The 72,089-nt window shown below is 44.7% G+C and overlaps 1 protein-coding gene and 1 non-coding gene across 2 annotated transcripts; both read right to left on the bottom strand.

Annotated features, from left to right (window-relative positions):
- Window positions 1–19,289: 19,289 nt before the first annotated feature.
- Window positions 19,290–69,847, bottom strand: LOC103187707 (POU class 2 homeobox associating factor 1). The gene is made up of 12 exons (XM_042343837.1): window positions 69,598–69,847; window positions 43,388–43,521; window positions 41,254–41,296; window positions 40,257–40,540; window positions 37,260–37,543; window positions 32,009–32,114; window positions 30,210–30,356; window positions 29,109–29,160; window positions 24,094–24,263; window positions 22,338–22,454; window positions 20,436–20,600; window positions 19,290–19,413 (listed from the first exon to the last, which is right to left on the bottom strand). The coding sequence occupies exons 1-12, from the start codon at window positions 69,623–69,625 to the stop codon at window positions 19,348–19,350; spliced, it is 1,596 nt and encodes a 531-aa protein (XP_042199771.1). The 5' UTR covers window positions 69,626–69,847; the 3' UTR covers window positions 19,290–19,347.
- trnav-gac lies at window positions 46,011–46,088 on the bottom strand. Its single transcript has one exon. It is a non-coding gene; the product is annotated as a tRNA-Val (tRNA).
- Window positions 69,848–72,089: the final 2,242 nt, after the last annotated feature.

The raw sequence follows: 72,089 nt of genomic DNA, 5'->3' as shown, positions 1-72,089 counted from the left end.
CTTACTTATTTACGACTCAGAGGGCATCTCCTTCAAGCCAGGTCTCACTTACCCTTTGCCGTTTGGTCCTTTTAAAGCAAAGAAGAGTCGCAATTCGCATTCGGAGTTTGGAAGGGAAGCGTGTTTTAGTGGCGATGGGTTACTGCTGGGCTCAGTGAGAAACAGCCAGCGGCCGTGAAAAAATTTGTGTAGGTTTAACTGTTTGACTGCTGGGCCACATCAGGTTTTATTTCAATTGGAAAGCGGCGATGAAAATTGCAATGAAAAAATCTAACGGTTAAAATTTTCCCCTCTTTCCCTCCGCCCCCCCACCCCTCAAAAAAACACGTTAGGAGAGGAGAGAGAGGGTTTCAAGTGAAAGTGCGTGTGTTGAAGTGAGAAAGATCCATTCATTCTCTTTGACAGACTGATTAGTTGTTGGACTAATCAGATTAATCCATCAATTGCAAATTAGAATTGAATCACAAATCACAGCTTCCCGATAGGATCCATCTCTAATAATCATAATTATATAATAATATAATTAATATAATAATATAATAATCCTTGCATTCGATACATGTTGTTGAGACGTCTCAAAGCGCTTCACAGGATATACTGCAAAGTGGAGTGACTGTATATTTTGTGGGTGAAACGTGGCAGCCAATTGCACACATCAATGTGCCACAAACAGTCGTGGATTGAGCGACCAGGTTTTTTTTGAGGGGTTATTAGCCTTGGAAAGCGATCCGCCAATCGACAAACAACCGGGTTCGTACCTACTGATAGTTAAACAGAGGCGTGTGGAGTAAGGAAACTTGCCTAAGGTTTTGTCTCGACGGGGAATCGAACCCGAGTCCTCTCTCTCTTTATAATATTGTCAAATTCGATTGTTCCTTATTTTCTAACTTTACAGAATTGGAGATGGCTTAAAATTCACTTAACTAGAGTGGGTAACAAGGGAAATTTGGCGTTTTACGCACTTAAAAATCAATGGATTGTCGTGAAATGCAACCAGAGGAATAGCAAATTCTCCAGAACAAAAAGGCCTGAGGGATCAAAATTGAATAGCGAGGAATGCCAGTGTGTGTGTGTGTGTGAGTGGGTGTGGGTGTGTGTCTGTGTGTGTTTCCAAAAAAAAAGTTTCTCTGTTTTAATTTTTAGCAGAAATCACATTTTCTCAGCGATTCTCATGACTTTTGGAAACCGGGCAAGGCTGGACTGGTTGACTCTTTTAACAAAAATTGATTTATTTCAGATCAGCAGGAATTGTGTTCCCCCATCCAACCCCCCGCCCCACACCCCCCCACAATCCACACCTCCCGCCCCCCCAGGGGAAAGGAGAGAATGGGTCTGTGCAGGTTGTCTTGCTTTCTCAGACACAAAAAAAACTTGGGGGGAGAGGGGGAATAAAACAGTTTATAAGATTTACATAGGACCTGTGTGTGGGTAACGCCAGCACACTTTAATCACGCTTTGATTAAGCCCCATTTTAAGACGCACTAATGCTACACATCTCCTTGGGGTGGGGTTCAAAGCTTTAAGAGTATTCCTGAATTCCTAAGGGATGCTATATAAATGCAAGTTGTTGTTGAATATCTAGACAGCGGCTCGGTCCACACACAGCTCCCTCAAAATTGCTCGCCTGGATTTGTAAAGCGTATTACGGATAAAGACTTAAGACCCTGATTTAAGCACTATCTCCTTCGCAAACCTACTTTACGTTGGTCTGGCTGGCTTCAGTGAATCTGGAAGCGAGGGTGTTATTCTCTCTGTAATTGATTCCTTACTTACACCAATCGAAAATTTTAGGGTTCAACCTATACAGTTGCATTTTGACTTATTACCATTGTTATTCTCCTTCTTGTCTAAATACTGTACTGCATTAACATTTTTTTCTGAAAGCCTATATAAAATACTACCCAAGTGCCTGTTTAATTGTGTCGCAAACATTCCCCTTCTTCCAAATAAAGGCTAGAGAGCATTTTGTGTTTATTTCTATATTGAACTTATGTTATGTTATATTTTGTATAGGGTGCCAATCTATCGTCCAAATAACAATAATTTGGTCACTCAATCCACGACTGTTTGTGCGACACTGCTCACAAAATATACAGTCCATTCGCTTTACACTATATTCTGTTAAGCGCTTTGAGACGTCTCGTAGACGTGATAAGGCGCTATATAAAATGCAAGGATTATTATTATTATTATAGCAGTGTTCCTCGAACAGTAGTGGATCGAGTGACCAATTTACTATTGCTTAAGTAAAATTAACCTCCTGTTCTGTGCTTTTATTTTTGCATCGTGACTTAATTTTCTTTCCGAACAGAGAAACAGAAGATTTACCAAGGAGTGAGAGTAAAGATTACAGTCAAAGAATTATTACAGCAAAGGAGAGCTCTTCAGTCATCACCAGCCACTAATTTAGCGGTAAGGAGAATTCCTTACACACTAACTATTTAACTAAACTGGTTGTTTGTTCATATTTTTTTCCTGTGGGATTCATTTCCTAATTTAGTAAAACACTAAATTGAGTGACCAAATTACTATTATTGTATTTCTTTATTTTGAAGGGATTATTACCCCCAGAAAGTGATCCGCAAAATAACTTCATAACCGAGTTCACTTACCGCTGTGTAAACCTCTTATATAGAGCTATGTTAACCGACAGGCAGCTAAAAGTTCAGGAAAATTAACGTGTTCTTTTCTTCCAGAAGCTGATTGATGCGCATCTGGATATCTGTTTATGGATTTCTGTCGTCTCATCTGTTTTAATTTTGCAACCGTGCGGTTTCCTTTATGCGCATTCTCAAATTGATGAAATTGTTTGGGGTAAAAATTCTGTTCAGCTTTGCATACAACATCTTTCAGGCACTGTGGTGAGGTGCTTTATTGAGGAATTATAGCAAGCAATTAGGAAGGTGAACGGTATGTTGGCATTCATTATGAAAGGATAGGGCTCTGGTGAGACCACACCTGGAATATTGTGTGCGGTTTTTGTCTCCCTATTTAGGAAGGATGTACTTGCCTTGGAGGGGGTGCAGCGTAGATTTACTCGGTTAGTACCAGGGATGAAGAGGTTGAGTTACGAGGATAGGCTGACCAATTTGGGCCTACATTCTCTGGAATATAGAAGAATTAGAGGGAATCTTATAGAAACCTATAAGATCATCAAAGGGCAGATAGAGTAGATAGTGGGAGATTGTTTCCCCGGTTGGAGAAACTAAAACCAGGGGTCACAACCTTAAAATCGGACACCAACCCTTTCGCACTGAGTAGAGGAAGAACTTCTTCACTCAAAGGGCAGTGAATGTATGGAACTCACTACCCCAAAGGGCTGTTGACGCTCAGTCCTTGAACTTATTCAAGACTGAGAGAGATAGATTTCTTATTGCAAAAGGGATTAAGGGATATGGGGATAAGGTAGCGTCAGGTTATTAGCTGGAGTTAGATTAGAAGATCAGCCACGATTGAATGGCGGGGCAGGCTCGAAGGGCTGAATGGCCTACTCCTGCTCCTACATGTAATGTTATGTTATGTAATGTTATGTCATGTTATAATGATTTATGATGAATTATAATGAATCGTAATGCTGGCCGACATTGCCAAAGGTCATAATCCGAACGGGATTTCTACCCAAATATTAATCTAATTTGCGATTTGTTTTCCCAATGAGATTTTGCCATAAGAAATCCCGATAGAATCCCCAAGAAGATGCCTTCAGGCAATCGGAAGTCTGTCCAGAGTGGAGTTCTGGTGGGGTGATGGTAATACTGGAGAGATTTTTTTTAACTAGAGGGAATCCCGTTAAGATACGGACACTTTTGTAGCGACATGTCCTGCATCGGAATGTCTGAAATTCCTCCGAGTCCTTGTCTTTAAGACCGTCTTCATAGAATCATAGACTTTTACAACCCAGTAGGAGACCATTTGGCCCATCGTGCATCTTTGACAGAGCTATCCAACTAGTCCTACTTACCCACTCTTACCCCATAACCTGCAATTTTTTTCCTTCACAACTACCTCTCCAGTTCCTTTTTAAAATCTACTTTAAAATCGAGTTTTGATTTAAGATTGAAGATCTCCTGAATTGTGGAGAAATCTTCAATTCAGGATGACTAGAACAATAGGCAGTTTTGTTCAAAAGAAACTGGGTTTTCAAAATTGCCCCTGACATTCCCGCGTTCGATCTTAAATTTTAAAATAAAATGGTCCCACAGAATAGAAAATAAGAGGCATTTCAGGCATCAGATGAGAAAACATGAACTCATTTCCCAACCAAGGAAAGAGCGAGAGACAGGGGGGGTGGAGTGGAGGGGTGGAGTGGGGGGAGAAGGAAAGGGAGAGGAAGTGAAGAGAGTGTCTGAAACCCCTCAACCCTCTTCATAGGATTAAAAGCCAATTTACTCTCAAACGCATTCCTTAGGGACTTTATTGCCACTCATTTCAGGGAGCACATCAGCTTTGAAGGTAGGTTTCTAACACAGTCAGTTAAATGCAAGCCCTCCAGCACGAAAAATGATTGATGAGTATAATAAGGCATGAGTCAATGAATTTGGTGCACAGTACACCAAACATGTTCAAACTGGAATGTCAGTAATGCCAGTACAATGTATGGGAAACAAGTGAAAGATTTATCTGGGGAGTTTTAGACATCAACCTTTAAGCCATGTTCCCATTAGCACGAAGAGAGATGACACATTTTGTTCCTCTTCAGGCACGGCTAAAACAATAATAACGATAGAATAATAATCCTTGCATTTGAATTGGGAAGGGACTGGGTGCAATGGAAACTTCCACCAATTTTTTTTGGGTCAACCGTGTGTCTGACACACGCGGAATCCCATCACCGTGCTCACCGTGGAGTCCGGTAGCTCAGTGGTTAGAGCACTCGCTTCGCAAGTGAGACACCCGGGTTCAATTCCAGGCAGAGGGCGAAACCTTGGGCAAGTTTCCTTACTCCACACAGAGCCTAATAATAATCCCTCCAAAACCAAAAACAATAATAAATTGGTCATTTTCAATCCACGACTATCTGTGGGACGCTGCGTGTGCATCCCCATGTGCTCAAATCTCATACTAATCTGCTTGACTCAATCACTGCAGTGAAATGAGAGAAGCCTTCTCACCAGCAAACCCTGAAGATGGGAATGTTGCCCAGCCAGTGGGTTTTGCTGTAATTTACCAAGACCCGAATCTTACCAAGACCCTGCCGATCCATAGAAATTGAAGGAGACCATTTAGCCCCTCCAGCCTGTTCTGCCATTCCGCCCCGGGATCCGTTACTGTAAAGCGCTCTGAGATGCCGTCTGGTGTGGAGGGCGCTATATGAATCCAAGTTGTTGTTGCTGTTGTGTATTAGATCATGGCTGATCTGTACCTCAATCCCAGTTACCCACTTTGCCCCAAATCCCCTGATATCCTGACCTGACAAACATCTACTCACCTCAGTCATGAAAATGTGAATGGATCCAGCCATAATCCACAGCCTTTTGGGGGAGGGATTCCGACTGGCATTTGTATGAAAAATGTGTGAATGCAATTTAAAAACCCAACATGTGTTTTGCACAATTGATCCAACTCTAACCCTATTCAGTTGCTTTATGGGGTTTCTGTTAAGACGGTGCGTTTTATACAAGCGTTAAAAAAAACAATACAAGCATTAAAAAAAATCTGTTAAACTATACAACTTGATTGCATTTAAGTTTGCAAATTATAATAGTCCTCGTAGTTGATATAACGCCTTATCACGTCTTTGAGACATCTCAAAGCGCTTACAGAGTATACTGTAAAGTCCTGTGACTGGGTACAACCATGTCAAAAGAGGCTCCGAGATACTGTCCAGCGTGGAGGGAGCAAGTTGTTGTTGCTGTTCTGTCCTTAAAGGGTTAATGACATACCCCCCCCCCCACCCCACCCACCGCACCCCCGCGAACCCAGTGTCCACTTTAGTTTGTAACCTCAACACATTTTGACTCGGAAAAGACAAATTTGAACTCTTGGAGCCAAACTCAGCCCACCACTATTATAATAATAACAATAGTAATAATAATAATACTATGACAAAGTCCCTTGCTACCATTTTGATGTCTTTTATTTGTTTTATTAAAATATTAAAGTTAAAAAGAAAAAGAAAGAGGATTTGATTTGACGAAAGTGGCTGAAATTAACCTGCAGGAAACTCGAATTAAGTGCCCCATCGAAGGAAAACGTGTGAAATTTTTAAAAAATGCTAATGATCCAATTTTTGTCCATAGTTCATCGGAAGTGCAATCTTGGAAGCCCTGAATTTAGACACCAGCTTTTTAATTGTACAATTCCAAGCGATACAGTAAAACTCGCATAATTCTGATCTGTATAAATCGTATAATTGCCTGTGTTGTACATCTGCCCAAGACTTTAAATACACAGTCAATCCACTTTACAGTATATTCTGTGAAGCGCTTTGAGGCGTCTCAATGACGTGATAAGGCGCTGTATCAAATGCAAGGATTATTATTAATATAATATTCTAAGCATAAGAACATAACATAAAAATATAAGAAACGTTAGACGAATAAAGACCAAGGTCCATCTAATTTGCCTTCCACCTTCCTGGCGGTCTCCTGCACATATGCCCCAAACTCCCTATGTACTATATCCCGTAATGTTATTTCCTAAAAGAAAACTTTCTAATCTGTGTTTGAAAGAATCAACATTTCCTGCTTCAACCGTCTCCCTCGGGAGCCTGTTCCACAGGTTCACTATCGCTCACTGAGATAGTGTTTGCGTAGATTGTTGGGAGAGCTTCGATTTTGCAAGTTTGACGTAAGTCATATTAAATATAGGGTCCCAACTGATACGACTTATGTGAGGTGTATGTATGACGTATATGACTTATGTGCGACCTCCTAACCCCCTACCAACCCGCCCGTTCCCTCCGCTCAGCTGGCTCTAGCCTGCTGCACGTTCCCCGCCCCACCCGCCCCACCAATGTTGTTGTTGTTGTTGTGTACTGTAATTTGCTTTCGCCCCTCGATGGTGTGAGCGTGCGCGTGTCGTTGTATCCGCTCTCCACTCAAACCCCACACATCCAACAGAAGAACTTACGAATCCCTTTCTTTGTGTGTTCCTCGTGAAACAATTTAAAAACAAGATACGTAGGATAAAGAAGCACACACGCTAAGTACCGTTCTCCAGTGGAAGACGCCTTGCTATTTATGTGACAAAAATCAAAACGGTGGCAGAGTTTAGTGAGCGATATGCAGTTCAGCGCCTTGGGACGTCTTCCCGACGTGAAAGGCGCTGTACAAATGTAATCTTCTTGTTGTTTAGAGAGAGAGAGAGAGAGAGAGAGAGAGAGAGCGATAGAGATAGAGAGGGAGAACAAATAATAGGAACTTTAACAAAACTCCCCCAGCACCGTTGATGCTATGGAAACATGACGTGCTTTTTGTTTGCTTTTTTTCAATATCATGTGATTCCCGTGTTACCGTCCATCCGCTGTTAAATCCCGTGTCTGTAACTTGCGGCCTCTGTTCGTCCCACTGTATGACACATCTCGCGTTTTTTATCCATTGCGAATCCAGAACACTTCCAGCATTCGTTAGTCCAATAAAAAGTTGCTTCGAACAATTTCTCAACCATTTCCAAGCGGCTAAATAAAAATTGCCAATCGCTACATATATACGTCTATCTATCTATATATCTCTCTCTCCAAACAAATAGCTATTGTAGAGAAAAAAATTAATGTTTTTTGGTGTTTATGTAAAAAGAAATAACCCCTTCATTTTCTCTCCCAAGTCGTTGTCTTGCATTCAGTTAATTAAGAGTTCAGTTCATTTTCAAGTATTATTATTATTAATTTCCAAACCCCTTCAAAAAGTTTTTTTTACGTTTTCTCTCTCTCTCTCTCTCTCTCTCTCTCTCTCGCTCTCATTGTTTGTTGCAGCTTACCACGTCAACCGGCTTTCAATCCTCGGAGTCAGAAGTTAATTCACAACCAGGTCAGTGTTAAAATAAATATTTTCTTTCGCTCTGTTCTCCATGGCTTCAGTAAAAACATATATATCGCTCTTTCTCTGTTCCATGGCTTAACACTACCTTCAAAAAAATGAGGCAGTAAAACTGCGCCTTGAGCTTTTACAACTGAAAGGAGCCAGTCTTTTTAATGTTAAAGATGAAACACTTGCATGATCCTCTATCCACCACTCAGCCAGCCCAAAGTCAGGCAGGAATGCAGATTAATGACTTCAGAACGAATCACAAAGGTTGAATTGATTCCCTCTAGGAAGCACAGTCTAAACCGACTGAGTCGTTGTAAACAAGTTTTTTTTATATATTCTAGGAGTCTGTTGCCTTTCAGTTCCAATATCTCCCCCTCTCTCTCTCTCTCTCATCTGCACATGTTCTCTGTTGAGCAAGTCTCTCTCTTGCTTTTATTCAGGTCCTTTGAATACTGAGCAAGCTACGTATGCAATGACACACAACTGTTTATGGCATAATATTCCCACTGTGTGCACAGCACTGGTTCACCTTGGACTGATTACACGCTGACCTGTACAGAACTAGTTTAGGTGCACAGCTTCAGGGTGAAAACAGCCCTCAGCACAAACAGTGTGTCTGGCGTGTATTTATTGCCAGCATGTATTGCTCTCAGAACAGGTTAGAAACATACAAAAATAAATAAATATAATAATAATGATTTGGTCACTTAATCCACGACTGTTTGTGGGACACTGCTGTGCGCAATTGGCTGCCGTGTTTTGCCCACAAAATACCCAGTTAGTTCACTTTACAGTGAAGCGCTTTGAGACGTCTCAAAGACGGTATAAAGGGCCATAACAAATGCAAGAATTATTATTATTATAAACTTAATCGATCTGTAGATTACTTTGCACCAAATGCGGATATTAAAGGCAGCCCCTAACTTTGCAACTAAAACTAGGGGCAAAAATCTTGTTCGTTACACATAATTTTTTCTAACAGTTTAATATGGCCATGGATGGCTCCATATCAACTTGATCTCTTCTTCCACACAGCAGACTCTGGCGAGTCTTCCTGACGTGAAAGGCGCTATTCCAATATAATTTTGTTGTTGTTGTTTCTCCATGTCCCCCTGCCTTACACACCCCCACTATTAGCAATTAGACTGTCAGGCTCTCTGCCCCCACCTTCTGGAACTCCATCCCAAAGTACCTTCACCTTGCTCCCTCCCTTGCCTCCTTCCTGATCCTCCTTTTCGACTACATCTTCTGTCACCCTACCATCTCTGCCCTCCACCCCTCCTGATCCCAACCCCCAGCTCGGGTCCAAATCCTTGACAGTTCAGCGCTTTGGGACGTCCTCCCAATGTGAAAGGCGCTGCGTAAATGTCATTTGTTGTTGTTATTGTTTTGTTAGAAGGGAATAGGTTAACAGAACAGTCCTGAGTTCAACCTGTTCTCATCCTTCTAGCTTCCAACTACTTCTACCCCCAGCCAAGTGCATGCAATTCCAGTTTCTATCAGTGCAACCAGTTTGCAGATAGCGTTCCTTACGATGACCAGAGTCCGATCCTGTATGAAGGAACTCAGATGCACGAAACGTTCTCGCCTGAGCTCTACACAGACAGCTCCTTCGTCTCACCTCGGGTGGCTTTGCATTGCCCTCCAGTCACCTTTGAGCCACCCATCCCCTGTCACCACTCGGCTATGGTAAGTCAACTCATTTGGCCATTGTCTTTTGCAACAGACAGTTTGTGGAGTCCTGTAGCGTAGTGGTTAGTCGTGAGCGAGAGGACCCGGGTTCGATTCTCCCCAGGTAGGGCCAAATCTTAGGCGACTTTCCTTAGTCAACATGCCTCTATTTACCTACTATTAGTCGACTGGCGGATCGATTTCTAGGGATAATAATCCCTTCAAAAAAAATAATAATAATTTAGTCACTCAATCAATGATTGTTTGTGGGACACTGCTGTACATAATTGTCTGCCATGTTTCGCCCACAAAATAAACAATTCACTTTGCAGTATAGTCTGTGAAGCGCTTTGAAACGTTCTCAACAACATTATAAGGTGTTGTATCAAATGCAAGGATTATTATTAATTATTATTATCTGATAACAAGCCTTCCATTTGATATATCCTGCCCAAATATCTCAATGGTTTCACAGACTTTCTCTGCACTGTGCGTTTCATTTTGTAGGAGAACATGGAGAGTCAATTTGCTCACAACATCGCCTCACAAACAGCCGGGAAGTGAGATGTCCGCTGGATCTGAAAGTTCAAGTCCATTTCTTGATGGGGAAAAAATATTCAGATCAAATCCATTTGATTGTCCTTGTCTTTCTCTCCAGATCTCGGGATCTTCAGATTATTCCTCAATGGATTATGGCTACTCGACCCAGCGAGTGCCATTGACTCCCAAAGATCTGAGCCCATCATCACACATGGAGCCCAAGTCCCTTTACCCAGCTTCAGAGGAGTATTTATCCCACCAGCATTACAGCTGCATGTCAGCAATCTGTTCCTTCTTCTCCTGCGTGCCAGATAACTTCGAAATAGGTCCCATCTCTGACAACGGGTCCTTCACGATCCCAGAGTATCAGGACTATCCATCTGGTACGTTCACAGAAGATGTTTGGAGAGGAAATCTGAACGAGTACCTGGACTATTGATATTGGTGCGATTGTCTATAGAGTTCTCAAACCTGCTTTAATCCATTTAAACCGTACAGTCGAGCCTCACTATAATGAAACCTGCTTATAATAAACCCCCGGGTTTTAATGAACCCAATGACAAGATCCAATTTTTGCACCAAATCCAAATCCTGCTATATTGAACATGCTGATATAACAATCTATTCTGACACTCCCAAAGGGGTTTGTTTTAGTGAGGTTCCACTGAAGGTTGATTGATTATATTGTACATTTCAACTTGTGCAACTTGACCGATTAAGTTGTGCTGCCAAATCAACACATTTCTAAAGTCCAGAGTGCATTAGAATCAATAAAACATCCCATTTTCTTTCAACTTTTGTATTGGGTGGAGGCGGGGAGGAGTGGGGTTGGGAAGAATTTGTTCTTCCTAGATTAATCCCCTAACGCCCTGCCACCTCCCTACCTCTCCAACCAACCCACTACTCACTGTCTCTGCTCGACTGACTCCGGCCTCCTGCTTGTCTCTCGTACTCTCCGCTCCACCATCGGTGGCCTCCCTTTCAGCCACTGCACCCTGAAGGTTTGGAACTAAGGCAAAACCAGCCTCAGCATGTAGCAGAGATACCTCACAAGATCGATTCAGATGAATATGGCCCTTTGGTCTATTTGATTATATCCATCTTGTGGAGTCTGTGGAGTCCTGTAGTTTAGTGGTTAGAGTACTCGTCTTGCAAGCGAGAGGACTTGGTGGAGTTGAGTAAATTTCAATTTGATACAGCACCTTATCACGTCTTCGAGACGTCTTAAAACGCTTCACAGAAAACACTGTAAAGTTAATTGACTGTATATTTAATGGGCGAAATAAATAACTCATGCTAAATGTATGGTCCCAACTGATACGACTTATGTGAGGTTTACTGTATATGTTTTGTTTCTCAAAGTATTTCATCAGACAATCTGTAAAAGCTGGGTTTCTGAACACAGAGGGTGTCAGTGTCTCACTTTAAAATCGACCACAAATGCTTTATTTTTTTATTCCTGTTGTTACATGCACTTAAGACTTCTTTTGGCAAGTTTGCGTTGCGTGTTTGGAAAAAAAACGCCCATTAATGTCTGAATCAGTGTTAAAAATACTAGACTGGAGTCACCCCATTATTATACTGTGTGGATCTAGTGAACACACAGCCAAATATTTCTTTTATGGCAAATAATTTTTTTTAATGAATGTAAATACAGTACAATTGTTATAAACTCTCTGGTTGTTTTTTTATGATTTGGAATATGAAGAAAATAACTATGTTCTTCATTATTCTTTCAGTAAACTTCTACTAACTTGAATTTTACAGCACAGAAGGAAGCCATTCGGCCCATCGTGCTATTCAACTAGTCCCACGCTCTTACCCCATAGCTCACAAATTTTTCCTTTTCAAATACCTATCCAATTCCCTTTTGAAATCTACTGTTAATACTATGTTAGGTCGGGTGGTAAACAGGATAGTAGCCAACTGCAGGAAGACATAGACAGAATGGTAAAATGGGCAGACACATGGCAGATGAATTTCAATGTGGAGAAATGCGAAGTAATGCAGTTTGGTAGAAAGAATGAGGGGCGGCAATATAGGCTGGTAATGCAATCTTAAGGGGGGGTGAAGGAACAGAGAGACTTGGGGGGGCAGGTAAATGAATCCTTGAAGGTGGCAGGACAGGTAGATAAGGCTGTAAAAAGGGCAAATGTAAAATGCAAATGTAAAAACTGGGCTTTATAAATAGTGGCATAGAGTACAAGAGTCAGGAGGTTATGATTAACCTATATAAACACTGGTTAGGCCTCAGTTAGAATACTGCGCCCAGTTCTGGGCACCACACTATAGGAAGGACGTTAAGGCATTGGAAAGGGTACAGAGGAGATTTACGAGGATGGTACCAGGAATGAGGGACCGTGATGATGAGGAAAGGCTGGAGAGGTTAAGGTTACGAGGAAACCTAATAGAGGTCTTTCAAATCATGAGGGATTTGATAGGTTAGAAAGGGAAAAACTGTTCCCACTGGTGGGTGTGTCGGTGACTTGAGGTCACAGTAGTCTCTAAAAGAAGCCGAGGGGAGGTGAGAAGAAATGTTTTCACGCAACGAGTTGTTCGAATCTGGGACACATTGCCTGAAAGGGCGGTCGAGGCCGATTCGATAACTACTTTTAAAAACGTGGTGGATGGGTATTTGAGGAGGACGGGTTTGCAGATTATGGGGAAAGGGCCGGGGAGTGGGATTGACACTATATTGCTCTTTTCAAAGAGCCGCGCAGACTTGATGGGCCGAATGGCCTCTTTTTGTGCTGTATGATTCTATGATTTTATAATTCTATGATTCTATACATATGCCTAACTTGCTGCTCCTGATAACTCGTCACTGAACCATTTTTCCTTGGAACGCTGAGTTATCATTCATAATAATAATAATCATAATAATACAATAAACACACAATTACATTTGTATAGCGCCTTTCACGCCGGGAGGACATTAATCATAATGAATGATCCTTGCATTAGATGACTAAGCAGATAAAAACCTCGGATTAGCATCTCATCCAAAGGACGGCATGCAATGCTCCCCAACGCTGCAGTGGTGCATCAGCCTGAACTGTGAGCTTAAAGTCCTGATGGAGCCTTGAACCTGCAACTTTATGGCCCAGAGGCGAGGCGCTATAGCCTGAACTAGGCAGACACCTTGTTAACAAAGCCATATGTATATATATATGTGTGTGTGTGTGTTGCAGTGAATTTTAGGCAAATTTGCAAACCTATCGAAGTTCCACCACAGAGTTTTCGCTCATATCCTGCATCTTCTGAACACAATGGCTGTATTTATGAAGGATAAGTGTTGACACTAAGTGTGCCTGTTGCGATGTGAGTTACGGTTAGGTGACGCAATCCGAATGTTATATGGGGATGGGAAGGAAGGGAGAAAACATCGAGATAACTGGTGCGAAGAATTTGCATTTAGGTTCTATTCTTCCTTTTTTCCCAGGCACAGCAGAATAGTAATCAGTGCAAATATGCTGTGGGCAATGTTCCAAGAGCGAAGAAGGGTTTGGCTCTGAATATAGCTCAGCCCCTGTTAGGGAGTATTTCAAATGCTTTTGGGTGCTAGGGGTGTCGAACCCAGGATGTAGTCGCTATAGCCAGGATTAAACGAACACTCACAAACAGAATTAGTTCAGAAATATAGTTTATTTAATACTTGCAGCAAGGAAAGCGAGAGGCAATACAATAGCACGTCTCTCAGAAGAGTCGGTACTCTACCTCTACCAATGGGGCAGTCCCATCAGTTTATATACATGATTATTTGCGATCACCTCATGCCTCAAAACAATTCTTGCTGTTGATTGACCAGCAATATTCAGTCATCACAAGTTTAATTATGCACTTGCAGACAGGACAGGACAAGGACACTGGTTCTGCTCTAATTTATCTACATTGTTGCTTAAAAAACAACTTTAATCTGTACTTTTCGTATTTTAGTCCTTTTACATTCCCACAGGGGCCATGAAAATGTAAGTGCATCGGCTCTGTGCTGGCCCCTTTAAAGAGCTATCCTTTCAGACTCATTTATAATACTAATAATAATAATAAACCTTGCATTTAATACAGCGCCTTATCACGTTTTCGAAAATTGATTGTATATTTTCGGCAAAACGCAGCATACAATTGCACACAGCAGTGTCCCACAAACAGTCATGGATTGAGTGACCAAATTATTATTATTTTTAAATATTTTTGAAGGGAGTATTACCCCTGGAAAAGCGATCCGCCAATGGACTAACAACTGGGTTCTTACTTATCGCTAGGAAAACAGAGGCGTGTGTGTGGAGTAAGGAAACTTCCCTAAGGTTTCGCCCTGACCGGGAATCCAACCCAGGTCTTCTCGCTTGTGAGGTGAGCGTTCTAACCAATACGCTACAGACCTCTACACCCGCCCTTGACCACATTTCATTTACCCCCCCACCACCCCCTTTCCCCAAACCTCCTGCAGTTTACTCCTGTTTTAGATATCTTATCAAGCTGTCCTTTGAAAACTAATACAGATTTCAGGGCATTTCAAATCCTATCCAATCTGTCGATGAAGAATTTCTCTTAACCTCCCCCATTTGCTCGTTTGCCAATTAGTTGACACACCGACCAGTGAAAAAAATTTCTTCCTAATAAACAAAATTCCTCATAAACTTAAATAGCTCGCTCAGGCCACACCTTAACCCTTTTTGTTCCAAGGCACATAAGAATCTCTGCATCTGATATAGTGTCTCGTCATGTTGCTGAGAAGTCTCAAAGTGCTTCACAGAATATACTGTGAAGTGGCTGTGAATTGACTGTGTATTTTGGGGAGAAGCGCGGCAGCCAATTGTGCACAGCAGCGCCCACAAGCAGTCATGGATCGAGTGACCAAATTTTTTTTTTTGAAGGGACTATTACCCCCGGAAAGTCCATCAATCCACTAACAATTCCAACTTACTGGCAGGTAAACAGAGACATGTGAGTGAGGAAACTTGCCTAAGGTTTTGCCCCTCCCGAGAATTGAACTGGGTCCTTTTGTTTGTGAGGCAATGGCGTGAACCGCTATGGTTATTTAACAGTTTTATTTCTAGTTAACAGTTATTACTGTTAGATGTATGTCTAGGTGAACACAGCTGAATGTGCACAGGAATGTTCCACAGGTGAAATGAACATTTGTTTGTGGGATTGTCCTTCAGGACAGCGGGAGAGAGATGGTCTCTTCACTTTCCAAATAGAGTCATGAGATCTTTAATGTCCACCTGACTGGGCAGATGCGACATCAGTTTTAGGTCCGAGCTAAAGTTGGGCCTCTAACAATACAGTACTGCCCCCCGCACCCAGTAAAACACTGACTGTGAGCTTGAACTGTGAGTGAGCTCTAATCCAAATGCATGGGGTTTGAACCCACAAACTTTTCTCCCCAGAGGGCTACTGACTGAGCCAGGTTCACATGCAGAATACAAAAGAAAATCTAAATAATGTTGAAGGCCGCCACAATACATAGCCAGACAGCTTTGCCAACAGAGCCTTGAAGGTTGTGATTGTAAACATGGTGTGTTTATAGTTCGCAGACTAAGCTTAGTGTGGTTTACAAGAGTGAACATGTTCACACTGCTCTCGAGAAGGAGCTAGCGAACAAACAAAAAAGATCTTAACCAAGCTGTTTACCTTTGTTATCACACACCGAAGTAAAAGACGAAACAAGAAAAACATAGGCCTCAACGTGTTAACACGTTATTTTCCTATTGCCAATTTTTTTCCTGCGCTGCTCTTCCCCTCTTCTCTTAAATGTGCCTTCTGTCGCTCAGTCTTTTATTTATTTCACACTTCATTTAACCCTGCAAGCCAAAGCCCTAACGGGTAGGGTGGTCCTAGCTGGACAAACAGTAGGAAAGCTTGCCAAACAGCGCTATCAATGGCAAGCTATATGGTTTTAGGATTAGTTGGTTAGACTCCAGCAGTTATCTCAACGTACAAATAAGTAGAAGCAGATTCCTCGGGCGGGTGAGTTGGTAACCAGAGGACACAGATTTAAGATAATTGGGCAAAGAACCAGATGGGAGATCAGGAGAAATATTTTTACCCAGAGTTTGCCTGAAAGAGTGGTGGAAGCAGATTTGACAGCAGCTTTCAAAAGGAAATTGGAAAGATATTTGAAAAAGAAACATTTGCGGGGCTATGGAATAAGAGTGCGGGAGTGGGACAAGTTGGTAGGTCTTTCAAAGAGCCATCACAGGCACGATGGGCCGATTGATCTCCTTCTGTGCTGTAAGATTCTCTGATTCTATGTAAAACGACCCGAAAATTACAAGATTTTGTAGAGTGCAATTTTCGGTTTTCTGAATCAAAAGTTCTCAAATCGGACTCAACTCTCATTCAAACGAAAACAGGAAAAGTTCACACTGTGATAAAATTGTTTTTATTATGCACTTTTATTAATATGCATACACATAGAAAAGCCAGTTCAACCAGCAAAAATCTTACATTGTGGATACACAATAAAACAATATTCTTTTAAATAAAAAAGATTAAAATAAAATCAAGGTTGGATCATTTTCCCATTAACCTAAAAAAAAGCCAATGGGATTTGCTTATTGTCCGCAGGTTGGAGCGAATGTAACAAAGCTTTCAAGAGTTCTCGAACCTTGGAATCTCCTCTCTCCTACTGTGTACTAATCCTTCCTTTTGATATTGCGCCTTATCATGTTGCCGAGACGTTTCAAAGCACTTCACAATATGTACTGTAAAGTGGAAAGTGGAGTGACTTTGCATTTTGTGGGCGAAACGCGGCAGCCAATTCTGCATAGCAGTGTCATACAAACAGTCGTGGATTGAGTGACCAAATTATTATTATAATTATTTTTGAGCGATAACTATCCCCAGAAAGAGATCTGCTAATCGACCAACAACCAGGTTCCTATTAACTGCTGGTAGGAACCGTGTTTGTGGAGTAAGGGAACTTGCCTAAGGCTTCACCCTGCCCAGGAATCGAACCTGAGACCCCTCGCTTAAGTGAGGCGAGTGAACTAACTGCTATGCTACGGAACTCCATGAATTTGCAATCCTGCATCTTGTTCAATAAATGACTTTGACTCTGAAAACCTGGCGGCTTGACAAGCACAAACAAGACGGTGTTTCTGGTGCGAGCCCAAATGCAGCACAAAATAGTTGACATCCAGTGAAAAAACAGCAACTCCTCCTTGGCAACTATCTGTGTTAGATAGTTGCCGAGGCTTAGGAGTTGCTGACAGTTAAATTTAACACGTTTGTGCCAGAGCGGAATGGCATTTGATTCTTGTCCTTGACCTCCCGAAGAGAGAGAGAGAGAGAAATAGAAACAACATTCCACCCACTCAAACATCAGGGTGAAATGTACAGTGCTCGATCATTTTACCACACTAGTTATTCACACTCATCATAGCACACTCTCAAAGGAGCTCTGTCACTTTGGTTATGGAGTCCTGTAGTGTAGTGGTTACTGCGATTGCCTTGCAATATGAGGACCCGGGTTCGATTCCCGGGCAGATTCCTTAGGCAAGTTTCCTTACTCCACACACCCCAGCAGTAAGTTAATTGGTAATAATCCCTCCAAAAACATTTTGGTCACTGAATACACTACTGTTTGTGGGACACTGCTGGACACTGCGCTTTAGAATGTATTTTGTGGAACGCTTTGAGATGTCTCAACGCAGTGAGCAGGCGCAATATCAAATGCAAGGATTATTATTATTATTATTTACAATAATTCAAAGTGCACAGTTTTTCAACTCGACAGAACACAGCGTAGGAGCGAAAGAGAACTTGTGAAATGTCACCTCTGGAGTCCAGCATTGAAATGTGTCTTTGAATTAATGTGTCACGCACAAGATGAACACGACTCTCTCTCTCTCTCTCTCTCTCTCTCCCTCCCCCTCTCTCTCCCTCTCTCTCTTTCCCTTTCATGGTGCTTGCCTAAAGAAAAATAAAAGGCTGCACTAAATGTTTTATCATGACCCACGTTAGTCCACTCCCAGTTGCACGTCCTTTTGAAGTAACAGGACAAGTGACAGGAGCCAGCATGGCACACTGATGCAGTGTAAATGAAATGAAGTTTCGCTAAAAACAAAACAGCACAGAACGCACGAGTAAACCCTACGTATCGGATCGCATGGCAATCAACAATTCATTTCACGGAAATGAAGACTAAATCAGCCTCCCCACTCCCTCCCGACCCTGGCGGAGTCCGCAAAATCACTACAACAACAACAACATCAACAACAACAACTCACATTTACACAGCGCCCCTCACTCAGGATAGTCCCAGAGCGCTTGACAGTGGCGGAGTACGATTCCGAGCCGGGGGTGGGGGGGGGGGCACGGAGGGGAAGGTGACCGTAGGATTTTGCAAGGAGAACGCTTCCTCCCACCAACCTCACATCCTGATGGACCGGAGAGGCACTAAAGTGGCATCACAATAACTCACGTATAAGAAGACAATATATGTGTCCTTCATAAATATCCACCTCTCCAGGTCCCCCTCTCTACCCTTTGCTAACAATGCAAAGTGTGTTGAGATATCATTTACGCAGTTGCTGATGTAAATCTAAATTGCATTGTTATTGTACAGCAGTCTTAATTAATGCAGGAAAGGTGAAAACTGGAACATAAGGCGGTAAAAGGTTGCGAAATAATAACTGTCATTGAAAACATTGGCCAACGAATACACAGTCACTACACCGGCCAGTAGCGATTTTTGAGACGTCTCCTGGTGCCACAAACGCATCAAAACATAAGGATTATCTGTAAAGATGGGACGTCCTTTTGATTGGAATCATCAGAGCAGATCGTTTCAAATGCCTTTTCCGGTTGACAGAGCCGAGTTTGGCTGGGAGTAGAAGACAAGTGCCATTGACTAGGAAAGATGTTAGATGTGGGTGCCATGAAACCACAATGGATTTTTGGCAGCTTGCCATTCAAACAAATGGACATAAAAGACATTGCTCAACTCTGCAGCACGAACATTGAATGCCATGGAGGTGATTTATGACTGAGAATCGGTGTAATTGAGGAAGAAAACTGAGCTGGCATTTATAAAGAAGGCTAATCATTGCTGATGAGACCTCTTGTAAGTCGTTGAAAGCAGGTTAGATATAGTATCCTGGGTGGTTCAGTAGAGCTGGCAACGAGGAAGTTTATTGAGGCTGACGACAATCTGGCTCCTTATCTAGGGCAGTGCGTTTCGGTCACTTGATGCCAACGCGACTCTGCCTTTTCTCAGTAATTGTCTTATCTGCGAAGATGGGAACAGGTAAACATTTAACTGCATATCATGGCACTTTGCCACTGATACTACAATTGCCAGGTTTCTTCCTCCGCAGCCAGTTATCGCTGTGATCTCCTGTGTCCCATCCACCCACCTCACTTCTCAGTCTCTCCCTCCGCTTTGCCCGCTTTGTGCCCTCCTCCCACTCTACCCCACGAGCTCTCAGCCACTGTGTCTCCAGCTCTCTGCGAATCTCTTCCCAACTGCCTCCTGGGATCGGTCAACATTCAAGTGAAATGAAACCCAGAGCCCGATGTTTAGGGCCTAAAATGGGTAAAATTCAAATCACTCTTGACTTGGGGCGAATATATATATAATATATATTTGTGGAATCCTGTAGCTCAATGGTTAGAGCACTTGCCTCACAAGCGAGTGGACCTGGGTTCGATTCCCGGGCAGGGCCAAACGTTGGGCAAGTTTCCTTACTCCACATGCCTCTGTTTGCCAAGCAGTAAATAGGAACCTGGACAGTAGTTGATTTGTGGATTGCTTTTTGCGGATTATTACCTTCAAAATAATAATAATAAATTGGTGACTTCAATCCACGGCTGTTTGTGGGACGCTGATGTGCGCAATCGGCTGTTGCGTTTCGCCCACAAAATATACAGTCAATTCACTTTGCTGTGTATCCTATGAAGCAATTTGAGACGTCTCAAAGACGTGATAAGTTGCTATATCAAATGCAAGGATTATTATTATTATATATGACTAGAGGGACTGGAGGATCCATTCAGAACCACGAGCCGGTTCCGCCATTCTAGAAGATCATGAATAATATAATAATGATGAATAATAATGGTAATAATAGTAATATGGTGAGATTACGACCCTGAGAGGAACAAACCGTTTACCCAGAAAGGGAGTCTCTTTAATTACCATAAATTTTTATCTCGTTAGGGGCTACGTTTGGCGGCGTTTCAAGGTGTCTTTCTTGTATTAATTAGCGCAATTCTTTATGCCAATGCCCAGGTGCCAGCGCTTGCTCTTACCCGGTTCCCTTGCTCTCCCTGATGCACCAGGTGAATGGGCTGCTCGTTCTCCAGGTTTCGGACACTAGGATCAGCTCCGTAGGACAGAAGCAGCTGAATTATTCCCTCTTGGTTCGGCTCATTGCGGAGCCCGGCCGCCATGTGCAGAGCTGTGTTCCCGTGCGCCTGGGAAATGAGACAGACTTGTTCAGAGACATTTCAATATCAGAGAAGATTATTAACGGAAATCCTTGCATTCGATTTAGCGCCTTATCACGTCTTTGAGACGTCTCACAGCGCTTCATAGGATATATGGTAAAGTGGAGTGATCGTGTAATTTGTGGACGAAACGTGGCAGCCAACAGGACCCCAGAAGCCAGTTATAGTTCCTCAGCAGTTTCCCCGCCTGAGATATGCATGAACTCTTAATGGATCAATTTTTTTGAAAAATTCATAGTTTCAAAAACTAATCACCGTAAACATTTTTTTTTTTTTGGCTTTTTAATGGGTCAGCTTCCAGCTTAGTGCTGATTCACTGTGGTTCAGGAAGAAGTTATGCAAATGATTTTGAACTGTTCAAGAAATTAATCATTAAAACATGATATTTCAACTGTGTGTTGCCTTTCCGAGGGTTCTTGTTGGCTCCAATTAAGACAAATATCATTTGTTGGATATTGTGTTTCAATTGATTAACGTGGAGTTCTGTAGCGTAGTGGTTAGTGCCAGAGGACCCGGGTGGGACGAAACTTTGGGCAAGTTCTGCCCCCACCCTTTGGAATTCCATCCCACAGTCCCTTCGCCTTGCTCCCTCCCTTGGGTTTTTCAAAGTATGTCTCAAGACCCTCCTCTTCGACCGCACATTCGGTCGCCCTCCTACCCCCCAACCTCCCTGCCCTCCTAAGAACATAACATAAGAACATAAGAATTCGGAGCAGGAGTAGGCCGTTCAGCCCCTCGAGCCTGTGCCCCGCCTTTGGATAAGATCACGGCTGATCTTCAGACCTAACTCTAATTACCTGCCCAATCCCCATATCCCATAATCCCCCGATTTTTTAAAATTCTATCAGTCTCAGCCTTGAAAATGTTCAAGGACTGACATCTACTGCCTTCTGGGTAGTGAAATCCATAAAGTCACTGCCTCTGAGTGAAGAAATGTTGAGTTCCTCAACTCTGTTCTAAAAGGCTGACCCTTAATTTTAAGACTGTGACCCCTGGTTATAGATTCTCCCACCGGGGAAACAGACCCTCAGTGTCTACTTTATCAGCTCTTTAGGAATCTTATATGTTTCAATAAGATCTCCCCTAACTTTAGAGAATACAGCCCTAGTTCCTCTCCAAATTCCTGACTGTCCAACACCTTGGGATGTCCTCCCGATGTGAAAAGTGCTGTGTAAATGTAATTTGTTGTTGTTAGTCGATTGGTGGATCGCTTTCCGGGAGTAATTATCCCCCCCAAAAAATTGGGACACTGCTGTGTGCAATCGGTTGCCGTGTTTCACCCACAAAATACACTGCCAATCCACTCTAAAGTATAATCTGTGAAACGCTTTAGTCGTTTCAACGACGTGATGAGTTGCTATATCAAGTGTAAGGATTATCATTATTATTTATCTAATACGTATTGGGGAAGAGGGGCTTGGTGGTCTTATTTGCGCTATTTCTTATATCGCACACAGGGTGACTATCTATTAATTAGATACTTAATTGACATATTTCAGTTATATACTTCAAATTATATATTTGTCTCGAGTTGCATCCAGAAAGGCAACAGATGGTCCAAAAAAAAAGTTTTAATGATTGAACGGGATTCCTAATTAAGAAATCTCCTTAACCGGTACCAGAGTTTAAAGCTCCTCCCTCTATCGCCACCCCCTCACCATCCCCCAACCACCTAGAAAGCAGCTTTGAAACTAAATCACAGACCTTCATGTTGATGGACTCGGGCGAGATGGCAGTGGCGAGATCCAGGAAGTATCTCAGGAGCACGAGGTCCCCTTCCAGGACGGACAAGTGGATCGCGGTCTTGTTGCTCTTCAAGTCCTGCATCGCACAAACCAGGAGCGTTAAGAGTCGCAGAGTGGTAGAAGTTGAGGAAGAAAATGGCCAACAAAAAGGAAGGCCATTTTTCATGTCTGTACCACATTCAAAAAGAGAAGGGAGTTTCTCTCTCCCCCGGTGTCCTGGATGACAATCCCTGGGGTAAAACCGGTCGCTAATTTCGTGGCTGTTTGCGGGACGCTGCTGTGCCCCAACTGGCTGCTGTCTTAACCTACAAAATTACACTTCACAGTAAATCCTGCGATGTGCTTAGAGATGGTGTCCACTCATGAAGGTATCAAATGTTCCCTGAATTTTCTAAATCACTTCATCACTCAGAAGCTTACCCTGTTTCCCTTTGAACGATTCTATTGATCCAGCCTCCACAGCCTCTTGTGGCAATGCATTCCATCCCCAACAAGACTCTAAGTAATCCTTGGCTTTTGTTACAGTGCCTTATCACGTCTTCGTGACGACTCAAAGCCCTTCATAGAGTACACTGTAAAGTGAATTGACTGTGTATTTTGTGGGCAGCCAATTGCACACAGCAGCGTCCCCACAAACAGTCATGGATTAAGTGATCAAATTATTATTTTTTTGAAGGGATTTTTTTGAAGCCCCCGGAAAGAGCTTCACCAACCAACCATCAACCGAATTCCTACTTACTGCTAGGTACACATAGCCGTGTGGAGTAAGAAAACCTGCCTAAGGTTTTGCCCTGACCGAGAATCAAACTTGAGTCCTCTTGCTTCTGAGGCGAGCGCTCTAACCACTACGCTACTGTGAAGATAATAATATTAATAATAATAATCCTTGTGTTTGATACTGTGCCTTTCACTGGATTTACTGTGAAGTGTAATTTTGTGGATTAATGTGACAGCCAATTTGCGCACAGCTGTGTCCCACATGCAGTGAGCGTCCAATTTTATTTGGGGGATTGTTGGCCAGGGCACCAGAAGAGAGAGAGAAAGCCTCTTCTCTTTTCGAATAGCGCCTCGGGATCTTTAACATCCACCTGAACTTTAACTCTCAACCAAAGGACCTAGAGCAGAGGAGGTTGAGGGGAGATTTAATAGAAGTGTTCAAAATTTTGAGGGGTTTTGATAGAGTGGACAGGGAGAAACTGTTTCCTCTGGCGGGTGGGTCGGTAACCAGAGGACACAGGTTTAACATCGTTGCCAAAAAGACCAGAGGGGAGACAAGGAGAATTTTTTTCTTACCCAGAGAGTTGTTAAGGTCTGGAATCCATGGCCTGAAAGTGGGTGGAAGCAGATTTGATAGTAGATTTCAAAAAGGACTTGGATGGGTGCATGAAAAGGAAAAATTGCAAAGCTATGGGGTAAGAGAGGGGGGTGGGACTAGTTGGTAGCTCTTTCAAAAAGCGGTCACAAGCACGATGGGCGAATGGCCTCCTTCTGTGTAAGATTCTATGAATCTATGATAAGCGTCTCACCGAGCAGGTTGAGCAGTTGGCAATTAGCTCACAGCGGGGTCCCACAAACAGCCACAGAGTACCTCATGAGAAAGCCTAACGTGCAGTGTATTTAAAGGCACAGTTGCTTCTCAAACAAAGAAAACCATTGAAGTAACTGTCGATAGTGAGACGTTACCGCTTAGTGAAATGATTTGGTAAACAGCTCACCTGGCTGGTGACCAAGGCTCCCATTTCAATCAATAACCTAATGCAGGCCTGCAGTTGCCCAGCTTTGTACTGGAGCTCGCTCCGTCTCTGAGGCAGCAGGGCAGGGCTGTGGCACAGTTCCCGATACACTGTGTTGTGAGAATTGATGGCACAGTGCAGCGGTGTAAAGCCTGAAACACACAAATAGCTGGTTAGACTCCAGCAGTTACCCTCCAACGCACATTCTGGACTCCCCCCGGCAATCAAGCCTTGGCTCTTGCTAAACCTGCGCGTAAAACTTTCCGGATTTAGGTCAGCAGGATGCATCCTTCCGTGGAGAGAGAGAGAAAGAGAGAGAGGGCCATGGGGGGCGCATTGCATTCCAACAATCTATCTGGAATTTCCACATGTAGGTGGAATTCTCAGTTTGGTTTGGATACTGGCTGACCCCCTCCCCAAAAAAGGAACTAACATGGGGTTTAGAGCTTCTGACCCAGAGGTGAAAGCATCACCAACTGAGTCAACTTGTAATCTGAGAATATGGCTCACGCCTCTTGGATTTCATGTAAAAGATATCTTGAGTCTGCAGGGCACTGACTCAATAAAGTTGTGTGAAATACAAATTATTGGCAGCACTGCTGATTAATGTTAGTTTGGCATGCAGTCTCAGTCACAACAAAAATGAAATTAATTTCACACAGTGTTTTTGGGCAAGAGTCAAGCCACAGAATAGAAAACAGTATTGAAGATAAAAATTCCCAGATTCCCTGTAACCCCTGCAAGGGTTTTATCGCAAATTGCAGGGGGTGGAAATGACCGAAAAGATAACTGCAGAGCCATCTCAGCCAAGTAATGGGTGGAACAGTTTAGTTGCTCTAGAAAGCCTGAGATCAACAATACCAATAACAACCCGTGCATTTAATAATAATAATCCTTGGATTTGATATAGCGCTTTTCACGTCCTCTAGATGTCTCAAAGCGCTTCACATTATAGGCTGTAAAGTAAATTGACCATATATTTGCAGGCAAAACGCGGCAGCCAATTGTGCACAGCAGCGTCCCCACAAACAGCGGTGGATTGAGTGACAAAATTGCTTTATTTTTTTTGAAGGGATTATTACCCCGAGAAAGCAATCAACCAATAAACTAACAACTGGGTTCCTACATACTGCTGGCTAAACAGAGGTGTGTGGAGTAAGGAAACTTGCCTAATGTTTTGCCCTGCCCGGGAATCGAATCCTGGTTCTCTCGCTTGTGAGGCGAGTGCTCTAACCACTGAGCTACAAGACTCCGCATTTGATATAGTGCCTTTCAAAGGGAAAGGATATCTCAAAATGCTACACAGGGTTTTTATTGTAAAGAGCAGTGACTGTGTGTTTTCGTTGACGAAATAGCTGCAGGACTCAACCAACCCTCAGCTATGAAAATGCATTGAAGGAAAGATTACATTGTCAACTCACTAAGAAAACTACAAAACAACATACAATTGATCCACTTTTCAGTGTATTCTGTGAAATGCTTTGAGACATCTCAAAGATGCGATAAGGTGATATATCAAATGTAAAGATTATTATTATTGAATTGACTCATAGAGAGTTTACAGCACATATGTCCCGTGGTGCCTGTGCTGATGCTATCTACCTTGTAAAGTGGAGTGACTGTATTTTGTGGGTGAAACACAGCAGCCAGTTTTTGTCCACAAGCAGTGTCCCACACACAGTCATGGATTGAGCAACCAATTTTATTTGAGGGAATTGTTGACGCAGACACCAGGAGAGAGAAACTCCCTTCTCTTTTCGAATAGCGCCATGGGATCTTTAACTTCCACCTGGACAGGCACACTGGGCCTTGGTTTAACATCTCATCTGAAGGACGGCACCTCCAACAATGTTAGTTTAGATGTGTGATGCCAAGTCCCAATGTGGGGCTTGAACCCACAACCTTCTGACCCAGAGGCGAGGGCGCAACCCAGTGAGCCAGTCTGACACACAATAAAAGGGTAGCAACAGGGAACACATGCTCATCAGATGCCCCATATCTGATTGTGCACCTGAACCAGTGCATGTCCCAATGTGAAACCTGCTTATCCTGATTAACTCTAACAAATTCCCCAGATATCTAAATGGTCAACATATTTCAAGGCGATTAGCCATTCCTGTTCCAACAAGAAAGAGTGTATTATATATCCAATTGTTTGGTGCCAGGTCTTCACTTATCTTAAGTGAGTAGGCTGGTTTGCTTGGGATTAAATTGCTGGTTGGGGTTTTGGGAGCATTAATTTCGCTGTTCTTTTGCACCTGCAAACTTCCTGATGATCCAAGCACACTTCTCAGCCAACTCAGCAAGCTTGTCTTTATATCACGTTACATCGCAATTAATCACAGAGCAACAGGAGGCTTTTGGGGAATGACCTTATCGGTGGTGAATTTGCTGGATTTCATCTGGTGTAATTGTTTACCTAGCAGTAAGTAAGAACTCGGTGGATCGCTTTTCCGAGCGAAATAATCACTTACATTTTAAAAAATATATATAATAGTCATAATTTGGTCACTCAATCCATCACTGATTGTGGGCCATTGCTGTGCACAATTGGCTGCCGTGTTTCACCCACAAAATATACAGTCACTGCACTTTAGAATATATTCTGTGAAACGCTTTGAGACATCTCAACTGAATAGATATATTCCCACAAAAGGGAAATGTGCGACAACCCAGCCAGCCTGGATGACCAGGGATATTAATAATATTCCATTTGCATTTGATATAGCGCTTTTCACGTCGGGAGGACGTCCCAAAGCGCTTCACTGAACAAACTGTAAAGTGAATTGACTGTATATTTGTGGGAAAACGCGGCAGCCAATTGCGCACAGCAATGTCCCACAAACAGTCGTAGATTGAAAATGACCAATTTATTATTGTTTGGTTTTGGAGGATTATTATTAGGCTCTGTGTGAAGTAAGGAAACTTGCCCAAGGTTTCGCCCTCTGCCTGGAATTGAACTCAGGTCTCTCACTTGCAAAGCGAGTGCTCTAACCACTGAGCTACAGGACTCCACATTCTGTCTAGGATGAAAGAGAAGAAGATGGCGTACGACAATTGGAAAGCGCAAGGCACTGAGGATACCAAAGCGCATTATAGAGAATGCAGGAGTGATCTTAAAAGAGCGATCAGACAGGATAAAAGATCGCATGAGAAGAGGTTAGCGGGTAACATAAAGGGGAATCCTAAAATATTTTACAAGCACATAAAGGAAAAAAGGTAGTTAAAGGTAGGGTGGGGCCAATCAAAGGCAATGACAGCCATCTTGTTGTGGAGGCAGAGGAATGGCTGATGTACTGAACCAGTACTTTGCATCTGTCTTCACAACGGAAACGGATGCCCCAAATGCCGCAGTATTGGATGAGAGGGTAGAGGACATAGATCAGATTACTATAGACAGAGAGGAAGTACTGAAAAGATTGACTGGGCTCAAAATTGTAAGTCCCCAGGACCAGATGGGTTTCAACCAAAGTTGCTGTGGGAAATACGGGTTCAAATAGCGGAGGCTTTGGCCATTATATCTCAATCGTCATTGGACACAGGAGTGGTGCCAAGAGTCTCCAAGAGACTGGAGAGTGGCTAATGTTACCCCACTCTACAAAAAGGGGCAAAAAGACAAACCCGGAAATTACAGGCCAGTCAGCCTAACCTCGGTAATAGGAAGACTACTGGAGACCGTAATCCGGGGCAGAATAAATCTCTACTTAGAGGAACACGAGGTAATTAGAGACTAGGAATGGGGAACCTTAGCTATGAGGACAGTGGAGAAGTTAGGACTTTTCCCATTAGAGCAGAGAAGGTTACGCGGTGACCTGATAGAGGTCTTCAAGATCATGAAAGGTTTCGACAGGCGAGATAGGGAAAATCTGTTTCCGCTGGTAGGTGTGTCTATGACCTGTGGTCACAGTCTTAAAATATCTACCAAAAGAAGCAGAGGGGAGGTTAGAAGAAATGTTTTCACTCAGCGAGTTGTTCGAATTTGGAATGATAATAATAATAATAATAATAATCCTTGCATTTGATATAGCGCGTTTCACGTCGGGAGGACGTCCCAAAGCGCTTCACAGAACACACTGTAAAGTGAATTGACTGTATATTTGTGGGCGAACGCGGCAGCCAATTGCGCACAGCAATGTCCCACAAACATTGGTAGATTGAAAATGACCAATTTATTATTGTTTTGTTTTGGAGGGATTATTATTATTAGATCATAATTATTATTATGATCTGCCCGAAAGGGCAGTGAAGTCCGATTCGATAACAGTTTTTAAGAGAGAACTGGACAGGTATCGGGGGAAGGCGGGTTTGCAGGGTTATGGGGAGAAAGCTGGTGATTGGGGTTAGTGAAAGTGACGCTCTGTCAAAGAGCCGCACAGACTCGATGGGACGAATGGCTCCTTCTGTGCCGTAACATTCTATGAAATCTATGAAACCCGGTGAGAAGGCGCAATATCAAATGCAATAATATTATATTATTATTGTTGTTGTTGTTTGCAATAATTCAAGGTGCACAGTTTTCCAACTCGACAGTAGGAGCTGACAGGGAACTTGTGAAATGTCACCTCTGGAGTCTAGTATTGACACGTGTAGTTGAATTAATATGTCACGCAAAATATACAGTCAATTCACTTTACAGTATATTCTGTGAAGCACTTTGAGACATCTGGAAGACATGACAAGGTGCTATATCAAATGCAAGGATTATTATTATTATATTGTTGTGGCTGTATGTTTAGTGTCATCGATGATAATTGTCACGAGAATGAATTTGTTTTGCGTGGTTGTTGTTGTTTAACACTGAGAGACACAATCTCACCCACACACCTACCCTAACATCCAGAAAATGTTAGCTGCTTCTTCTGTTTTTTTAGCTCTTCTGAAGCTGACTTCCTGCCCACCCGCCTCCTCCCCGTCCCCCTAACCAATCGACCCATGCTGTGCCTTCCAAAGAGGGATGACACTCATTGATGTAACTGGCTTGAATATCGTTAAAATACCTTCAAAATCTCGTGCTTCCACATTCACCAGTCCGCCAGTTGCTCCGACAATCTGGAAGAGTAGAGACAAGTTAAAGAAAATAATAATAATAATCAATATATAGTTATAGGGTTACAATATATAGTTTGAGACACGACATGTCAAGCGACTGCCAGGATGGTGGAAGGCGAACTGGATGGACCTTGGGCTTCTTTCACCAGGAAATCTTATGTCCTTATTTTCTCAATAGTCCTTTTATTTGATACAGCGCCTCATCACTTCGTTGAGACGTCGCAAAACGCTTCACAGAGTATATTGTAAAGTGGATTGACCGTTTATTTTGTAGGTGAAATGCAGCAGAAGTTGTGCACAGCAGTGTCGAACAAGCAGTCATGGATTGAGTGTCCAAATTTTTTTGAGGGGCAGGGAGGGATTATTACCCCAGAAAGTGATCTGCCAATCGACTAACTGGGTTCCTACTTACTACTGGGTAAACAGAGGCGTGTGGAGTAAAGCTTTGCCCTGACCTGGAATCGAACCCGGGTCCTTTAGCTTGCAAACCAAGCGCGCTAACAACTATGCTGTGGGACTCTAGAATAATACTATACTCCATAATACTACGTACCACACTTGGCTTTGCTGTGCACCTTCTCTACCTGTTCTACATTTGCTGTAAACTGAACCCAGTCATCTATCATTAGATTCATTGCTTGGAAGCTTCCCCTCACTCTGATAACACACGCTGGTGAAATAGATTTCACAGACCAGAGGTGAGAGTGTAGTGCTCACTGCCGAAAACTGGGACGGAGGGAATGGACCTGAAGTAGAAGGGAGTGTCCGGGTCAGTAAGGTTGATGAAGTGACTTAGAGGTCAGGTGGAGTGAGACACTGGATGGAGTTAAAGGTGATACAGTGGGGTACAAAGCCTGTATCATAGGTTTTTCTCCCCTCCATCCCCATCTTCAGGTCGTGCCTGAAGACCTTCTTCTTTGGCCGTGCCTACGGTCACCTCTCCCTCCCCCTGGCTTGACATCGTGCTCTGCCTATTGTCAAATGCTCTGAGACGCCACCCTGTGTGAAGGTGATGTGTAAATGCAAGTTGTTGTTTGTTCTACTCATACCTGGAGGATGGTCAAGTAGCCGTAAGTGGCGGCCAGGTGGAGGAGATGTTGACCTCTGTCATTGACTGAGTTGAGATCGGCCCCAAATCTGATCAGATCCCGAACAATCAGCGGCTGATTGGCTGCGACAGCCACCAAGAGAGGCGTCTGCAAAGGACACAGAGAGGTCCTTGTTACAATGGTCCTTGCATTTGGACATATATGTCTTGCTCTTGATATCGCTTCCACCAGCCTTTCAGGCAATGCATTCCAGATCCCAACAACTCGCTGTGTGAAAACATTTCTCCTCCCCTCCCCTCTGTTTCTTTTAACAATTATTTTAAATCGGTGTCCTTGGGTTACCGACACCCCCCCCCCCCCGCCAGTGGGAATAGTTTCTCCTTCACCCTATCGAATCCCCTCAGAATTTTGAAAACTTCTATTAAGTCTCCTCTTAACCTTCTCTGCTCCAAGGAGAACAATCTGAGCTTCTCCAACCTCTCCTGATAACTGAAGTCCCTCATTCCTGGTACCATTCTGGTCAATCTCCTTTGCACCTTCTCCAGTGCCTTGACATCCTTCCTAAAGTGTGGGGCCCAGCACTGAACCCTCTCTCGCTGAGGCCCAACCAGTGTTTTATATAAAGGTTCATCAGAACTTCCTGACTTGTGTATTCTATGCCCTATTTATAAAGCCTCGTATCCCGGATGCTTTTTTAACAGCTTTATCTACCTGTCCGGCCACCTTCAAAGATTTACTTATATGACCCCCAGGTCTCTCTGTACCTTCACCCCTTTTAAGATTGTCCCATCAGCTTATATTGCCTCTCCTCATTCTTCCTCCTAAAGTGCATCACTTTACATTGCTCCACATTAAGCTTAATTTGCCATGTGTCATCACCCTGACTGGTATTCAGTACAGAGAACCGGTTTGTGAGTGCCACACTCTCAGGGGATTTCTGCGCTGCCTGTCCCCTCTTCCTACAATGTCGGGTGGTAACCCACTCACTCTCCTTCTGAACCCTCTGTGGCTGTGGGGGGGGGGGTGACCACCTCCTGAAACATTCGATCCATGAACTCTTCAGCCTCCCGTATGCTATGTAGTGACATCAGTCTCTCCTTGAGCTCAGAGCTCAAGCTCGAGCAGCCAGAGGCACTTTCTGCAAACATGTCTTTCCAGGGCACACAAAGCATCCTGGAGTTCCCACATGGATTATGCATACAACCGGTCTCAACTGTTCTGCGGTATTCCCAGACATGTTTTATATTATTTTAATATAACTTATATATTTTATAATTATGCACCTCTTTCCCCCTCTGCACCAAATTCCCACTGTCACCAAATTCCTTAACAGAATTCTCACTCTGTTCCACCTCACTCAGTTCCCTCCTCACGCTGCTGGCTCTCTGCTCAAGATATAAGTGCATGTTATTGTTGTGTTGTTGAAAAGACTGTATATTTTGTGGGCGAAAGGTGTCAGTCAATTGCGCACAGCAGTGTCCCACAAACAGCTGCGTATTAAGTGACCAAATTATTATTATTAATATTATTTTTGAAGAGATAATTATCCTCGGAAAGTGATCCGCTAATCGATCAACAACAATAACTGCTGGGTAAAACCTTAGGCAAGTTTCCTTACTGGAGTAAGGAAACTTGCCTAAGATTTTGCCCTGCCTGGAAATTGAACCTGGGACATCTTACTTGAGAGGCGATCGCTCTAACTACTGAGCTACAGGATAGCGAATTACTATAATGTCTGGAAATCTCAAAGTGCTTCAGGCAGGACTTCAGAATTCAGGACATCTGAGGTCTGTTTTTACCTTTCCCCTGTGTTCTTTGGTATCAAGTCTTCTCAGCTCCCTCATGCGTTCCGCTGCTGCGTAGGCATGTTCCCGCATACCCTTCGCTGCGTAGATATGAAGGATCCTGCAATGGAACAGACAATAAGATTGGAAAACAGTGACTATAGCGTACCGGTTAGGGCACTCGCCTCGCAAGCGAGAGGACCTGGGTTTGATTCCCAGGCAGGGCGAAACCTTAGTTAAGCTTCCTTACTCCGCACGCCTCTATTTTACCTAGCAGGAGATAGTTGATGAGTGGATCGCTTTCCGGGGGTAATATTCCCTTCAAAAAAACACAATAATAATAATGATTTGGTTGCTCAATCCACCACTGTTTGTGGGACGCTGCTGTGCCCAATTGACCACCGCCTTTCGCCCACAAAATATATAGTTAATTCACTTTACAGTATATTCCGTGAAGCGCTTTGTGACGTCCCAAAGCCGTGAAAGGCGTTGTATCAAATGCAAGGATTATCAGGATTCACATTATTATAGAACTGATTCTTCCTTTGGCATTCCACAGTGCCTGTGGAGTTTCTACTCAACTCTTTTCTCTGCACTCAAACGCTCTGAGATAGGTAACTCAGTAACAGGTTACATGGAATAAACTGGTTTGGATTGCTTGTGTTTATTTTGTGTGTGTCTTTCTCTCTCCCCCCCTCTCTCTCTTCAGCCTGGGCTCAGTCACTGAAGTCATGAAATCCCCAACCCGCTTCACAGCTCCCGGCCATGCACTGCAGTATTTGACTGTTAAATCCTCTTGCACAAGTTGAGTTTAGTATCTGTTGATTCAGACGTTATACTTATTAATATTCATTTCCCAGTCAAATAAGAATAACAATAACCGTCCTTGCATTTAATACAAGATGCCTGAAAGTGCTTCATAGGTTATACTGTAAAGTACGAGTGAGTGTGTAATGTGTAGGTGAATACCGCTACAAATTTGCACACAGCGACGTCCCACAAAAAGCCATGAAGTGAAAGACCAATTTTAACACGGGTGGGGGCGGGTTGGGTACTGTCTTCCAAAAAATATAAGTTTTGCCCACAAAATACACAGTCAATTCACTTTATAACATATTCTGTGAAGCGCTTTGAGATGTCTCGAAGACGTGATAAGTTCTATATCCAATGGAAGGAATATTATTATTAATATTATTATTGTTGTTGTTGGCCAGGACTTTGGGAGAGAGAAACTCCCTCTCTGTGGAGTTCAGACCACATTACCGGGTTCACAATTTCAATTGATTCAGATCAACGATCGATGTACAGAGCGATCTTAATCCTCTCTAATTTCAGACGGACAAGGTCTGAGCACGGCTGAGATAGTGCGCTGTGATTTCATGTTGTGAGGGTCGGGGATTTGGAAGCAGAACTTGTCTTTAAATAAATTCTGGTGTTTGGAAACATTTGAGTGTCCGAATGACAACTGAGCTGTGGGCTGTCTGAATTATTTATGGGTCAAATAGAAATGCTCAGGACCAAATAAGACCAGGGCAGTCCATCTAGCCAGTCGCAAAGTTAAAAACTTGTCTGTAGTGTAGTGATTAGCCGAGAGGACCTGGGTTCGATTCCCAGGCGGGGCAAAACCTTAGGCAAGTTTCCTTACTCCACACGCCTCTGTTTACCGAGCAGTAAGTAAGAAGCTGTTAGTCGATTGGCGGATCGCTTTCCGCGGGTAATAATCCCTTCAAAAAAACGCGGTCTCTCAATTCACGACTGTGGGACGCTGTTGCGTGCACTTGGCTGCTGCGTTTGGCCCACAAAGTATACATTCAATTCACTTTACAGTATATTCTGTGAAGCGCTTTTTTAGAAGTCTCAACGACGTGATAAGGCGCTATATCAAATATTAATTGAGTTCTCGAAATAGCTGTGCCATAACCTCTTTACTGACCACAACTTGTCCCACCTACTCCCTGGGTTGTCCATCCTATACACTCAGCACCTTTCGTGTACAGCCTTTCGCTATGAACTGTCTGTTCACTCTCTTCTGAGTCGGGGCTTGGTTTGAGTTATGTTTGCGACCCATATTAAACAAAGGTTCAGTTTATCAATAACCCTTCGGGATCTTGAATGCAGTCAGTCACGGACGGACACAAAGAAATCCTACCCAGTCTTGTTTGACAATGAAAAAAGACTGCTGAAAATTGTTGAACATTCTTCAGTTTCAGCCTTAATTTGGAAACTGTTTCTTTTTTAAGAAACTCCGGAAAAACTGCTTCCAAATTGAAGGTGAATCCACATAATTGGGTCCTGCTGCATCCTCTCTCTGTGAGGTTAATAATAACAATAATCCTTATATTTCATATAGCGCCTTATCACATCATTGAGATGTCCCAAAGAGCTTCATAGAATACACTGTAAAGTGAACTGACTGTACACTTTGTGGGTGAAATACGGTTGTCAATTGCGCACAGCAGTGACCCCACATACAGTCAAGGATTGAGTGACCAAATTATTCTTCGTATTTTTATTAAATGTATTATTTTTTGAAGGGTTTATTATCCCTGCAAAAGCCATCCGCCAATTGACTAACAACCGGGTTCCTACTTACTGCTGGGAAGACAGGCGTGTGGGTGGAGTAAGGAAATTTGCCTGGGAATCAAACCCGGGTCCTCTCGCTTGCGAGGCGAGTGCTCTAACCACTGAGCTACGGGTCTTACAGGTTAATGAACTGCACCGAGAGCCGGCGCAGACATGGTTTCCTTCGCTGCTGTAAGTCTCTATGATTCTAAATTGACCTTCAGAAGTTTGAGTGAATCGTCAGTTGCGTTTCTGTTTTATCACTGGCTCAAAAACGCAGGAGACGGGAGGTGTCTGTGTGTAAACGCATATTTATTCAGGTCTCTCTTTACACAAACTGCGAGACAACAGCCACTTATTGACTTTTTACAGGCTGCCCATTCACACACGCGACTCAGGTTACACAGCTCACAAACACATTGCGGAAACATTGCAAAGAGAATCTTTGAAGAGGCATAAATAACCTTCACATTTGACACAGCATCGGGACATCTCGAAGAGCTTCACAGGATTTCACTGTGAAGGGTAGTGACTGTGTATTTGTAGGCAAATGCGACAAAATGTGACAGATCGGTTAGACTAAATCTATATTCTCCTCTGGTTCTGTTAAACTGACTGAAAACACCGTTTTGACTATTTGGTATGCTCTCGAAACTATACGTTTGAGACGTCTCAAAGCGCTTCACAGAATATATTGTAAAGTGGAGTGACTGTGTATTTTGTGGGCGAAACGCGGCAGTCAATTGCGCACAGCAGTGTCCCACAAACAGTCATCAATTGAGTGACCCAATTTCTGTTTGTTTTTTGGGAGGGGTTATTACCCCCGGAAAGTAATCCGCCAATCGACGAAAACCAGTTTCCTACTTGCTGTCGGCTAACAGAGGCATAGGAGTGAAGTGAGGAAACGTGGAATAAGAGTAGCGTAATCCTTAGCCCTTAGTTTGATGTGCACTGAGAGTGATGCTAGAGTGTTAATTAAGTCTTGGCATCGTGTCCCTTTTGGGTGGAGAAGCAACTGCGGTGCAATGTAACAAAAATAAATAAAATTTCATCCGAACTGCAGTATTACATTTTGCCGTTTAGTTATGGCATTGTCAAACGCTTTCCTGCTGATGTGAAAGGCATTATATAAATGCAAATCGTATTATAATAATCCTTGTATTGTATTGTATTGTATAGACCCACAGGGACATATGAGTTAAAGAGACAGCAGCAGAGCTCTGGATTGACAATTGATCTATTTATAACGTATGGAGCAAAACAACTCCCTTTACGTCCAACTCAACTGCAACAGTGCAGAAGTTGTGCTGGAGGGTGATGCGGTGTAATCCGGGCTCCATTATCTCAGAGGCCACACTTAGAGGTCGAAGTGTGGAAATTGGCCAACTTCTGGGTCGTCAGGTCACTGCAGATGTCACCTCCTGCCCACTGCGCACACCCGACAGAAGTGCCGCTGACATCACTTCCCTTCCGAAGTGACATCAGCGGCGTGTCCCGTTAGCCCACCACACAGGAAGCTTTCTGTGCCCGCGATTAATGCGCAAGAAGTGACATCGGCGACGACCTGGTAGTCGGCCATTTTGTAGCTCGGGTGGTCAACTTCAGTGCTTCAGGCTGAAACCCTGAGAAATTCCGTCTCCCTGTTTAGAAAGCCCTCAAAGTAATGATCAGAAGAGTGACTGGGTTCTATGATTAATTGGCTCTCAGACAGTCTGCATTGGTTTCCACTGTTGCCCTTTGTTTTTTTAATTGCTATGACATTGCTTTTTTTGCCCAGTTGGATGTCCGACACACGCTTCGGAAACCCATCACCGTTGCTTAAGACTCTCCAAACCAACTGAGAATTCCATGTCTCCCTCCTACACATGGAAATCCCAGAGATAGATTGTTGGAATGGAATGAGCTCTTTCTCTCTCTCTCTCTCCGGAAAGTATTAGGTGCAGGTTGGCAAGAGCTAAGGCTTTGGGGGAGCCCAGAGTGTGCGTTGGGGTAACTGTTAAGAGTCTAACCAGCTAAAACCGCATAGCTTGTCATTGGTATCGCTGTCTGGCAATCTTTCCCGCTGCTTATCCAGCTCGGACCACCCTACCTGTTGGGGCTTTGGTTGCAGGATTAACAGGAGCTGCCCCCAGTGACTGGTCTGCTCTTCGATATCCAGCCGGAGAGCCAGACTGGGCTATGCTGTCATCACCAGTGCCCTGGAATACTGTGGTCCAATGTCCTGTAATATTATTTATGCTCAAGCTTTTATCCTGTTCTTTTTCAAACGCCCTCGGCTCCGACAGAAGTTAGAACTCAATGTTCCAGTGGCCCTCTGTTGGGTAATTAAGCACAGCAGCGTCCCACAAACAGTTGTGGTTGAATGAGCAAATTATTATTGTTTTTATTGATTTATTTTTTGAAGTGATCGTTACCCCTGGGAAAGCGATCCGCCAATCGATTAAGAACCTACTTACTGCTGGGTAAACAGATACGTGTGGAGTAAGGAAACTTGCCTATGGTTTCGCCCTGGCTGAAAATCGATCACAGGTCCTCTCGCTTGAGAGGCGAGTGCTCGAACCGATACGCTACAGGAAGCCTTATCACGTCGTCGAGACGTCTCAAAGTGTGAGCGTTGGTGGGGGAGTAACTGCTGGAGTCTCTAACCAGCTAAAACCGCAATGATAGCTTGCCATTGATATCGCTCTATTGCAAAGGAACGTACGTGTCATTGTCCTCGTCTTGTTGGAGCAGCTTTTCGATGGGCATGTTGCCAATGGTCCGCCTGGCTGCTTCCAGTTCCATCACCTCTGGCTCAGGGACGGAAAGGGGCATTGGCACAAACTGAGATGGTACAGGCTGCGGGCAGGCGGTGTGGCAAGGCAGCGTTGGTGTTGGTGTTGGTGCCGGCAGAGACGAGAAGGTTTGGCTCCAGGAGAAATAACTCAACGGCGATGGCTGGTCGGTGAACTCCAATGGTGGGAGGACCGTGGGCGTGGGGGCTCTCAACTGCAGAGAGAGAGAGAGAGAGAGAGAACACACAGCGTGGTCACGTCAAGCACAGGTTCCTTTCAGTCTATCAATAACAACAACAAAATGACATGTGTAAAGCGCCTTTCACGTCGGAAGGACATCCTAAGGCGCTGGACAGACAGAGTTACGGACACGAGCTGAGGGTCGGGGTGGGGGAGGGTGGAGGGCAGGGGTGGGAGAGCAGGGAGATTGAAAGCACGGTGAAAGAGGGGGATTTTGAGGTGGGTCTGAAGGTGGCGAGGGAGGGGGCGGGGTTGAGGGACTGCGGGATGGAGTTCCAGAGGGTGGGGGCAGAGTGGTGGAAGGCCCGTCTGCCAACAGTGGGGCGAGCGAGGCGGGAGAATAAATAACTATCAATAAAGTTACTGCCTTTTGTGGTGTCTGACTGCACTGTAAAGCTGCCTCGTGCTGGTCACACACCTCGGAGTATAGGGGTGAAATTTGGGCATAGCCAAACATAATGATAAAATAATAATAATAATCCTTGTATTTGATACAGCGCCTTATCACGTCTTCGAGACATCTCAAAGCGCTTCTCAGGATACACTGTAAAGTGTAGTGACTATGTTTTGTGGGTGAAGCATCCCATTTACAGTAAAATCATGCGAAAATGCAGTCACAAGTTCCGTATCAAATGCAAGGATTATTATTATGATCTTTGACACCGCAAACATTTTGTCAAATACCTCCAACTTATTACTAAAATAATAATAATTTGTGATATTTTACAGAATTAGGTAAAGCAGGATGGGTCCCTCAGGGAGAGAGAGTGCATTCCATTCCGACAATCTATCTCTGGGGTTTCCTAGGTGGTGAGATGCCTGGAAATCTCAGCTTGGTTTGGAGACTCTTTAAGCAACAATGTTGGGTTTCCACAAGTGTCAGACACCCGGCTGGCCGAAAAGAAATTACTTCTAATTATGCCACTGAAACATCTCAAAGAGCTTCACAGGATTCACTGTAAACAGCAACATTACATCTGTAGAGCGCCTTTCACGTCGGGAGGACGTACAAAGCACTGAACAGTCAGGTGTCGGGGTCCGAGCATGGGGGGAGGGTTGGTGTAGGGGTGAGGGAAGGCAGAGAGGTGGGAGGGAGACCGAAGGCACGGTCGAAGAGAAGGATCTTGAGACCGGCCTTGAAGGAGGCGAGGGAGGAAGCGAGGCCAAGGGACCGTTGGATGGAGTTCCAGAGTGTGGGGGCAGAGAGGCTGAAAGCCCGGCCACCGATGGTAGGGCGGGTCGGGCGGGAGACAATGGAGCAGACCGGAGCCCGCTGAATGGAGGGAGCGGGCAGGTTGGTAGGGAGTCAGCAGGTCAGATGGCCTTATAGGTGAGGACGAGGATCTTGAACTCGATCCTCTGGGGGATGGGGAGCGATTGGAGTGGGCGGGGGTGGGAGTGATGGGGTCGCGGAGCCTGGTGCGCGAGAGTACATGAGCTGCAGAGTTTTGGCTGATCTGCAGGTTGTGAAGGGAAGAATTGGGAAGGCCGATGAAGAGGGAGATCCCGTAATCAAGCCTTGAGGTGACGAATGCGTGGGTGAGAGTTTCGGCAGCCTGAAGGCGGCGGCTGTCTATTTTTTAGGTGAATGGAGCAGCCAATTTGAGCAGAGCGATGACTCACAAACAGCCAGTAGTGTAGTGACTGCATTTCATGGGCGATGACCCCAATAGATAAAATTGGTCATTCACTTCATGGCTGTTCGCGGAGGCTGACTGTGTGTAAATTGTCTGGCACGTTTGTCTACAAATGTGCGGTCACTACTGTTGGCAGCGATTCCCTGTGAAGTTTAATAAGACATTTCGCTGTTAAACGTGGTGTATCAAATGTGGGCTTCTCACTCTGCTCCAATTCTGTTTCCCATCATTTGTACCAGTTAAGCTGCTTCCGAGACAAGTCACTGCAGGAATGCAAGGCATGATTATACATGATTTTGGGTTAGATCTGGTTAAAGTAGCACTGAAAAGTTCCTATGAGTGTCACTGTTTACATACAGACAGAACCTAAGAAGAAAAGACTATTGAAACTTACTTCACTGCTCCATTTTCTCCTATTGTGCAGTTAATTCCAGTAAACAGTAATAATCCTTATTTGTGCTTTAATGTCAACAATCATTATTTGGTACATTGCCTTTCACCTTAGCAGGACATCCCAAAGCACTTGACAGGATATAGTAATAATAATGATAATAATAATAATAATAATCCTTCCAGTTGTTATAGCGTCTTATCACATCCTTCAGACGTCTCAAAGCCCTTCACAGAACATATTGTAAAGTGAATTGGCTGTACATTTTGAGGGCGAAATGCGATAACCACTTAAGATACACTCTCAGGTGGAGAATTTTGTAGGAGAATGTTACATTGTGCCCCCCCCACCCCCCCCCGAATTACCCACAAACAGTGCTTTCAGCCACTGTGCCCGAAACGCTGGAACTCCGACCCTCAATCCCTCCCCCTCTCTCTTTGGCTCAGGGTTAAAATTCAGCATTGTTGAGCACTCTGAGAATCAATGATGTATGAAGGACACCTAGAAATGCAAGTTGTTGCTGTTGTAACTAATACTGCACAGCTTGCCATCGCCATTGCTTGCCAGACAGCGCTATCAATGGTAAGCTCGGCGTGTCAGACTCCCGGCTGATCCCCCGCCCCCTACCACCCCCCAAAAAAATGAACACAGTCTCATACCTGACAGTTCATCCCAAAGTTGTTGACCAGCGGCTGTGTGTAGGAGCCCACAGAGGGGGCTCCCACTACAGTGTATGTGGAGCAGAGAGGTGGCCCGGAGATGTCCTGCATGTACGGAGCGTTGACCGGTTCGTGAGTGGGGTATTCCAGGCAGGGCGGCCATTGGGACACCGGCTGAAGGCCAGCTGAGGCCGGGTGAGGTGACCATGTAGTGTGGAAGGATACGTCTTCAGACTGCGTTGCAGGTGGTGAAATGCCCTGAGCTTCGTCGAAGTTGAAATGCCCTGGAAACGGAGAAAGCCGAGAAGAGCAGACGTCAGCACTGATCCTCGGTAACAGTTTAGCGTCTTATGGCGTGGGCAGGATGTTTCAAAGCGCCGTGCAGGCTGTGAAACAAAGTGACTGTGTGTTTGTAGGCAAACATGGCAGCACAATTGAGCACAGCCATGTCCCACAAACAGCCATGGAGCAAGTGACCATTTTTTTTCACTTTAATAAACCGCCCCCCACCCCACTTCCCCCACCCACCAGCCCCAGTGTTGCATTGGATTGTCAGCTTAGTATTGTGAGTTCCAGTCCTGACGGCGGGTGGGGGGAGGGGGAGGGGAGGGGGGGCTTGGACCCACGACTTTCTGACTCAGAGACGAGAGCGCAACCACTGAGCCAGACTAACACCCCATAGCGGGGGGAGCAGCAAACTCTGTGCCTCTCTCCAGACTGTCGTAACCACGAGAGGGCGTAGGCGAGCAGTCTGTGGGTGACTGAGGGACCAAAGCCCATGTTGGTGGTGAATTGATTGGACTCTTGCAATGAGGTTGCGATGGCAATGCCAAGATCACAAGATTGGTTCGGACGAAGGAGGCTCTTTGGGGCAGCCGATCTCCTCCTTCCAGAACGCCTGCCCTATCGTCCTCCCATCACAGCATCGAGCTATTTGCTCCACGTTTGTGCGCCGGGTGTGCAATAATGCCCGCAATAATTCCGTTAACGTTCATACCTATTTGGGAATACGATGCCATTGAGAGGTGAGGCAGAACCATCTGCTGAAAACAAAGATATATGATGACAACAACAACAACTTGCACTTACATAGCCCCCATATCCCACCCCACTCACGCGGGGCAGCGTCTCGGCGCGCTTAACAATAGCAGAGCCTGACGCTGAGCTGGGGGCGGGGGGCGGTGGGGGGGTTTGGGGTGACCGTACGTGAGGTAAGAAAACAAAAGTCTTCAGTCGTGATCTGAAAATGGGGAAGGAGGGGGCAAGGCGGAGGGATTGGGGAGAGAGTTCCAAAGCTTCGGGGCGTTAGTGGCTGAAAGCGCAAGAGCCGATGGTGGCACGGAGGGTGCAAGGGACGAGCAGGAGGCCGGGAGCCAGCTGAGCGGAGGCAGCGGGTTGTGAGAAGTGGCCTTGGTTTCATTCTAAGAATCACAACAACGCCTACAACTTGTGGTGTTTCTGAAACAATTTCCAAATTAGAAAACCTGCAGTCGCTGAAGAGTTTTTGAGAATTACAGTAACTTCTACGATTCCTTCTTAAGAAACCCTTTAAGAAATAGAGCGAAGTTAGGCATTGAAAGCTGTTTAGCTTATCAGATAACAGGTATGCCCGATAATGTTGAAATAAATGTTTGGTTTTGTTCTTATCTATTCATGTCCCACAGTGTGCCAAAAGACAAGTTTATTTGATAGAGGTGAAATCTAACGGAACAGGCTTCAGGGTTCAACTCCTGGTCTGCGCTAAGTGATGGGACCTCAGCTGTCAGAGTTAAGAATCCAAGGTATATCTTTCATCCGGCAAATTCTTTTTGTTAACTACTTGTGGAGTCCTGTAGCTCAGTGCTCAGAGCACTCGCCACACAAGTGAGAGACCTGGGTTCGATTCCCAGCAGGGTGAAACCTTGGGCAAGTTTCCTTACTCCACACGCCTGATAATAATCCCTCGAGAAAAAAAAAATAATTTGGTCACTTTAATCCATGACTGTTTGTGGGACATTGCTGTGCGCAATTTGGCTGCCGCGTTTTGCCCACAAATACACAGTCAATTCACTGTACAGTGTATTCTGTGAAGCGCTTTGAGACGTCGAGAAGATGTGATAAACTGCTACATCAAATGCAAGGATTATTATTACTATCCCAGTGGTGTCACATAAACAGTCATGGTTTGAGTGACCAAATTATTATTATTTTCTCGACATTTCTTTTTGAAGAGATTATTAACTCCTGGAAAGCGATCCGCCAATCGACTAACAACCGGGTTCCTATTTACTGTTGGGTAAACAGAGGCGTGTGCGCGGAGTGAGGAGTTTTGCCTAACGTTTTGTCCTGCCTGCCCGGGAATCGAACCCGGGTCCTCTCGTTCATGAGGCGATCTTTCGAACCACCAAACCACAAGATTCCACTCAAAGCGTGTCACAGACTATACTGTAAAGGGAATTTAACGGTGTGTTTTGTGGGTGAAACGGGTGTTGAGTGACGTAACCAAAACTGAATATCAAGGCTCTTGGAGTCACTGAGGTGTCAGACAGGAGGACGCCTGTGGCAATGTAGAAGGGAAAAAATGAGGCAAAGTCGGTGACCGGGGTAAATGGAATGGATCTTTGTCAGCGCACAGGGCTTTTGTCAGCCGGAGTTAACCTACTGAGCTGAGGAGGAAATAAAGGAGCAATCACTCAGCATTTGCATTTAGGTGTTCCTGATCCACTTGTCTGGCAAAAATCAAACTTCTCTGATTTGCATTTCACCTCAAGGCTTTGTGAACTGCGACGCCAGGGATCAAAGCTCGTTCTCCAAGCCTTAAAGGAGCCTTCTCTCTCTCTCTCTCTCTCTCTGCCTCCCTTCATCTTTCTCTCTCCCTCTCTCTCTTACCCTCCCTCAACAACCCTTCCCTTCCTCTCCTCTCTCTCTCTCTCTCTCTCTCTCCCCTCTTTCCCTCCCTCCTTCCACACTCCCTCCCTCCCCCCCGCGCACCCCACAGACAAGGAAGGAAATGAGAAAAAGCAAGTGGAGGAAAAAAACAGTAAAAAATATAGACACGGCTTATTGACTAAATGTCCTGGCAGGGGGTGGCGAGGGGGGGGGGGGTGTGGGGAATGTTTAGGTCAGCTGATTGACGCGCTGAAGGTACTCACTGTGGTGGCTGTGTTGGCCGTTGACCCTTTCAACGTGTTTTCAACGTGTTTACGCTTCCTCTTGAGTAGTTCCTTGACAGGGTCTTTGACTCGGACCCCCAAGTAGGGTTTCTGCTGTGGCTGGTCAGAGGAGCCTGGAAACATGGAGCCACGGATAATAATACGGTAAAACTTGCATTATTTAAATCCTAATGATCCGTGCATTTGATATAGCGCCTCATCACGTAGGTGAAAAAACAACAACTTGCATTTTCACAGCGCCCCCTCACGCAGGGTAACGGCCCATGGCGCTTGACAGTGGCTGATGAGTAAGGTCGTCAAGCCTGACCTGAAAATGGGGAAGGGGTGGGGGGGTGGTGGGGGGGTGGGGAGGGCGAGGCGGAGGAGGGATTCACGGAGAGGGTTCCAGAGTTTCGGGGCATAGTGGCTGAAAGCACGGCCACTGATGGTGGAGCGGAGGGACATGGAGGAGACTGGAGGCATCTCAAAGCGCTGTAAAGTGAATTGACTGTGTATTTTGTGGCACCAATTGAGCGCAGCGGCGTCCCCACAAACAGCCGTGAGTTGTGTGACCACATTTTTTTTTAAAGAGTAATCTGGGAAATCAATTTTTGCCCATTTGGGCCTCAGTATAGTTGCCATGAGGCGGTGCAGCCACATGTACCTCTTCGTATTAAGGATGTTAAGGATTAAAGGGTATTAAGGATTTCTTGCGCACTGAAATAATAGCCCCAAAATGTCAAGCCCCAAAATTAATAATAATAATAATATCAATCTCAAGGAAGGAATCAATAATAATCCTTATAATTCTTGAATTCGATACAGCGGCTTATCCTGTCGTCGAGACGTCTCAAAGCGCTTCACAGAATATACTGTAAAGTGGAGTGACTGTGTATTTTGTGGGTGAAAAATACAAAGGAACTCCTCGCATGTGCCCCCACTGTACAACAAACGTCCACCCCCCTCGACGCTGTTCCTGCCTTTGACCAAAGTGGTGGAGATGAAACTTGTGGTAACCATTGCACTTTGTAACTTGAAGCGAGCTGCAAGCTTTACAGAAGAAAGCCTCCTTGAAGCAAAAGATGAGAGGAATATTTTTTTTCGCCGTTATAAACGATTGCTTTCTTTCTCCCTTTCTCTTCTCTCTCTGTTTTCTCTCTCTCTTTCTTTCCTCTCGCTCTTCTCTTTCGCTCTGTCCTCCTCTCTCTTCTCTCTCACTTTTCACTCTCCTCTCTCTCTCTCTCTCTCTCTCTCCACTATCTCTCTCTCTCTCTCTCTCTTTATCCTCGCTCTTTCCTCTCACGGGTCTCATGTTCCTTGTCTCTCTCTCTCCTCTCTATTTGGAGAGATCATCACTGAGCTGATGTTCACAGTTCCATCAGTTGTTTGACAAGCCTTTTGTTACTCAGCTGCCTGTTCATTCAGAAAGTTTTTATGGTCAATTGCATGAAGCCAATTTTATCTCTACAGTGAATCTCAAACAGTTGTTTAAACCTATCGAGGCTTAACAAGATGAACAGCCAAGTTGCCACAGTTTCACAGAGAGAGGGACAAAGATTTGCCTACCAAATACACAATCACTGCTCTTTACAGTAAATCCTGCGAAGCACTCTGTGAATGTTGTCCTGACAGTGGCAGGATATATCAAATGAAAGGGTTATTAAAGGTTGGGAAATATTCAATAGGTTTAATGCCCTTGAGAAAAAAGTTGCTAAGATTACACAGTCATTTATTGACCTGTGCATTTGATATCCTGCAGCGCTTTTCAAGCCCTCGAGACGTCTCAATGCGCTTCACAGGATATACTGTAAAGTGGATTAACTTTATTTTGTGAGCGGAACCCGGCAGTCAGTTTGCGCACAGCACTGCTCACAAACAGCTGTGGAGTGAGCAAGCGACTGATTTTATTTGGTGGATTGTTGGCCAGGACACCGGGGGAGAGAGCGAGAGAGAATTCTCTTCTCTTTTCGAATAGTGCCATGGGATCTTTAACGTCCACCTGAACAGCCAGAGACGGGTTTAACATCTCATCCGAAGGACGGCAACTCCAACAATAATACAGCTCCCCTGTGCTGCATTGGAGCATCAACTTAAGACTATGTGATTCCAAGTCCCGGTGTAGGGGCTTGAACCCACAACCTTCTGACTCAGAGGCGACTGAGCCAGACTGACACACATTTGCGCAGATGATATATTGAAGACAAGTTCAGTAAATGTAAGTGTACCTTGTATAGTTATTCACAACTGGAGTTACACACCTTAATCATAATGTTAATATGCTCTAGGTTTATTGTCCAGACTGATGCTTTAGTGTGTTATTAATAATAATAATAATAATTCTTGCATTTGATATAACACCTTATCATGTCTTCAAGGCATCTCAAAACACTTTACAGGATATACTACAAAGTGAATTGACTGCCTACTTTTGTGGGTGAAACGCTGCAGCCAATTGTGCACAGTGACTTGAGTGACCAAATTATTATCTTTTATTTATTTTTTAAAAAAATATTTATTTTGAAGGGATTATTACCCCCAGAAAGAGATCGCCAATCGACTAAAAACCGGGGTGCCTACTTACTGCCGGTAAACAGAGGCGTGTGGAGTGAGGAAACTTGTCTAAGGTTTCACTCTGCCCGGGAATTGAACCCGGGTCCTCTCGCTTGTCAGGCGAGTGCTCTAACCACTGAGCTACAGGGACTCCACTTTACCCCGAGGTCCTGCCTGCTTGGTCAGGTGGATGTTAAAGTTCCCACGATACCATTGCAAAAATATCCACTTGTAGGCAAGCTTTCCATTGTCTAATGATGATTTGCGTGAGAAGATCGCTTCTAAACTTCCCCTTAACACAACACAACCAGTGAGCGTTGCGAGCTCGCATGACTCGGAAGTGCAGGGGAAAGAAAAGGGCGATAGATAGGTAACTGGAAAAAACTACCAATGTAGTGGAGGAATAGAGAGTTACAAAGGGTTTCAGAAAGGAAGCAGGCAACTTGCTGGAAATAAAAAGGATTCAGGGTTGTGAGGGGAGTGTGCAGTGAGAGCGTGGAACTTGCTGTCTAAAGTGGTGGTTGAATCAGACAGTATAATAATACTGAAATAATCCTTATAAACACAAAAGCAACAACAACTTGCGTTTGCATAGCACCCCTCATGCAGGGTGGCGTCCCAGAGCCTCAAGATGTCCCAAAGAGCTTCCCGGGACATTCTCTAAAGTGCAGTGACTGTATTTTGTGGGCGGAATGCATCAGTAATGTCTCACAAACAGCCAGGAAGTGAGCGACCGATTTGGCCAGGACACCGAGAGAGAGAGAGAGAGAGAGAGAGAAACTCCTTCTGTTTTGCAATAGTGCCATGGGATCTTTAACGCATAGATGTGTTTAAGAAGAAGCTTACACATGAGGAAGAAGGGAATAGAAGGGTATGGGAGGGAATAAGGAATGGGTGACTTATTTGGAGGTTAGACACTGATATCAGAGTAATTGGGCTGAATGATCAATTACGACATCCTAACCATGTGTGACCAGGGCTCCCACTGCCTCCTCGTCCTCCTCGACCTCTCTGCCACCTTTGACACCGTGGACCACTCAATCCTCCTCCACCTTCTCTCTCCCACCTCAACCTTCAAGGTTCTGTCCTTGACTGGTTCAGGTCCCACCTTTCACACCGCCTCCACTTCGTTGTGGCAAACGGCTTCTCCTCCAGCCCCCACACCTTCTCGTGCGGTGTTCCTCAGTTGGTCCCCTCCTCTTCACCCTCTACATGCTCCCCCTTGGTGACCTCATCCGCAGACATGGGGTAAATTTCCACATGTATGCAGATGACACCCAACTCTATCTCTCTGCCTCCACCCTGAACTCCAGGACTATTGGTGTCTTGACCGACTGCCTGTCCCACATCAAGTCCTGGACGAGGGACAACCTTCTCCAACTCAACATCAGCAAGACCGAGGCCCTCCTGATTGGCTTGCACCAGCGTCTCCGCACCTCAGGCGCTGGCAGCATCAGCCTCCACAGGTGCACACTCACCCTCACTAAGCCAGTCAGGAACCTGGGTGTCTTGTTTGACCCTGAACTGTCCTTTCTCCTCCACATCCGCGCCATGACCGGCACTGCCTACCACCACCTCTGCAACATTGCCAGACTCCGCCATTGCCTCACCCCTCAGGCTGCCCAAACCCTCACCTATGCATTCGTCACATCAAGGCTCGATTACAGGAACTCCCTCCTCATCGGCCTTCCCAACTCTTCCCTTCACAAACTGCAGATCATCCAAAACTCTGCAGCTCGTGTACTCTCACGCACCAGTCTCCGCGACCCCATCACTCCCACCCTCGCCCGACCCCATCACTCCCACCCTCGCCCGACCCCATCACTCCCGCCCTCGCCCGACTCCACTGGCTCCCCATCCCCCAGAGAATCAAGTTCAAAATCCTTGTCCTCACCTTTAAGGCCATCCATGGCCTTGCCCCCTCCCACCTCTCTGACCTGCTGACTCCCTACCAACCCGCCCTCTCCCTCCGCTCCTCAGGCTCCGGCCTACTCCATGTCTCCCGCCCGACCCGCCCTACCATCGGTGGCCGGGCTTTTAGCTTCTCTGCCCCCACACTCTGGAACTCAATCCCACAGTCCCTTCGGACCCCGATACCTGACTGTTCAGCGATTTGGGACGTCCTCCCGACGTGAAAGGCGCTGTATAGATGTCATTTTGTTGTTGTTGTTGTTTCCATTTTGTATAATCTATGTTATGAAGTGACTGAGATCAATGTGTTGAAGGAAATGGGGTTTGTTACAATGGGGAAAATCACATGTGCACTATTTCATATAATTTCTTAAAAAGAAACACACAAGTGTTGAATTTATAATTGTAACAATAATACTTGCACTTGATGTAGCACCTTATCACGTCATCCAAACTTTTGAAAGCACTTCGCAGGATTTACTGTGAAGTGTAGTGACTGTGTGTTTTGGAGACAAACCCAGCAGCCAATTTGCACACAGCAAATGTCCCACAGACAGCCATGAAATTGACTGAATTGTCAAAGAGTATTATTTACAGTAGGGTCAATGCTTTCAAAATTATTAATGATAATAACATATAATAACATGTAATAAAGTTATATGTCATTTGATATAACACCTTATTACGTTGTTGAGACGCCTCAGAGCACTTCACAGAATGTAATGTAACTGTGTATTTTGTGGGCAAAACCAATTACGCACAACAGTGTCCCACAAACAGTCATGGGATTGAGTGATAAAATTACTATAATTTTTCTGTGATCCACCCATCGCTAACAACCGTGTTCCTACTTACTGCCGGGTAACCAGAGGCGTGTGGATAAGGAAACTTGCATAAGGTTTCGCCCTTAGAAATTGTGTATCTGCGAATTTTGCCTTAAGTGTGATATTAAGCGCGCATGTTACTTTCAGTTTTTATTCCCCAAAGCAGGCATCACCTCATTTCAGAATAACTGGGTAATTGTGAGTCAGCTACGATACTCTCAAGTTCTCAGGCAAGAAGACAGTGAGCTTTACCCCACAACAGACCTCTCCGAGTAGGTGAGAAAACCACGAACACACAACTAGTGACTCAGAGAAGCGTTTCACTCCCTCCTACATACTCCAGGCAACCCCTTCGTGCTTCACCTCTTTATCATCTCAGAGAACTTTTTGGCGAGCTGAAAGCAATATCACCTTTGGACAACAACCTGCACTCATGCAGCGGCCTTCACACAGGGCAGTGCCTCAAAGTGCTTAACGGTGGTGGAGCCTGGGGAGGGAGGAGGTGACCGTAAGCTCTTAAGTTGTGGTCTTGAAGAGGAGAAGGAGAAGGGGGAAGGAGTGGGGTGGTGGTGGGGGGGGCAGGTGCAAGATGGAGGGATTGAGGGAGAGAGTGCCAAAGGTTGGACAGTGATTTCTGGCATTTCAGCAAACTAACCTGTCCGTTCGATTATGAGGCAACAACAAAAACAACAATTGAACAAATGACAGCGCCTTTCACGTCGGGAGGATGTGCCAAGGCACTGGACAGGGATTTTGGACCCGAGCTGGGGATTGGGATCAGGAGGGGTGGAGCGCAGAGAGGGTATAGGTGTAGGAGGGCGACCGAAGATGCGGTCGAAGAGGAATATCTTGAGACAGACCTTGAAGGAGGTGAGGGAGAGGATAAGAGGAAGGAAATGTGGGATGGAGTTCCAGAGGGTGCGGGCAGATAGGCTGAAGGCCAGACCACCGACGGTGGGGGGTGCAGGGCAGGGGACGTGGAGCAGGCCAGAGCCCGCTGAGCAGAAGAAGTGGACAGGTTGATGGGGGTCGGCAGGTTGGAGATGTAGAGGGGGACAAGGTCATGGAGGGCCTTGAAAGTGAGGATGAGGATTTTGAATTCTGTCCTCTGAGGGATGGGGGTCAGTGGAGCCAGACGAGGGTGGGTGGGGTAATGGGGTAACGGAGCCTGGTGCGGGAGAGGACATGAGCTGCAGAGTTCTGGATGATCTGCAGCTTGAGGAGGGAAGAGTTGGGGAGGCCGACAAGGAGGGAGTTTCCGAGGTCGAGCCTTGAGATGACGAATGCGTGTATGAGGGTTTTGGTGGTCTGAGGGGTGAGGTAGTGGGGGAGTCGGGCAATTTTGCGGAGGTGGGGAAAGGTGTGAACAAGGTGTTCCTGACAGAGCGAGTGGTGTGTGCTTTTTCTCTTGTGGTTCTTACCCACAAGGTTAAGCTTAAGCTGCCCTTTAAGGATACAAGTTGTATATCACCTTTGGGTGAGTGCCTGAGGAGGCATTGTACGTGCAAGTCTATCTGTTAATACCTTTTATCGATGAATCATGCGCTTGTGGCCTGATATTTATTATACACACACTGTGACCTCTTCCTTCCTGGCCCTTTGGCCACACAGACAAGCAAGCTTAGGTAAGTTCAGCCTGGCCCAATGGGTAGCGCTCTCTCGACTCTGAGTCAGAAGGTTGTGGGTTCAAGCCTCAATGTTGGGACTTGGAATCACACAGTCTAAGCTGACACTCCAATGCAGCGCTGGGGGTGTGTTACATTGCATTGTCGGAGATACCGTCCTTCGGATAAGATGTTAAACCGAGGAGGACCCGTCTCCGTGTTTAAGTGGACGTTAAAGATCTTGCGGCGCTATTTGAAAAGAGAAGGAAGTTTCTACTGATATCCTGTCCGACAATCCCCTAAATAAAATTGGTCGCTTTCTCCATGACTGCTGGTAGGACATTGCTGCTGGTAAACTGGCTCTGCCATGTTTTGCTCCACAAAATACACAGTCACTCCTCTGTACAGTATATTGTGCGAAGCATTTCAAGATGTCTCAACGATGTGATAAGGCGGTATATCGAGGGATATATTAGGTGATCTTTAACAGCCACCCGAACAGCAGCAGATGGGTTTAACGTCTCATCTGAAGGACGGCACTTCCAACAAAACAGCGCTCTCTCCCCTCCACCGCAACGGCCTGGCCAGCAGACACTGACATCCTGGTAAGAGCTAATAGAGTATTGCCGTTTTGATACGACACACTTTGTGCCGGACGCAAATTTTAACCGTGGCTCTAAACGGAACCAGAAACACGCTCAAAGTAACTCAAGCGGCTTTAGTTCCAGTAAAACCTGGGCTCTCAGCTAATTGGTAGCGGGTGGCTTTATTTAGCAACCAAAAGCAGCAACCAAAACTGAGAAATTAAAATAATAAAAATACTACGGTTGCTATTTCAGTTCCCCTCGGTTAGTTCCCAGACATCCTCCCACTTACCAAAATAATCCCATTGCATCTGTACCCAACACCTTTGCTGGTACCTCTGAAGCTCAACCTTAAATTGACCTTTATCTTAAAGTCTTATTGCAACCTTCGCCCCCATTTCCCAGCAACAGGATTTCCAATAATTTTGAATGTAAAATATTAAAACCGGTTCTGTGTATCAAGGCCCCGAATAGCAATCTGAGTGTAAAATGCTTCGAAAATAATTCCCTCCTGAATATTAATTCCCCCTCCAACTCGCCCTCCTGTTGTTCACTTTTACTTTCCAATTGCCTTGCTGTTAATAACATGATGGTCTTCACAAACACTGGCCTCATTTATGTCCCCCAACTTTACGTCCCCCTGCTCTGTGGTCTGGAACTCCATCCCGGATTCTTTCCTCCACGTCACTTGCCACACGGACCTGTCCGCTCCCTCTGCTCAGTGGGCTCCAGCCTGCTGCATGTCCCTCGCTTGGCCCGGCCCAGCTCACCCCCACCATCGGCGGTCGGGCCTTCAACCTTGCCACCCTCACCTTCGGAACTCCATCCTACAGTCCCTTCGCTGCGGGTGGGATCAGAGAGGGATGGTAGGCAAGGGGAGGTGGAGGAGGAAAGATGACCGAAGGCACGGTTGAAAGGGATGGTCTTGAAATGGGCCTTGAAGAAGGCAAGTGAGGGAGCGAGGTGGAGGGACTCCTGGATGGAGTTACAAAGGGTGTGGGCAAAAACGCTGAAGGCCTGACCGATCTATAACAATATCATGTGAGGTAATTCTCTAATGAGTAGGATGGTCCTCGTTCGACATGAGCCATGAAGCAAACAAAACTGAATGATCCTTTATCTCTTTAAAAGCCAGAGTTTTACCTTCCATGCTGACTAGGTGGGAAATTTATAATAATAATAATAATAACAATAATTCTTGCATTTGATAAAGCGCCTTATCACGTTGCTGAGACATCTCAAAGCGCTTCACAAAATATATTAAAGTGTGTATTTTATGGGCGAAACACGGCAATTGCGAACAGCGTCCCACACACAGTCGTGGATTGAGTGACCGATTTTTTTTTGAGGAATTATTATCCCCCAAAGCAATCCCCCAATTGAGTAACAAGCCATTTGCATAACTTGTATGAAAGTGGAGTAAATCGGTACGTGTTCTGAAGGTACAGCATGTTCACTCCTCTCGAGTGCCTTAAGCTTCCAAAGACTTTCACCTGATCAAGCCCAGCTCTGGGCTACGGTTAATTTGTCACAGTCTCTGTCAACACTTCAAACGCTGGCTTGAGGGGGAGATGGGTTATGTGTCCTTTCTCCTTTGGGGCTGGATCCAATCGCCCTCATAGCCAGCATCACAGGTTCTGCGAACTTGTGTCTCATCTAAATAATAATAACGTCTCAAAGCGCTTCACAGAATATAATGCAAAGTGAATTGATTGTGTATTTTTCGCCCACAAAATTCAATTTACAGTATATTCTGTGAAGCGCTTTGAGACGTCTAGTTGATAAGTGCAAGGATTATTATTATTATTTTGAGGCTGAAAATCGGCGGCCAATTGCGCACAGCAGTGCCACAAACAGTGGCGGATTGAGTGACCGAATTATTATTTTAAAAGAATGTTTTGAAGGAATTATTATCCCCGGAAAAGCGATCCACCAATCGAATAATAACTGGGTTCCTACTTACTGCTTGGTAAACAGAGGTGTGTGTGTGGAGTAAGGAAGGAGTTCGCCCCGCCTGGGAATTGAACCCGGGTTCTCTCGCTTGCGAGGCGAGCAAGCTAACCACTACGCTGCAGGACTCCACAAATCATTGCTGCTCCTGGTTAATTGATAGGCATAAGTTGACATTTAACCAGCCTCATGCGAGAGTTCAAATTAAGAACCAATTTCTTTTTGCCTGAGTTATTGTCTCCTAACAAAAGCAAACAGTAGACTTGCTCATTAAATCCTTCAATAGGGGAAGAAAGTTACTTTACTAGAAGCAGTACATCCATATGCTTAATTGTGCTTGAATCTGATCGGAACGGATCAAAGCGGTCTCCGGTCAGCTCCATATCCCCCGCCCTGCCCACCCACCATGGATGGTCAGATCTTCAGCCTCTCTGCCCCCAATCTTTGGCACTCCATCCCACATTCCCATCGCCTTGCCCCCTCCCTTGCTTCCTTCAAGACCTTCCTCTTCGACCGCGCCTTCCGTCACCCTCCTACCCTTACGCTCCCTTGCCCTCCAATCCTCCTTATCTCAACCCCACCTCAGCTCAGGTCCAAATCCTCAAAAGTCTAGGGCCTTGTGATGTCCTCCCGTCGTGAAAGCTGCTGGGCAAATACAAGTTGTTGTTGCTGTAGAATGTGCCTTGGGTAAGTGATGGGGATTGGAGACAAGTGTTTCTAATAGATACGGTACTGGTACAAACTTCATTAATGCTAGTCTAGAAACATGACTCAACCAATATTCAGGACCTCCAAAACAATAGATGGTGCGGCAGGAAACTAATTTAGTGGCGTCTGTGTTGATTGATGAGCATAGAATTGGGGGAAGTTCCATGGTTTGCTTTTAGTGCCTCCACAGAGAGGATGTTCTGTGTGTTACTTGTGACATTCGCCCGCACTAAAACCCGTGCCCCCATCATACCAGTTCTTGTCATCGCCACTGCTCCCTATCACCAAATGGATCGATTTCAAGCTCCTCTCACGCGTCTTCAAATCCCTTCACGCCCTGACACCTCCCGACCACTCCAACCTACTCATTGCCCAATCCACTAGTCGTTGCCTACGCTCGAATGGCTCCAGCCTCCTGCTCGTCCTTTGTGCCCTCCGTTTCACCACCAACAGCTGCGCTTTCAGCCACTACGCCTTGAAACTCTACAACACTCTCCCTCAATCCCTCTGCCTTGCCCCTTCGTTCCCCATCTTCAGGTTGCTTCTGAAGACCTTCCGCTTTGATCGTGCCTAAGGTCACCTCTCCCCTCTCCCCCACTCTGAGTCATGCTCCACGCTGCCCTGTGTGAGGGGAACTATATAAATGCAAGTTGTTGTTGTTACTCTCCCTCTTTTGCTGTTTCCCCACAAGCTCAAGGAAGAGAAATATGGAAGAGGAATACACGCAAAAAAATGTTATAATCCCTGTGTTTGAGAGAGTCTGTTGCCTCACTTGGTGACCCACTTTGGTACACATTGGCTTCGGAGTCAGAAGGTTTAGAGTTGGAGTCATGCTCCACCATTGTCAAGCGCTCTGTGATGCTACTCTGTGTAAATGCAAGTTGTTGTTGTTGCTGAGTCAGAAGGTTTTAGGTTTCAAGTCCCACATTTGGGACACTTGAGTTCACGACCCGCGCTGACCCTCCAAAGCAATGATGGGGAAGCGTTGCATTACCAGAGATCCTGGATGAGACCTTAAGTTTCCGCGTTTCGCCCACAAAGCTTTGCGACATCTTGAGTGCTCTGGGACACTACCCCGCGTGAGGGGCGCTATACAAATGCAAGTTGCTGTTGTTTTCGTTGTTTATAAGGCACTATACCAAATGCAAGAATTATTGTTATTATTATTATTATTAAACTGAGGCCTCATCAGTGCCATGATCAGGTGGCTGTTAAAGATCCTGAGGTACTGTTGGAAAAAAGAAGGAAATTTCTCTCTCCTGGTGTCCTGGCCAACAATCCCCCAATAAGATTGGTCACTCGTTCCATAGCTGTTTGTGGGACATTGCTGTGCACAACTGTGCTGCCGCGTTTGCCTACAAATACACAGTCACTTCATTTCACTGTAAATCCTGTGAAGCGCTTTGACCTGAAAAGGCACGATACCAAGTGCAAAAACTACAAAGATGTGGGATCGTCGGAATGACTAGGATTCCAAACTGACTGTTCCAGTTGGCTTGAATCAAATTTATCAACGCAAAGCAATGTTTAAAACCTCCCCGAGAGATATCACCAACAAAGCCCTGCGCTGGGCCCTGCGCTGGGCTATTTGACAGGACAAATTACTATGTATCTGTGTTTTGATTGGCGATTGTTGCTAAGACTTTTGACTGTAGCTCTCCCTGAGCCACTAAATCCATGAACATTCATAAGATCGCAAGATTGGTTTGGATGCAGAAGCCCCTATGGCGTATTTGATCTCATCCTTCCAACCTCTCCATTGTGGAGTCCTGTGGTTAGACACTCGCCTCGCGAGCGAGAGGACCTGGGTTCGATTCGCGGGCAGGGTGAAATGTCAGGCAAGTTTCCTTACTCCACACACCTCTGCTTACCTCGCAGTAAGTAGGAACCGGTTGTTAGTCAATTGGCAGATTTTTTTTCCGGTAGTAATAATCCCTTAAAAAATTAATTTTCGGCCACTCAATCAATCCACGACTGTTTGTGGGACACTGCTGTGCACAATTGGCTGTCACATTCCACCCACAAAATATACAGTCAATTCACTTTGCAGTATATTCTGTGAAGCGCTTTGAGACGCTTCGAAGATGTGATAAGGCACTGTATCAAATGCAAGGATTATTATATATTATTATTACAGCTATTGAGCTGTTTCTCAAATGAATCCCAGCCTCCTGGACTCAACCACATGTGTAACCCCCTTTCCAGTCATTAATTACCCTCCATGTAAAGAGATACTTCCTGGTGCCTCAGACCCCTACTCTTCAACCTGTACATACTCCCTCTTGGTGACATCATCCGCAGACATGGGGTCAACTTCCAAATGTACACAGATGACACCCAACTCTATCTCACTGCCTCCTCCCTCGACTGCAGGACCACTCTATCCTGACAGAATGTCTGTCAGACATTAAGTCCTGGATGAGAGCAAACTTTCTACAGTTGAACGTCAGCAAGACCGAGGCTCTCCTGATTGGCTCCCGTGAGCGCCTTCTCACCTCAGGCACTGACAGCATCAGCATCCATGGTTGTACACTCCACCTCACCAAGCCAGTCAGGAACCTGGGTGTCTTGTTCGACCCTCAACTATCTTTTCTCCCCGACATCTGTGCCACGAACCTCTCTGCCTTCCCACACCTCCACAACATCGCCCGACTCCGCCACTGTCTCACACCACAGGCCCCCAAAATGCTCATACCTTCATTATAACCAGGCTAGACTATGGTAATGCCCTCTTTGTTGGCCTCTGCAACTCTTCTCTCCATAGGTCATCCAGAATTCTGTAGCTCGTGTCCTCTCCCGCACCAGATTCTGTGACCCCATCACCCCCACCCTCGCCCGGCTCCACTGGCTCCCCATCCCTCAGAGGATAGAGTTCAAAATCCTCGTCCTCACTTTCAAGGCCCTCCACGGCCTTGCCCCTTCTTACCCTTCCGACCTGCTAACCCCTTATCAACCTGTCCGCTCCCTCCACTCAGCAGGCTCTGACCTGCTCCATGTCCCCCGCCAGGCCCCGCCCCACCATCGGCAGTCGGGCCTTCAGTCTCTCTGTACCCACCCTCTGGAACTCCATCCAACATCCCCTTCGCCTCACTCTTTCCCTTGCCTCCTTCAAGGCACACCTCAAGACCATCCTCTTCGACCCTGCCTTCAGCCACCCTCCTTACCTTCTCTGCCCTCCCCCCTCCCTGATCCCAAACCCCAACCCTCCCACTCCCCCACACCCCCCAACCCCACCACTCGACTCGGGTCCTAATCTCCCGAGGTGAAAGGCGCTTTACAAATGTAATACTGTACTGTGCCTGCCGTGAAATTGCCCTTTGCAACTCTGAACCCACGCTCTCTCATTCTGCTAGCCCAGCGCATCTGAAAGCACTGTATATTCAGGGTATTACTCTCTTACTCTCTGTCCCACTTTAAAGTACCGCAATAAGGTGAACTGTGAGAAGAGCGATGGTTAAGAAGCAGGCCCCTTTGTTGCATTGCACAATCTTGTGTCAGATCTGACCCCTAGATATGCTTCCTTGACGAGAGGTGATTAGAATCATCTCACGTCAACAGTGGAACGGGCTCCTTAAGGACACAGTTCCAAGCAGAAAGTGATGATTCTTTGAAACACAGACTAGATCGTTTTCTTTTAAGAAATAACCTTGTACAGTACAGAAGTATTTCGGGACATATGTGCGTGAGACCGCCAGGAAGGTGGTAGGCGAACTAGATGGGCCTCGGCCTGTTTTTCGTCTAGCACTTCTTACGTTCTTAATCAGTTTGTTACGCAACGAGAAGTCTACTCGTCTTGAGCGAGCTGAGAATTCAGACCTTTTCAATTGAGTATTAATTTTTCACCCCCTTTGAGCCGAGATCTTGTGTGTCAAGGCCGCGAGAGATTTTACTCATTTTTTTCTCAAACCACGAAACAGGTTCTGTACCCTCTCTCGCTTGTTTCTGCTGCGACGCAGACCCTTTCTGGAAGCAAAGCTCTACGGGCTCGCCGCTGTGCGCGATTGGCTGCCGCGTTTCGCCCGAAAAAATATACAGTCACTCCGCAGTGTATTGTCGCTTTGCAGTGTATCCTGCGAAGCGGTTGGAGACGTCTCGAAGTCCCGATAAGGCGCTGTATCGAATGCAAGGATTAACCTTGTTACGGTTGTTATTATTATTCCGATGACAGAACATTATTATTCAAACTGCGCTGAGTAAAAACCCTTGAAAACAGATTTGCGCAAGCTGAAATTGAGGCGGTGATAAACGTGTTTTATTGTTTACCTCAAGCTAAGCTAGCAACAGAGTTTCTACTGGCAACGGCTGATAGGAAACTAGCGCCGCTGATTCTGAGAAACGTGAAACCGCCAACCCATATATGGTACAGAATCTCCCGAGACAGGCAGGAAGTGGGAGGTTTCAGGTTGCGAGGCAGACTCTAGTGGGGACATCAAAAGCCGTCCGCCGACCGACAGACGGAAGGATAGGTGTGCCCACGACGCTCGGAGTCGGAATGATCCGTTCCGCCCGTACAGGGGACCACGGTCGGAATTATCTGCTGTCCGCCCAGACCGATCAATACATCGGGCGCCCCGATGGAATCAAAAGCAGGCGTTTCTGCTCCAGTTGGGTTCATTGCCACCCCAAAAAAGAACAGCGTACGGAGGAGTATCAAGGCAGGTAGCAAAAGTGGTGAAAGTAACTCTTTCCAAACCTCAAAGAAATAAACGCCTTATGAATCATCCGCTCTGAGCCTCACCTGGGTTCTTTCGAGGTGCTGAAGAGCTGAGATGAATTAGCTGTTACCTGGTGACACCGAGAATTCCAATACATTCATTTATGCCAATTGTTAGCACAGCCTCTTTCTAAGGTTCTTTACCCATCGAGTGACATTTAGATACCTCACTTTTGTGGTTGTTATAGTAAAAGGAACACTCCACATCACAGAATTTTTTTGTAATCCTGTAGTGACTGTAATTCTGGATGATCACAGCAGTCAGTTTCAGCACTGCAATGTCCTGTATGATGTGAGCGACCAATTTTTTTTNACCTGGTGGGTGGAAGAGACCAGGACACAGAGAGAAATTTCCTTCTCTTTTCCAATAGAACCACAGGATCTCTAATGCCCAACTGAACAGGCACAGACGGGACCTTGGCTTAACGTTCCACCTGAAGGACAGCACCTCCAACGAAACAATGTCAGTGTGGTCTGTGAGTTAGAATACTAACATGGGCCTACAACCCACAAGTGACTGGCTCAGTGCTATCAACTAAGCCAGGCTGACACCTAATTGATATTGAGTGTATTGCATCTATGTTCGTCCCAATAGCTCCCATGTGTGGGAGATTGTGCTGAACAAATATATAGGATTTCTTTGAGGATATCACACACAATAAACTCCGATAACTCATCATTCCACAATGGGAAAAGGGCTGAGTGGCGAGCAATCAGCAATGGGGGGGTGGGGGTGTTAGGCATATGTGTAAGTGAATAAATAAATGTGGTTGGGAAATTAATAATAAAATAAATAATAATAATAATAATCCTTGCATTTGATACAGCGCCTTATCACGTTGTCAAGACGTCTCAAAGCGCTTCACACGACTGTGTATTTTGTGGGCGAAACGTGGCAGCCAATTGTCCACAGCAGCGTCCCACAAACAGTTGTTCATTAAGTGACCAAATTATTATGTTTGACAGCTTGATGACGTAACTAATAGTGACAAGTTAAGGCAGGGTCGATTTATCAGGAGTTCAGTGTACATAGTAACCAGGAAGGTGGTTATTTGCCTACAGTTTAGGGAGGCATTTGATGCTGTCCCCACATCTAGACACGACATAAAGCTCAGGCTCATAGGATGGATGGTAATATATTTGGCTGATATGCTGATGACGGCACAGCCAGCCTGGCTCATCAGCAGGACTTGGAAGGGCAGGCCAGCCACTGGGGGCAGGGAATCCTCCCAGTGAGTTCCTGTTAACCCTACAACTAAAAGCAGGGAAAGCTTGCCAGACAGCAATATCAATGGCAAGCTGTGCGGTTTTGGCTGGTCAGTCTCCGGCAGTTATCCCAAAGCACACTCTGGGCTCCCCCCAAGTCTTGGCTCTTGCCAACCTGTGCCTAATGCTCTCCAGAATTAGATAAGCAGGATACGTCCCTCCAGGAAGAGAGAAAGAGTGCACGTTCCTTTCCAATGATGGGTTTCTGCAAATATATGTCAGACACTTGGCTGACCAAATATATATATATATATATACATATATTCAGCTGTATCAGCACATGTGTAGACAATAACGTGTGGTGGTGTACCTCTGTCAGGTTTGAAATTGTGTGTTAGTGGTGTGCACAGCGGTTAGCACTCAGACCACTATTATTTATATATTTGTCCTGAAATAATTTGGACTCTGCTGTCTTCTCTGAGGCATCTAATTATGCAGCAGACATCAACCAGGGAAAAGTTAGCAATGATGAGAATCAGCGTTCTGCAGATTCAAAGGGATCTGTAATAATAATAATAATCATTGAATTTGATATCGCGCCATACCACGTCTTCGAGACGCCTCAAAGCGCTTCGCAGATTATACCGTCAAGTGAATTGACTGTGTATTTTGTGGGCAAAACGTGGCAGCCAATTGGCACAGCAGCGTCCCACCAACAGTCATGAGTGACCAATTTATTATTTATTTATTTATTTTTATGGGAAGAATCTTTACCCCTAGAAAAGCGATCCGTCAATCAACTGACAACCAAGTCCCTACTTACTGCTAGGTTAACAGAGGCGTGTGGAGTATGGAAACTTGGCCAATGTTTCATCCTGCTGAGAATCGAACCCAAGTCTCTCGCTCGTGAGTCAAGAGCTCTAACCACTGACCTACAGGACTACAAAAGGCTGGCAAAGACAGGAATGTGGGTAGCCCGGTGGTGGTTGCAGTCTAACACAGGAAAATGTAAAATTATGAGATTGTGCATAAGAAAGGATTTTTTTTTGGACAGCCGGGTGTCTGACACATGCGGAAACCCATCACCAATGCTTAAGAGTCTCCAAACCAACTGAGAATTCCCCGCCTCCCACCTACACATGGAAATCCCAGAGATAGATTGTTGGAATGGAATGAGCTCTCTCTCTCTGGAGAGACACATCCTGCTTATCCAATTCTAGAAACTATTAGGCGCCGGTTGGCAAGAGCCAAGGCTTGGGGGGAAGCCCAGAGTGTGTGTTGGGGTAACTGCTGGAGTCTAACCAACTAAAACTGCATATTGAGAACACAGTTTGGAAGATAAGATATTGCGGAACATGTTCCTGATAGAAATAGTACTTGAGATATCAGAACAGGAGCAGGGCGTTAGAGTTTGGTGGTCAGGCCAATAAAGCTATCTAGATAGCCCCCAGATATATTAATCATAATTCTTGCATTTGATATAACTAATAGCTTATCACATCATCGAGAAACCTTAGGCAAGTTTCTTTACTCCACATGTCTCTGTTTCCCTAACAGAATAGGAACCTGGTTGTTAGTCGATTGGCAGATCGCTTTCTTCAAAAAAAATATTTAATTTGGTCACTGTTTGTGGGACACTGCCGTGTGAATTGGCTGCCACGTTTTGCACACAAAATACACCTTATAGCACCTTATCACATCTTCAAGACGCCTCAAAGCGCTTCACAGAATACACTGTAAAGTGAATTGACGGTATATTTTGTGGGCGAAACGCGGCAGCCAATTGCGCACAGCAGCGTCCCCACAAACAGCCGTGGATTGAGTGAACAAGATGGACTAACAACCGGATTGCAGCGGTTTCCGAAGTAGCTTACAAAACCTGTTTTGAAAACCTCTCAGTATGAGCAGGCACGGTTCGATTGCAATGTACATAGAAGTCCAGAAATAAAACCGCCTTTTGTTCACTTCTTTTTAGTCCCTGAAAATGAAACTCGGAAAACAAGCGTCACAAGGTTACGTTTTGCAGGCGTGGACGTAAACGAAACTCGTTTGTTTTCACCATTGCCTCGAGCTGCAAAGCCCCCACTTCCCTGACTCCCACCGCCCTCCCCTGGCCCTCAACCCTCCCCCCCCCACCCACCCACCCAGCGCAATGTGTTGAAATGACCCACAGAAAGAAGTCTGGTGATGAATAAACAGAACTGGGTATCAGCAGTGCAGGTGGCCAGATGGATCCCCAGGGGGAAACTCGTGTGCATTTCGAGGCATCTTTAACTGTAATCGTGTCCACTGGAACGTGAAAAGGAAGCGGTCTCAAACTGGTCCCATTTTATACTTCATCTGCTCAGCCAGCCGGAGTCAAAGGCCTCTGCGTTCGGTCAACGTAATCAGAGCTGACTGCCGCGGAACTCGTTCGTGCCATGGGGTAAAGATTTGTGGAGTTATGCTACACATCCCCCACACATTTTTTTCACACTCAAAGGCCAGTGGAAATCTGGAACTCTCTCCCTCCCCCAAAAGGCTGTGGATTACAGCTGGATCCATTCACATTTTCAAGACTGAGGTGGAGAGATACTTGTTACTTCAGGATATGAAGGGACATATCCCTTGATTGCTGGGCAAAGGCAGGTATTTGGAGTTGAGGTACAGATCAGCCATGATCTAATAGAATGGCGGAACAGGTTTGAGGGGCTGAAATGGCCTACTCCTCTTCCAATGTTCCCTGCCCGCCCCACCATCAGCCTTCAGCCTTTCTGCCCCCACTCTCTGGAACTCTATCCCTGATCCCTTCTGCATCGCCCCATCCTCCCTTTGCCTCCTTCAAGGCCTGTCTCAAAATCTTCCACTCTGACAGTGTCTTCGGTCACCCTCCCTGCCCTTCACTCCTCTTGACTCCAACCCACAGCTTGGGTGCAAACCCTTCCCTGTCCACCACCTTGGGATGTCCTCCTGATGTGAAAGGCTCTATAATATAATTTGTTGTTTAGTAACACAAGGAAAGTGCTATGAAACACCACAAACTTTATACCCCAATTGTTTCCCCGCCTTGGAAATCAAAAAGCATTGGCGGTTCAGGCCCCAAAATTCTCCCCAGTCTTAGACCACAGAACATCTTGTTTTAAGATTTAGAGTGGGTCAGGACCGTGGAAAATTCCTAAACTCAGCCTTAATTTGGAAGCCAGTTTCCTGTAGATTCCATTCCAACAAACTATCTCTGGATTTTCCCTGTGTAGGTTGAATGCATGGAATTCTCAGTTTGATTTGGATACTCTTAAGCATGGTGTTGGGTTTCTACATGTGTCAGACACTCAGCTGACACCCCCCCAAAAATCATCTAGTTTCAGAGTGAAACCAGCATATTCATAGATTCTCAAAAATCCCTTCCCTTACTCTATTGATCTCAGAAGGACTGTGAGCCCCACAAACTGCGTCTTCTATTCATTTTTGGACTCAGACCTCATGACTGTGAACGTCACTGACACTGGAACGCATCACATCCACGCCCGGCTGTGTTCACAAACTCTTAGAATCTTACAGCACAGAAGGAGGCCATTCGGCCCATCGTGCCTCTTTGAAAGAGCTACCAACTAGTCCCACTCCCCCAGCTTTTACCCCAATTAGTCCCACTCCTCCCGCTCTTACCTCATAGCCCTGCACTTCTTTTCCTTTTCAAATACCTTTCCAATTTCCTTTTGGAAGCTACTGTCAAATCTGCTTCCACCCACCCTTTCAGGCAGTGCATTCCAGACCGTAACAACTCTCTGGGTAAAAAAAAAATTCTCCTCGTCTCCCCTCTGGTTCTTTTGCCAATTATCTTAAATCTGTGTCCTCTGGTTGCCAACCCACTTACCCGAGGAGACAGTTTCTCCCTATCAACTCTATCAAAACCCCTCATCATTTTGAACACCTCTATTAAATCTCCCCTTAACCTTCTTTGTTCTGAGGAGTTTGTTTTTCGCTTCGTGCTATTTTTTTTTGATTGCAGAGGGTGAAATGAAGCTTCGGTGTCTGTCCAAAATCAGGGCGTGAAAATGTCAGCACTTCTTCCATTACTGAAACACGACCAATGCGTGTGAAAATAAAAGTAGGTATTTCTCAAGTCAAGCATTTATTAAAACCGGTAATAATACAATTGTGGCTGATTCTTCCAATAAGCGCTCATTTACCTTTACTTCTTCACCTCTATCCATTGAACTAGCTGAGCAGTTGACCTTATAAATAATACTAACAAATAATAATCCCTGTATTTGGTATAGCGCCTTATCACGTTCATTGAGACGTCTCAAAGCGCTTCACGGAATATACTGTAAAGTGAATTGACTGTGTATGTGTGGGAAAACGGGGCAGCCAGTTGCAGTGTCCCACAAACACTTGTGGACTGAGTGATCAAATTATAATTTTTTTTGAGGGTTTATTATACCCTGGAAATCGATCCGCCAATCGACTAGCAACTGGGTCCCTACTTACTGCTGGTAAACAGAGGTGTGTGGAGTAAGGAAACTTGCCTAAGGTTTCCTTACTCCGGTTGTTAGTTGAATTTCCCTGTTTCCCCCCCCCCCCCGGCCCTCCATCCTCCCCCACCTCGACCCTCAGCTCAGGTCCATATTTCTGTCTGTCCAGCACTTTGGGACGTCCTCCCGAATTGAAAGGTGCTTTGCACATGTCATTTTGTTGTTGTAGTAGTAGTCGGTTGGCGGATTGCTTTCTGGGGTAATAATTCCTTAAAAAAATAATAAAAGAATAATTTGGTCACTCAACCCGGGTCTGTTTGCGGGACACTGCTGTGCGCAATTGGCTACCCATGTTTTGCCCACAAAATATACAGTTAATTCACTTTACAGTATATTCCGTGAAGTCCTTGGAGACGTCATAACACGTGATAAAGCGCTATATCGAATGCAAGGATTATTATTATTGGACACTCTCTTCTCAGACTCACTTATGAAGAGTGGGCTAGGGTTTAAGAAAGGGCACAGCCACATCTGTCAGAAGCAACCCCCAGCTTGATTCAGGGAAAGTAAAGGAAACAATAGGAGAGTAGGAGGCAGGAAAGAATTAATCACTGGGTGTTACAATAAATCTTTTAATGTTAACTAATTTGCGTTCACAGGAAAATGAAAGTGAGCACCATGCTGATGGGGCATTAACGCTAGGTATCTATTAAATAAATTCTTTAATACATGTAATACATAATTAAAAAAATCATAATTTGGTCACTTAATCCACGATTGTTTGCGGGACTGCTGCGCATAATTGGCCTCCATGTTTTGCTCAATTCATTTTACAGTGAACTCTGTGAAGCGCTTTTAGACGTCTAGCAGACGTGATAAGGTGCTATATCATCATTATTATTAAGGCCCAAAACATCACATAGTCTAAGCCTGTAACACAACAACAACAAATGACATTTACACGGCGCCTTTCATGTCGGGAGGACCTCCCAGGGCGCTGGACAGTCAGGGATTTGGACCCGAACTGGGGATTGGGATCAGGAGGGGTGGAGGGCAGGGAGGGTTAAGTGAAGCTGCAGTTGAAGAGGAGGGTCTTAAGAAGAACCTTGAAGGAGGCAAAGGATTAACCATTTTGTATTAAAATTTAAGATTGCGCAGAAAAATACCTTAACGTTCAGTATTAATATTTTTCTCAATCTCAATTTGGCAAACAGTTTCTGCAGTTTTTACTAAGAATCAGTTTCCAAATTAAAAATTTTCACAATTCTGTGCAATCTGTAATGATTATTAATGTAAGGTTTATAATAATAATAATCATTGCATTTGATATAGAGCCTTCACAGAATATAACGTAAAGTGGAATGACTGTATATTTTGTGGCCGAAACAATTATTATCAGAATCTTAAAAATTACGGGTTGCCCTAAATCCTGGGAAGCCCTGTGAGATGTCCTCTGATGTTAAAGGCATTGAATCATATGCAGAATTATCACTATTATATTTTCAGGTGCATTAACTATTGCTGAAATACAACAAGTACATGTCTAGTACATCTCCAAACCCATAACTTACTCAAGACATGTATATAAGTCCACTGGCATCATATCATTCCTCAGGATATGTATAGGAGCTAATTATTTTCATTCAACAAGTTACTAGGATGTGAGCGTTGATACCACAAATGACTGCCGAAACCTAGTCAACAAAGACCATTAAAATGGAATTGAATAGGCAGATGACGGATAGAAATATATCGGTTTTCGAGTACGGACACAAGATTAAACCTGGGACTCTCTCCTCCAGGAGGCAGTGGATGCTGAATCCATTCCATTTTTCTAGACCAAGGTGGATAGAAATTTGTTAGGTCAGGGTATAAAGGCATTTGGGGCAAAGGCAGATAATTGGAGTTGAGCTATAGATCAGCCATGATCTAATACAATGGTGGAACAGGCTCGAAGGTCTGAATGACCTAATCCTGTTCCTATGTTCCTATTAGAGTAGATGGGTCCAGTGGAGAATTTCACAAGATCATAGGAAGGATTCCGTTTTGCCTGTGCAGAAACATCTTTGTTCTCAACACTAATATTCCCAAATTGCACCACACCTTGTTTGGCATTTCATAGAGTTCCTGTCGCTGCATGAAAACAGGCCCAACTAGTCCATGCCGATCTTTATCTTCCACATAAGCTTCCACCCTCCTATTCCTCTCTCCCACATGTACCCATCAGGCTCCCTCATAAATACATTGATGTTCTCTGCTTCAACCATAGCTTCCGGGCAGTGAGTTCCAGATTCTCACCACCGTGAAGAAGTTCCTACTAAATTCCACATTAGATCTGCTGCTGGCTCGCTTATAGTTATGAGTTTCATGTTTTTGCAGTGCAGTATTGAGTTCAGTTTTAGTTTTCGAACCTGATTATAGCCATCGGAGTGACAGCTTTTCAATACAGCTGGTTGAGAGTCAATTTCAACACACCCAGTAACCATTTATCATAATAATAATATTTCTTGCATTTGATATAGAGCTTTATCATGTCGTTGAGACGTCTCAAAAGCGCTTCACAGAATATACTGCATATTCTGTGGGCGAAACTTGCCAAAGGTTTCGCCCTCCCTGGGAAGTGAACCCAGGTCCTCTGGACGATAAAAAATCTCAAACCAATTCCCACCAACTGCGTTTCAAGACAAGATCCACAGGAATAAATTCAACCCAATAATCTGATGCTGGTTACAAACCACCCTGGTTCATTTTTATTATTTTATAATATCATCTGATCCAAATAAAAAATAATAATAATAATGCTTGCATTTGGTATGGCACCTTATCAGGTCATCGAAGAGTCTCACAGGATTATTTCACAGTAAAGTGCTTCACAGGATTATTTCACAGTAAAGTGTTTTTACAGGAAGGATGTGACATGGATTATTGGTCAGGAATTTCCACATGTAAGTGTCCAGTTTGTGGCTGTCACAGTGGGATGAGTTTAGACACATGAGGAGAGCAGAGAGGAGAAATAACATCAGGAGAGAGACTATCTCTGACCTCACTTCAGGCAAGTTCCTTTGGCAGGGAGGAGGAGATGGATGGAGTAATGGATGGATGGATGGATGGATAGATGGAGGGAGGGAGTGAGCGAGGTGGTTGGAAAGAAAGATAATCAGGGTCTCACTTGCTTTAGTCAATGTCTTGTAAATTCAAGGTAAGTTCAGGGTTATTATCACCCATTTTTTAAGAACAAAAGTCAGAATTGATACTTGAAAAAAAAAGATGTTCTATTGTAGAACAGTTAAAAAAAATCAGCACAGTATCTCTGCGTGGTTTCCTTATTACCATAATAATCCTTGCATTTGTGGCAGCGGCTTATCACGTCTTCGGGACTTCTCAAGCCCTTCACAGAATATTCTTCAGCCTTCAGCCATATTTTGTGGCTGAAACACGACAGTCAATTGTGTACAGCAGTCCTCTGTCACCAAAGACTACTATGTCTATTCAAACATCCTCATCCTACTTTGGTCTCTAACCATTTAGAATCCATTCAGCACCAGCACAGAGCTCAGTTCATGTCAGGAACTCAGGTCAAATAGAATTGCGTCCAGGCCTTTAGCAATTTTATTAAATTGCCTAAATCGTGATTTTTTAAAATCTGAATTATGGTTTTTTCCAATACCGGTATAAGCTTTAGGAAAATAATTTAACATCGATTGGAAACAGAGAATGGAAATTCACAGCACCAGAATATTTGATTGCTATGTTAAATAGTGGGCACTTTCACTGATCAGGCCTTACTCACACACCAAAGGAAAAAAGTAATATTAAAATCCCACAATGGAACTGTTTAACTATGGTCTTTGTTCATCTGATAATCAATATGACATATTGTAAAGTGGTGGATATTCCACTTAGCATTCGAAAAATCTTGTGCATAAAATAACATTTCCATTTGACTAAAACCCCATTCTCTACGTTTTGGTGTGTAACATTTGTGCCTTTTTAAAACACCCTCTCGCTTGCTTGGCTTGTAAAAAAAATAATAATAATAATAATAATTATTTGGTTGCTCCATCCTGTTTGTGGGATGCTGTACGCAATCAGCTGCCACAAAATATACAGTCACTACACTTTACATATAATCTATATCAAATGCAAGAGTTATTATTATTGTATTATTGTAAAAGCCACAGTCAATCTAGTTCAAGCCAAATTTTGTTAGAAAATGCTCTGAATCAACAGTGGGAGGAAATTCAAAGCGTGGGGGAAAGTTGTCCATTGAGAGAATGCAATCTAATTGTTTGGGGGTATCCAAACAATGGTACATGAACTCAAGACAAAGTAAAATACATAAAAAACTTGTCCTCCCCAAATGATATTATTATATTATATTAGATATTATATTATATACACACAGCAAAGTCTCACCACACACAGCCAAAATGTGAATGAGCGATTAATATGTAGGTTTCTTGGCCAAGACACCAGGTGAAACTCCCTTCCCTTTTCCAGTATGAGGTCTTTAACTTTCACCTGAACAGGGTGGAGATGGGATCTTGTCTTAACCTCCCATCCGATAATCTTAATCCGCACTGTATTGGAGCGTCAGCCTAGACTGTAAGCTCAAAATTCCTGGTGTGGGGGCTTGAACCCACGACGGTCTGCCCCAGAGAGGGTGAGCATCTCTCACAGAATTATAAGGCACTGATTTAAACAGACAACTTCCTCACAATCAAATCCGACTACAATGCACTTCCCTCAAGTAACTGAGTCCGAAATGACTCAGCCACCATGCTCCTTCCATGCTCATTCCTTTTCACAGCTGGGCCACGACTTAGCAGAAGTTTAAACAACACCCAAAGCCTCAATAAAGAAATATGCAGCACCACAACTTATATTCGTAAGCAGTAGAGAGAGTGCTCAGCAAAGCGAGATATACAAATGTTTTACACACCAACTACACAGTCAATTCACTTTACAGTGTATTCTGTGAAGTGCTTTGTAATGTCTCAAAGACATGATGAGGCGCTGTATCAAATGCAAGGATTATTATTATTATTATTACTTAAGAAGCTGTGAAAAGTCACTTTTACAACATGGATATTATCAGGGTGAAATGTATTATTAATAATAATAATAATCCTTGCATTTGATACAGCGCCTCATCATGTCTTTGAGACATTACAAAGCACTTCACAGTGATGTTGCAGCCAATACACTGGAGATTTTCAATACTGATATAGGAAATTATAGAAGTACACTTTCAAGATAATACATCAAATACCTGAATAATCTGAAAATGTACTACCTCAAGGTAATATTATCATTATTACTATTATTATAATTAATGATCACATAGAACAAGTTAAGGAAATTTCAAATTGCACATTTCAAGCCCATCATTTCAATTTAAACATGTGGTTGTGCAGTATAAACCAGTGATTAGCCCATATAATCAGAGGCCACTTAAAATATTTAAGAGGGATAATCTCTATGATTCTTTCTGAGTTTCAAATTATTAAAATGATTATTTCCGGGCCACATAACATCACTGTACAGTACGATTCAATATTGAAACAGTCATCCCAGTACTTGCTTTCTTAATCAAAATTGATACGTTTCTTATTACCGACCCTTAATGAGCACTTCACTGATAAGCAAGACATCTTAAATCAACAGTAATGGTAGTGCGCCCCAGAGAAATGACAATCAGTACTTACATTTTGGCCAGTGCATTCTGTGTGTCATGCTGTAACCTTTCACTCTCTCTCTCTCTCTCGCCTTTCTGATCTAGAACAGGGTTGACATCGCTAACTTCTTACAGAGTGCTACAATGGAACATGTCTAGTCGCTGATGTCATTACGTATGTTTGCTCCGACCACAGGTTAGTGAGCCGTATGACAGTTGTGTGGCAGTATTTTTCCCTCACTACAGGCAAAGCCGGGCTGAACTTGCCCTCCACTACGGGCTCTGGAAGATATTAGCAGAACACAGAACTACTATATTACAGGTTTAATGACTGCACACCCTTACTTTTTAAAGCGAGGCTTGTCTTGGTAACTTATTTTTATATCAACGCGCACACAAAATGTTCAGCGACTGACCGAAGACCCATTGAAAGTTCGCTGTGTGCCATAAGCTGTAGGAAACACCTGCTGGGCTCACATTTTTTTTTCTCTTGAGTTTTAGTTCATCCTGTCTTTGACCTGGAAAACAAAAGGACAGCGGTCGCAAAGTGAAAAGCGTTAAAGTCAACTTCATTCTCGAACTGTGGCCAACCTCCGTTATGGAGACTTTTTCCAAGTTGAAGGGCAATATGATTACGGTCTTTAAGTTTCTAAAGGGACTACACAATGTAGACTGTGATAAACTGTTTGTATCTTGTACTAAGCAATAGAAGCAGAGGACACAGCCTGCAATTGAAGGGGGTAAATTCAGAACATATCTAGAGAAACACTACTTCAGTGAGCAAGTAGTAAATATGTGGAACAGGCTTCCTCGGAAGATAGACAGTGAAAGCAGAAAGTGTAGATTCTTTCAAGGACAAATTAGATGGATTTCTGTTGGGAAATAATATCTCAGGGTACAGTATACAGTTTAGGACATGACTTACAATACAAAACACAATACAAAATTACACTTGTACAGCGCCTTTGATGTCCCAAGGTGCTGGACAGTCAGGGATTTGGTCCCGAGCTGGGGGATTTGGGATCAGGAAGGCTGGAGGACAGGGAAGTAGGAGGGTGGCCGAAGGCACAGTTCAACGGGGAAAGGGGTCTTGAGATGGGCCTTGAACAGGTCAAGGGAGGGGGCAAGGCGGAGGGAATGTGGGATGGACTTCCAAAGGTTGGGAGCAGCGAGGCTGACTGCCGATGGTGGGATGGGCCGGGCGGGCCAGAGAGTGCTGAGCAGAGGGAGCGGACAGGCCAATATGGGGATATGGGGACATGTGCATGTGACTGGCAGGATGGTGGAAGGCAAACTGGATGGCCATTAGGTTTCTTTTTGCCTAGCAATTCTTATGTTCTTATGTTCAAAGAAGAATATATGTTGCTCCTCTGTTTAAACGCAGGCTGCGTTTTAAGCGTTCATTTCTAAAGCAACCAGGGACCTTTATCACTCAAGTTAGCGCTGTGCTGGGAGGAGATCCGTTTCCTAGTGTTGTCGGGAGTGGGAGGGGATTAAAATGCAGCTTGGAATGGGATAATTATTCCAAGTCGCCAGGAAGCTAGTGCATTCCCGTCACTTTAAGACAGCGACTGATTCACGTGGCACCATGAGGAGCGATAATAATTCCTCATATGGCAGAGTATAGCAAGGTCCGACTTTAGAATGTGCTAGTTATCACATTACTCATTGCATTTCCACCCCTCACCCCTCCATGCACTGTCTGAGCGCCATTTTGGGCAGAAAACTGAGTCTTAATTGTGGAATTGTGGCATAGAGTATTTGCCTCGCAAGCGAGAGGACCTGGGTTCAATTTCCAGGCAGGACGAAACCTTCAGTAAGTTTCCTTACTCCAGACGCCTCTGGTTATCTAACAGCAAGTAGCAATCCGGTTGTTTGTTGATTCGTGGATCGCTTTCCGAGGGTAATAATCCCTCAAAAAAAAAGGGTCACTCAATCCCATGACTGTTTGTGGGACGCTGCTGTGTGCAATTGGCTGCCGTGTTTCGCCCACAAAGTATGCAGTCAATCCACTTTACAGTACAGTATACGGGAATCATTATTCTGAATATAATTTGGAATTTCTTCCTGCGGCTCTGAACCAAATCAAACCAAGAACATTGGTCCTTAGTTAACGATACATCGGCATTTAGCGTCCACTGTGCCAGGGTTCAGAAGGAGGTCGTTTGGCCTACTCTCTACCCACAGCCAATATCTCTCGAATCTTCGGGTCAGGGTGTGAGTCACCTCCGTCTTCTCTTTCTCCCCCACCCTGTGTGGAACTGGCTGCTTGGTGTACCTCTGAACCACATGAGTCACATCCTACTGTTGCTTTCAGTAAAGTTATTATGCTTCATACCTACCTGGGGATAAGCAACGAAGCAAACAATTTTAACGTGCATCTATCGGTGAGACGTTAAACCGAGCTGCACATCTGTGCTCTGTTCAGGTGGACGTTAAATATCCCGCAGCGCAATTGGAAAAGAGAGGAGAGTTTCCAGATAATAATAATAATAATAATCGGTATAATTTGATACAGCGCCA

The sequence above is a fragment of the Callorhinchus milii genome, unplaced genomic scaffold, assembly GCF_018977255.1.
Source record: "Callorhinchus milii isolate IMCB2004 unplaced genomic scaffold, IMCB_Cmil_1.0 Scaffold25, whole genome shotgun sequence".
Classification (NCBI taxonomy): Eukaryota; Metazoa; Chordata; class Chondrichthyes; order Chimaeriformes; family Callorhinchidae; genus Callorhinchus; species Callorhinchus milii.
The sequence above is the reverse complement of the archived record's forward strand: the minus strand, read 5'-3'. Positions and strand labels throughout refer to the sequence as shown.

Excerpts from the sequence above, each read along its gene's own strand:
- LOC103187707 (XM_042343837.1), bottom strand. The coding sequence starts at position 69,625 with ATGACACACAGAATGCACTGGCCAAAAT. Across the intron at positions 41,297-43,387 it reads CGGCCAACACAGCCACCACA|ATGGTTCTGCCTCACCTCTC; the intron begins GTGAGTACCTTC and ends TGTTTTCAGCAG. Across the intron at positions 19,414-20,435 it reads AGGGAGAGCAAGGGAACCGG|ATAAGACAATTACTGAGAAA; the intron begins GTAAGAGCAAGC and ends CCATCTTCGCAG.